Below are 72,089 nucleotides of genomic sequence, written 5' to 3'. Positions count from 1 at the left end.
AAAGCCCATAGGCCTCTTGTAAAAACTTTAAAATATTTTGAAATTGGGATTTGATTTAAGTAAATAATTTGAGAATGAATATTTATTAATCAGTTCTTAATTTGAATTTATTTGTTAGTTGTTACAGATTAGAGTAAAATGTTAAGAAACTGCATCAGTATAAATAATTTTATGATTTTGAATAGAATGTACATTTATTTCTTACAGATTACAGTAATTGAAATGATGGGAACCTACATCAGTAGTTTATGATTTTGAATAGAATGTTCATTTATTTGTTACAGATTGCCGTACAGTGAGGAGGACCTGCACACACACCTGTGTCGTTACCTGGACTCCGCCAGACTGTGTTGGTGTGGTGGCTTCTGTTTTGAGCGGTGTGTTCGGGCTACCGCCTCCTTCTCTCTTAAGACCCTGTCCCCCACCGTCTCAGCTGTAGATATGCGCGGGAGGACTGATGTACCAATTCTTTTGTTTTTGTGCTCCCCCCAATGTCAACGTAAATATAAAACAAATCCGTATGCTTACTGGCGGTAATAAATAGCACACTTGTGTTAATTTACTGGTAATATCCAAAACCATATACTTGTACTAGTATAAACTCTGGACAGAACAATTTTACATTGCATCAGTTAAGTACCACGGTACTACTTTCTGAAAAATAAAACATTGTGCACAGTTACAGTGTGTTTTATGTGTTAGAGAGAGAGAGAGAGTTGGAATATCATGACATGTAACCATAATTTGTATTAAATAAATATGACTGTATTTGCAGAAATGATTGAAAGCATCACATAACTTTATTTTGGTTTGCAAATGGTTAACATGTTATCTGTTCATCACTGCAGCAGCTCAATTTGAAGGTCGTAGTAGTATATACATGGACAATGTGTATTCAACATTTTGGAATGTCACAGATCTCAAACTCTTTGTATTTTTTAATGTAACACCAAGGAGCCGATTTCTCGGAAAACGGGTTTCTGCAGTAGTTTCCCTCGATGGCATAGCTCTGGTTGCCGGGGGTACGGTCCTTCCACCTCATGCACTGCCTGCCACTGATGGTCCAGTTAATGGTACCAAAGTAGTCCTCACCTCTCTCTGTTTCTTGGCACTCACGAGCTGGAGTTACTGTTTTGAAAGAAAAGAATAATCCCTACCACATGTGACTTTTGATTTTTACATTAGTCTTTTGAGAAGTGTCAGATTAGTTTTGTCAAAAAATATAATGGATGGCAACCAGAACAAAAGCATATGCAACGATTTTCTAAAAACACCTTACAAAAATCTTAGAACAGCTGTAGAAATTGGTGAGGTTTTTACGTGCCCATATTATTTGTATATTAAAAAGTAAAAAAAAAAAAAAGTTTTGTTATTCGCTTTTAATTTTTATATGGAAAAATTAACTGATACAGACCGCACATCGGGACAAAGCAGTAGTCCCACGCCTTATTTCCCGCCGTTGTGTAGCACCAAGGTTCTTTAACGTACGCCCTGGCGGGGTTCCGGCAGAAGTTTTGTTCCCCAGACAGGGACTGGTAGGTGTGAGTGCGTGGGTACTGCTGGTCCCAGCGCTGGCAGGGAATCCCCGAAACCGTCCTGTCACGTGGCCCTCGGTATTCCCAGCCCAATTCCGACCGTCTACAATCTGGAGTAATAGTATTGGTAGAAGTTTTAAAAAGATGTAGATTTATGAAGTTTTTATGTTCAGTTAGGGAGTTTAGATCATCACGTACTCTTACATTGTTTTTGTAATCAGTGACGATGGCGTCGGTAGAGGTATTAAATTGGTATTCTTATGGTTACAAAGTTTGCCTAAAAGCTTTACGTTATAAAGCGTTTACAATATATGCTTGTCGCAAAAATGAAAACAATTGCAGGTCATTTTCTTAAAGGCTTATTTCCTTAGAACTAGACTTTCCGCCAAACCCACTCTTCTCTTAAAATCTGAAAACTGACTAGATTTTGAAATGAATATTATTTTTATATAAAGTTTTGTTATAAATCCACGCTATGAATATGCAAAAAATGCAACCTCGTATATAACCAAAAATGTTAGTTTGGTATCATTATCTTTCGACCAAATTATAGAGATGTACAAATATATTTTTCAATTTTGTGTAGCAGACTTCCTAAATCTTGCTGTCAAAAATGTCCTTTAAATTACGTCGAGCTACAGACGTACATCTAAAGATATGTTTTTAAGTCAATTTCGAGATCCTCGTGACTGTTTTTTTTAACGTTTTTTACCTATGTTACATCTTTTATGGACATGTCTAGGTTGCCTCCTACTTATGAATTGAATGCAAGAAAGAGCCTCTATTTTATGTACAGTACGTACAGATAGAGGTTTAGTTTTAATATGGAGACATTTTGTGCATAAATGATAAGTAAAAGGGAGCTTAAAAGTATGGACCAGAAATAAGTTATTTTTTGTTGGAAAAAAACACTATTAAGACATTACAAGATGTTTCATTTGAAATCTTACCTTCAGAAACGTAATAAAGATAACCAGGAGAGTGAATCATTTTGTTCATATCAACCTCTTTAGCCAGTTTACAGACTTTCTTTTCTTTGTTGATGAAGAAGGAAGAACAGAGATGGTGATTGAAACATTTCAAACCACATCGCCTCGGAGAGATGTCGGTATATTCCGCCAGTGGTGGACTGCGCGGCAACTTGTCGTCTGCTTTGGACAGACGACGAAAAACGGATCCTTTGAAGAGAAATCCATGTGAAGTAAAGAAAAGACAAAAACTGATGTAGATGGAGAAATATGAAAATGCTGGTATCATTTTCGTTCACATTTGTACCACAGTTCGGATCCAAAAGAAATTTGAGTTCATCTTCAGTGGTGTATCTCAACTTTATTAACGTTATACTCATTTGCACAATAAACAAAGAGTGAATAAATATGTTTTCTCATGAGACAGAAGAGTTGACATTTTTGAGTGGAAGTAAATATTTCTTTAAGTGGCTTGATTTAATCACAATGATCATGATGTCTTTGGAATCTCCAGAGATTTTTTTTATCTGCCATTAGTTCATTTGGAAATTTATAAAGGTGCATGGATGGAAATGAAGAGCGAGTGTCAAGAGAAAGTATTTGCAAATGAGGATTTGGGCAAGACTGTGTACTCTGTTCCCAAATTAATTGAATTCATTATATATATGGTTATAATCAATCACTAACATAATGTATCTACATTTTTCGAGAAAAAAAAATCCTGAATGAAATTTACAAGCTTTTCTCATATTAATTTTGTAATCTCTGTTGTTTTTTTTTGCTTGCGGTTGACAAGACACCGTTTATCGGCGATTTTCCTCTTTATAATCGAAAGCAGCTGTTTACATGTAGTAACACTTTACAAAGACTGACTTCACACGGACTCTTTCGTTTGGCTTCACATGTGGTTCATTGTATAAGGGCACTCGACAATCATTTGTATTTGACGGAAAACAACTTTGTTCAGTCTGTTTGTTTATTAGATAGATTATGAGGATCGATGTACTTTTTGTATATAAAAAATAAGTACAATTTGCATTTCTCTTCAGAATTCATTAGATGTTATTAGATTAGAATTTATATGTTAGTAAGAGCTGCGATTCTATACCCTATCAACATCTGTAAATTTCTGCAGTTCATACACTTGTTGTCCCTAGGTTAATATTGTCATGTTCTTTTAAAAAATAGTTTAAAAAGAATGGCAGTGTCCTTAAAGTAGTCATGTTGTATATTTTATTTGATAAAATGAAATATATCGGAAAGGACAGTAGTATGCAAATGCATTTATGACATGTCAAACGTTGCAATATTGCGTCAATCTTTTCCATTTGCATTGTATAATTTGCTATTTGTATTGTAAAATTCTACAAATTTCATTTGAATTCTCCAATTTTCCATTTGCATTGTATATAATTTTCATTTATTTTGTATAATTTTTCATTTGCAATGTAAAGACTATAGTCTAAATATTTCAGCATTCCAAATTACATTTATAGTTCGAAGAATGAAAGAGAACAATAGACAACAAAGTTTATATATTTCCATCCACTAATATGACCCCCTCTTTTTCTTTCGGAAATTGATTGTAATTCACAGCTCTATAGAAACTGCTACACAATCCAGTTCTAACCAGTTAGTCGATTTGTTAAAACCTTCACAACTTAAGAAATATTACGGACTGCACGAAAAAAAGACGATGATGTCAGACTCAAATTCTCACATTAGACGAGTTGGCTATTTCTTTTATTCAACACACTGATGTACACTTACAATAATTTACTACTTTTTACGTTCAATTCATTAATCTGTTTAAAAAAATTGATTCATGGGTGTTATAAACGCAGCGATCACTGCAGATTTTTTTTTTTACATAATCCGTTAACGCAGTTATTGTATTTTTTCTGCAATGTCGCTAACTTCATATCACACAAGAATATCGCATAAGAAAGCATCTTATTGTTAAAAAAAAATACACAGAAAAATTGATGGCATCAAATTATTAATTGGTATATACAGTGAAAAATGCCTACAAGAAAACTTAATGTTGCAGAAACTCGACGATCATCTTATAAAAACTGATGACAACTTCCTCTCTGTCAGTCTGATTGATTTAGATTGTTTTGTTTCATATTTTCTTATTGTGGTTACCTTTATGACTGAAGTTAGTAAGCTGTATTTACATACTAATGATTTCTAAAATGTATACATGAATACATATGATATTATATGATATATATATATATATATATATATATATATATATATATATATATATATATATATATATATATATATATATATATATATATATATATATATTCATCATCATCATCATCATCATCATCATCAAAAGTTAACTCTACAATTAACGGTGGGGCTCAAGATAAAACATTGTTTTTCCAGGCCCGTTCAATCACGTCTAAGATTACTTTGCGTTTAACGTTTTCCTCAAATATAAAAGTCACATGTCAAAGTCTATTACGATAGTTTATTTCGGCGATGCTTTTAATTTTTGTTGAAAACTTAAAATGTATAAATTGTAACTGGTTTTGCGGTGAAACCTTAGTTTTTGGTTTAAAATTTTATTTTATGGTAAAATAATGAATTATCAACAATTGTGTATCACTAGACGCTGTTGGAGGCGACAAAATATGTCATATTCAAGGGCGGTTGAAAGGCTGAATTTTATGTATCGAAGATCAATGCCCAACATTGACGAAGGGAGAGTGCCCGTGGACAAAAATATACATGTATTACCAAGCACACTTTTTGGACCATATACAGTGAGAGTAGTTTAAGACATATCCGTGTGTCATGTACAATTGCTGAAAATTATATAAATATAAGTATAATGTTGATTATATTCTAGGAATAAAAATTCATAGGTTAAGTTAATTTCAAATTGACATAACCAACATGTATATATTTTTATACATGTTTATTTTGGTTATATACTTATAAGGAATCATTATTTGAGTATTATGGGGTGATCAAATATATACTGTTGGAGCGTGATGAAATCAAATTAAGCCCGAAGGGATTTATTGATTATAGATTTGATCACCTTCGACCGTATTTAATCACATCACAATATTCAAAGAATGATTCCTTATAACTTATATCTATGTATTTTTCACCAATACTGTGCAAATAAATCTTTTACATTTTTAAGTTATTTTCATTCGTATAATTACTAGTATGCAAACCCCATTACAATTATGCCTGCGCCCCAACAGTATTTCATTTGCCACAGCGTCATTGATGAAAAAGTTGAACTAAACGTTACATTTGATTGGTAGTGTTATCACAGTCAAATATACTGGAAAATGTAAATGATACCTATACTGAAAAATTATTAAAAAAAATGCACGTGAGAGAATAACTTCAATGAAGTCTGTTACTTTTAACTTCTTTTGCTGACCAGTTTCAAGCAACTTTCAAGATTATCGTTGAAATATGTTCGTCGATAATATTTATTAGCCTTGCAGAAAAATATAAACTGTTTAGCTCTTTTTTATATGGATTTTGGTTTGAATTTTAGTTAGAATGCTGTTTCTTTCTTATAGATTTTGAAACAATCTATTTGTATTCTTGCATATCCATTCTATGACAATAAAGATGCAGACAAAAAAATTAGTTATGAAAACGACCAACATTTTTATTACTTATTTTTCTATTCCTTAACAGTAAATCAAATGTAGCTGACAACACTTTAAATACTTGTCTTTATTTTTCTTTATTAGTTTCAATCACGAAAAAATAAACAATGATTTATACACCAAATTTATTTTTACCGAGTTGTTGTTTAATTGGTTTGCTTGGGTCGTATCATCATTTTTGCCGACTTAAGCGGCACCATCTCTCCCCATCTTTGCCAGTGTCTTTACGAGAGGTTTTTTTGTACACACCATTCAAATTAGTATGAAAGCACCTATTCATCCACCCCGGTGATGTGTATGTTTGTACACAATGTGTATCACCTACGTTGTCATTATCTCTATCCTTTGTACTGAAGTACATGTTGTTGGAGGTGCTTAAACTATCTCCTGAAGTTAGAATAAAATAAATATCACAGACCATATATAATTACATGTATAATCAATATTTTATATATAAACAAATGATATATTATATTTTATACAACCCTCTTCTTTTTCTAAAATATCAGCATTATACATACATGTATACCATTTATGAACATCAGCAGGTCGAAAACGATTTCGATGGTTTATAAGAGACAACCATAAAATGTAAATGTACCCAATCCCTTGGTTCCGTTGAAACTTCCAAGCGTCAGTTTGTACTTGTTGGCTTCGTTATCCACAAAAAATGACGAATATATCGCATGACCTTTCTCTCTTGAAAATTTCATCATATCAATTCTAAGAATCTGATTTTTATCTTTTGTCAGGGCATTTATGGCGTCGTTTCCTGCAAATGAACAATTGCAAAATACATGTATTGGGAATTGTAAAAAACTGTTTTATCCTTGTGCATCATAATAAAATCTGCATCGACCTCCAACCAGTACTCATGGTCAGCGTGACCAAAGCCATTTTTGTAATCTTTCCAGTTTCTGTAGAAATCTGTTTCTCCATCCAATCGCCTTTGGATTACCTACTAGTTCACAAATATTAATGAATTACTCCAAACATTGAAAAAAAAAGAGATTTAGATTTGCTTGCATAGTGAAACATTTGGATATTTTTAAAAATTATCAATGTGTATGAAAAATTGTTGACGATAGGAATAGCTATATAATATCTAGTATTATTTTTTTTTATAATTACCGAAAAAAACCTATCGTAACAGTAAGAGCATCTTTGCTAGCCTAGCTAAGGGTTTACGATCCGCTCCCCTCATGTACAAGGTAGATCGTAAATTATTGGCTAACGAAGATGCAGAAAGAGGCATAACCTCAACGAATACCCTAGTAAAGCATTACAGATATAAAAAGTGTGCACATATTTTAAAATTCTTATATCATATAAATATTCCCCATTTATATTCATAAAAGTATATATATTGAACATTTTTACGACAAAATGCATTTTCCAAACAGAAATTCGATAGTGAACCGTTGAAAGCAGCTCACTATACAATCACGAAAAATACAATACAAAGATGAATGTACAAACCATGTAAATAACTAAATACATTGTATTAGTAATACTTTACTGCAGTTTTGTTAAACATTGTAAACTCTTAAATTTTGAAAATTTTCAAATCATTACCTCGTCTCTTTTAAAGTTGCTAAATTTTGCCCACAATTTCGACTACTCACCGTCCACCCCCCTCCATCAGTGGTCATGTCACAGAACACTGTCTTGTTTGTCCCCGGTGTTGGGTAAATTGTGTACACTCCATCTCTACTCAACGGTCTGTGTTTCTTTATATCAGCACAGTCCTTGTGTCTGCTATGGACCCCTTTAAAAACTGTTGAAAATTTTGAGAAAACTGGAGATCATCATTGTTATGCTATTTTAATTTCCATTGAGTTTGTTCTTACGAGATTTTAGAAACACTTGTCCCTTCTTCAGTTTAAAGCTTGACTGGACGTCCAGAGTCATTGGACCGTGAATTGACAGTGCTGTGTCCTGGTGGTCCCAGTTAGATTTTTCTAACATGGTCTTCATCTCATCTAGAACGGGATGTGAACAATGTGACACTCTACTATAGTACGCGCATTTTATTTCAGGTGGTATGGGACATCTATGAATTAAAGTACATTATAATTGAAATACTTGTACCTGTTTAGAATTTTATAATTTTACAATATTTTACCAAAAAATAAGCTTTTAAAATATTTGGAGAGGTAAAATTTATAAAAGCCCCAGCGGGATTCGAACACATGACTTACAGATTCTCAGTATACCCTCTTTTTTATCTTTTTAGTAAACCCTTTTTCCCACTCCGCTACAACGTTAGTTGACAATAGTGGGAACGAACTTCTCATCTTAGTTACATCTTATTTTATTGTTTATTTCGATAAACAATACGTCACAACATGGAAGTGTCCTATCCCACATTTTAAAAAAGGCTGAGTGGTCACCAAACTAGCCATCAGATCTACCCTCAACTCATTAAACTATAAACAAGATTTTTAGCAAAGAAAAATTCCAAAACATTATGCTTTAAAATTTGAACATTTTCCTATGATTAAATACAGAGGTCTTCTTCTTAATGAGACCAATGTCGTCTAAATATGGTCACCAAAGAACATCAAGTCTTATATGAAATAAATCTATGTACCTACCTGAGAGGTGAAGTTTGATTCCCTTGGCATCAACACCCAACATGACCATCGTGATAACAACCAGTGTCCACATTGTGAATTGTTGTCGACCTAGAACAGTCAACAGTCTGCTTTATATACTGTTGTACATTGATGGTCTGGTACTTACATGTAATTATAATGAAACAGAATCTGTTCTGGAATATGAAACCAAGGTATCGATCCCTTTGCATGTAGATCAAAATACAACATTTCTGAGAAGCTTTGATTTTTTAATATATGTTTCATGTTGGAATTATTCCAATGAAAGATAGATTTTTAGTTTATTTGTGTACTTCAAATTAAAGAATGTGTTAATTAGATTAAAGAGCATAGGAATTGATAATGAAGTAAAACTACGCAAAACTAAAAAAATCTGCTTCATTCTTTGAAATTCTTAAGGCCGATCTTCCATACACCTGGGAAAAGTTTTGCCTACAAGCCAATTCTTTTAAATTACTTAAAGATATGGATTATAAGCATGTGTCGACTTAAAAGTGACTCCAAAATTTTCACTTTTTGGGGGAAAAAATCAACTTTTAAATTAGACATCCTCTCTCTTTAACAGCAGGTCAAACAATGCGTCGAAGAATATACTGGCGGGAAAGAGAGAATATGCACGCAGTCACTTGACGAAATCTTTTTTTTTATTGGTCAAAATTAATATCACGCATCAGACACTCTTATTAAGACACTTACTATTGGTCAAGTTGAAAATCAGGCATCAAACACTTGTCACAAGACACTCACTGATGTTTTAATTGGCCCATGATACAAGAAAGTTATTGAATATTTATTATGGTGTATCCTGAATTATTTGGACGAAAGGCGGAGACTCGTGCTTCGCACTCGTCACCGCCCTTCGTCCAAATAATTCAGGATACACCATAATAAATATACAATAACTACTACTTAAATGATGTATCATTCACATACATGTATTCTCGAAAAGAGAATCCTGAACGAATAAAGATTTGCATTCTTTTTAAAATACTAGACTAAGTACAACAATAAGTTTTAGATGTTAGTAGTTAAAGAGTTGCGATTCTATACCCTATCTACAACTGTCGATATCTGCAGTTCATACGGTTATTACTATACAAATATTGACTGGGGTTGAGGGCAACATTGATTATATTAGCCCCCGAGGGACGAAATATTGCCCGACGCGAAGCGGAGGGCAATATTTTCGTCCCAAGGGGGCTAATATAATCAATGTTGCCCGAAAACACAGTCAACATTTGTTTTGTTATATGAAGAAACAAACCAAAATTTAAGAAATTAATTGAAAACAGATCGCCGTAATTTTCTCAGCTCAACAAAGAATTCACGAATTCAATTTTGTGCAAAGTTCATTTCCAAAATATCCTCAGCATCAAACGGTCACTTGTGATATTCCGCCGACCGTAAGAATTATCAGACAGGTGTTCTACCTGATTTTACTTCACAGTAATTCGCAAATCCTTATATCCGTTATGATAGCAAACCGTTGCATTGCGCGTTCGTTGTTTACTTGCCTTGACTGACTGTCTATTATGACGTCACCTTGTTTTGGAGTCGCGAAGAATTATTTACGTCACCGTTTACGAATCAACAAATCAGAGGCGATTATTTGAAATAGAGGGAATGTTCTCTAGATATTATTCCTAGCCGGTCAATATCTAAAAAATATTGACCGGTCAATATTTTTCGGACGAGCTGATATTACAATTATTGACTATTCGTCTATATAGAGTTATATAGTGAGAATATACTACTGAATATAACAATCCTTGTTGTCTCATGGTAAATATTGCCATGTTCTTTAAAGGTGGTTGACTCACCAATTTTTTTATGGTTCGATTTATAATTATTTTTGAGAAATGATTATACAAAATGAACACCGATATCGGCTTCCAATTATTTTTTATATTTTTTTTTTTGGTATTTTTTTTATAGAAACCGGAAACATGGTTTAAGCTGTAAACAGGATATCTTAGAGCTAAAAATCTTATATAAATTAATGCACAATACAAAAATCTCTAAATACATTTCAAAGAAAGCCATATAAACTCTATAATATTTTTGTAAAAAAATATATTTATGAAAATGAAAAGCAAGAATTTTTCGAGAATTTCGCATTTTCGTTTCAATTTCTTTCTAAAATATCTTTGTTTAGTAAGTACTTTATGTGACTATATGTTATTATTTAGATTTTATCCATAGATAAAAAAATATAAAGGAATAACAATTTTGACTTTCAGATATATTTTTTTTAATTAAAAAATAAATAGTTGACAAAACAACCTTTGGCAAGTATTTATTTATGATTATATTAGACATTAATTAACACCAACTTTGAAACTCTCAAATACCCTGTTTATCTTCAAAACAGTTTTCCAATTTTAATGAAAAAATTTCATGTCAAATAAAGTGCTGACTGTCGATATCGATCTCTGATTTATGGAATCATACTTCAAAAAAGATTCTCTTTCGACTCATCAAATAAAATTTTGGTGTGTCGAGGGACGTTCATCTTCGCTAGCCAAGGGTTTTCGGTCCACTTTGCTCCCCATAAACCCTTGGCGGATTTCATTACGAAAACTCGGTGATGTGGTGGCGCTATCTAGCGAGCAACTTGAGTTGCGCCCCTTGCATATTTACATTTTAATCGAATTGAGCAACGGGATATATACACACTACGGCATTAATACAACTTGAAAACATGTTGACTACCGAATATCGGAACAATACTAATGATGCTATTAAATACGAATTAAGTTATAACCTAGGGAAAGCACGGAATGTTTTATTCATAGTGTTTTAAATTGTAAGGACCTGTACCGGGAGCGAAAAAGTCGCCGATTTATATGAAAACTTTCATGACAAAAACCAGGTATCGTTGTTGTGAATATTGCGAACCAAAGAAATTAAATAAAACAGAGCTCATTTAACCTTTAAAAGCAATAACCATAAGCAGGAACGTATATACTAACGGGATAGGCAACTTCTACATTCGCCCTGTTTACTTCCCATGCTATCACGCGAGCCTTGACAAGTTTGTAGTACTTTGTGTAATCCCAGTAAAATATATTGTTTTTTAAAGCAACCTGGTTAGACTATCGTTGGGGAGGCACTGTATTCGAGAACTTGAGCCTCAACATGTTAAAAGCACCGAATGTTTCACCAAAGATCACACATGTGTTTATATTTACACGCACTTGGATCAGCTACTCGCAGCTGCAGCCAATCATAAAACGTAGCTTGTCGCCGAGTTTTCGTAAGGTTTATGGGGAGCAAAGAGGACCGAAAACCCTTGGCTAGCGAAGATGAGGGACGTTAAAAATAGTTTTTAAGAAATGTTATGCAAATGCATTAGACGTGTGTGTGTGTGTGTGTGTGTGTGTAGCATTTTGAATTAAATTTGTATATCCTTCGAAGAAAGAGAACAATACACTATGAGACATGTAAGTTAATACATTTACATCCACTAAGAATAAATCTTATTATTTTTTACGGAAATTGATTGTTAATTAACAACTCTATAGAAACTTGCTACGCAATCCAATTCTAACCAATTAGAACCATTTTAACAAGACCTTGGACTTTCGGTATTGTGTAACTATCTATTTCTTGTGTAAAATCAAGTGCAAAATGACTCAGGTTTGAAGTGAAATATACAGCGATCGCGTAGTCTTAGCTCAAAAGCCAGACAAATCTAGTTGATTTCAATGAGCTAAGGCCAAGTGGCCAGCAATGATATAGACAGGTCTACGTCACATTGCTGTTTGACATATACCCAAAGTCCAAGCTCTTGTTAAAATGGTTCTAATATATTGATCAGTCGAAACCTAATTCACAACCCAAGAAATATCACGGACTGCATGAAATAATTTCGATGATAACAGACTCAAATTCCAATAGATGACTGTCTGTTGTTTCGTTTTGGGGAGTTGATTTTAATCAACTCTCCTATGCAGTTACTCTGGCAAACCGAAAGTGAAACAGTGTCTGGACCTAAGCACAAATCATCACCGCTGACAAGACATAGTTCTTGAAAATAACAGATAAATTCGGTGTACTGTATGCTAAACCATTATTTACAAGGAAACGCATTTAGTAATACCTTGAAAATAGTCAGATTTTAAATAGTACGAACAATTTTGATATTTTTTGTAGTCGTATGTGTTCCTACGCCAGAGTTCAATTTAGTCTCGTTCATCCAGACGCTCGGCTGTCTCCGTAAATCTCCGACAAACAGAGAGTCTCTCTTGGTAGTCGGAGATTAACAGTGACAGCCGAGCGTCTGGTTAAATGAGACTGGAGTTCAATATTGCTTGGATCCAGACATGTGTACAATTTTTACAAATATTTCGATTACTGGGCCCGGTTTTTCGAAAGGTGGTTAAATTTAACACTGTGTTAAGGATAACGACATGTTAAATCCTAATCAAGTGATTAGCTAACACAGTGGTTAAATTCTGTTGATCAAAAGTAATTTAACGCATTGGTTAGCTAACACTGTGTTAACCAAGTTAACCACTTGGTAATCACTTGGTTACCCATAATTCATTTCTACTTCCTATATATGAAGAAAAAAGAAGATTTTGCTTTGGGATTTCAATAAGTTTGAATTTAGTGAAATATTATTGATATAATTATATGTTGAACATCTATATCATTTCCAGGGTTCCATTCTATATAGTATGCAATTTTCCAAATTATTTCTTTCTTTTCTTGTTGTCTATATAACACCATTAAAGTACAATGTAATAGCTTCAAAATACCATTATAAATTCCTTTCAATGTGTAAATTAATTACTAGGTACATGTATCATAAAATACAGGTCAAAGGCTCAACAAATTTTCTAATTAATTTATAGGGTTTAACTTACACTAATATTCTATGAAAAGACAATTTGTCTTGGAATAAGAAAGCTTATGCAATTTTGAGAAAAAGTATACCGCATATTGCCAATTTCATTGAGGTCTGAGAAATATATGGTCATTTAAGTGAACCCACCATTTCCACTTTACTCTATTTAACATAGACTCATATATGGTTCTTCTTCAGCAAAACATCTTTACTTAATCTCTAAGAGGTCATTTGTTGTTCAACCTCTTTTAATAGGAAACCTTATTCAATACTGCATACTATCTACATGATATTATCATTCTAAAAGCACCACATCACTTAGAAATACCCTTGCATGCATAACCTCCTCCTATGTATTGATTTTGATAAAAAGAAGTGGTTTGAAATCTTTCACCTAATATTATGAAACTTGTGGCAATTCCTAGTGTCAATTCTCACACATATTTGAAAACATATATCACCGACACTAAAAATTGACCTATTTTGAAAATTGGATGAATTGTAGCATTTTAGAGACAAATTACATACATGCCGTCCTGCATGTGATTACTTGTTTAAATTTCTTAAAAAGCAAGCTTAACAATCATATCTAATAAAAATCTTATTTATTCTGGTTTCTAATTCTACTCCCTTTCCAACCTTGATAAAATAAATAAGACCTGCTAGTGTGATGCCTGCCTTTTATTAAAATAAAATTCAAACACACCCTGGTAGCTGGAGACGGATAAGAAATCCAAGAAAAATGTTCAAATTTTACATGTTTTCCTATTAAATGCATAAATTTAATACAAAGATAAAAATATGGTTGCTTCTTGTTCATTTCAAAAGTAGTTATTATAGCAGATGTTATTTTAATTTATGTAAAATGTACATTTTCATATCCTACATGTAATTTAAATTGAGACAATTGGAAGGAATGGGTGATTTTTCAACTATATGTAAATATATGTGTAAAATTTCACCTTTGGACAGGTAGGAGCTAAAAACTTGGATTTTTTTTTTTTTTTACATTTTGTATTCAATGATAACTGCATTTGTCTTCATGTAAACTTAATTTGAAAGAAAAATATGCCTTAAATAAAAGGGTAAGAGGCTTACTAGTATTAAATGCATATTTTTATACAAGGACAATATAGACAAAAACATACAAAATAAATGTATTAAATATTTAATCTATCATGGGTAATTAAAAACATTCTAACTGCTACAATTTGTCATAAAAAACACAACAATATAACATTTACACCTAAAAGCTAAAGTATTTCATATTTGGATGAAAATCTCTATTATATTATAAAAAAACAAATATAAAGAAATCAACATACTCTTTTACATGAGAGAGAGAGAGAGAGAGAGAGAGAGAGAGAGAGAGAGAGAGAGAGAGAGAGAGAGAATGCAAAGGTTTACATTGGCATTGTTTTACATACTTTAATAATTATAATTTCCAGTTTATGGTACATGTACTTTAAACAATATCATAATAAAAACATGTTAGACATGTTAATAGAGAGGGAGAGAGAGAGAGAGAGATTCAATTTTTTTTGGCTATTGTGTATTATAATTATAAATTAGGATGTAGACATTAGATTAAATGTCACAATAATTGTTCTCCTTCTCTTGGTGCATGGTGTTTAAGGCTTAGAGGTTGGTTGTTGTCAAATACTCATCTTTCTCAGTCTCTCCAAGTCCTCTTCAAATAAACAATGCAGGCAGTTAATTCCTGTATCATGCAAATCTGTGAATTAAAAAGGATAAAATGTAAACAAAAAGACAACAATTGTGAAATAAAGACAAATATAGTCATAGTTTGGGACTAAACTTCATATTCACCTTAAATTTTTAACAGTTCTGATTACAAAATTTGTTTAAAATGGACACTACAGAAAACATGTACTGATTTATGTATACATGTATGTACCCTGTTGTATGCATATGAGTCTGATATGAGTTACATGCATATACATGTAAAGATGATGATTCTGGTTTAGCAAAGCAGTTCACATCCAGGTGACATTAAACTCTTAATAATTCAGTAATTAAGTCTTATCAGGTTTGTTGATTGAGAGTACAGTAAATGTAACTAATACTTCCCTAATTGAAATTTTCAGTTAAATGTTAAAATATTTAGTCTTATTTAAAGCATATAAATGCTCTGTTATAAATTGTTTGTGAAATACCATGATAATTGAAAAATTGTCACTTCAACTGAAAATACCCAACCTTCAGTGAAAAAAAAAGAAATAGAATCACACCTTATGCAAACAAAAGAACCTCTCAATTTCACTTCTGATCTTGGTATGCATGTTTGAATAAATTTCTCCTTGGCTGCAGTTTGTGAGCCTCATGAAGTATGGCTTGAGGAGAATTAGGTATCAAGCACAGCAAGTGTCACCAAGCAGAGCATTCCATGTTCTCCTTCTTCCAAATCTTTAAATAATTAATTTTTATAATGTATTGAAAATACAAAACAACATATTTTTTTTAAATCATAAAGATATGTACTTAAAACATGTCAGAAATGCATTTATTAATAATGTAAAATACATTTGAAATAGATACACTTCAAAAAATGTGTGCATCATGATTGGGATCTGCCCAGTGAAAACAAATAAATAAGGTCAATGCTTCAAAAATTTAAAATGCAGTTATTCTTTAAAAAAGTGATTTAAAAAAGGAAGATATAATATAAAATACATGTACATAAAAATCATACCAATATTGCTCCAATCAGATATAATTTTAGTATCTTTACATTGCTTGACTATGCATAACATTTATTTAGACTATAGACATTTTAGAAATAATTTTGATCCACCACTTGCATTTTGTCAAAAGGGAGATAAATCTTAATATGCAGTAACAACATTGAAAAAAATTATGCTAACATGTTCACTCAATATTTATTTATCAAGAAGCTGATAAATCCTTTCTCATTAATGTTTTAAAAATTCAAGGAACAAATTGTACAATGTTTTTGTACTTATAGTACCCATTTCACTAATCATTTTGGAAATTTTTGTTAAATGTCTTATGTGACAACAACAATATAATCAATGTGAAGGTCAAATAAAGAAAAAAGTACCTTTTACTGATGTCAACAATGCAGCCTCCTCCAATGAAGGGATCCTTCAACATAGGGGGTATGAACCATGTGTAAAATCCTTCTTCCATAATTATATCACACAGATACTGCAACTGTTCATGTCAAGCCAGTTGCTTTTCCGTATCTTAATCATATGTAAGATTTTTTAAACTTTAAAATTTCTGAAAAATGCTTCTTATACCAATTTTTTGAGTTGAAGTGGCAAAATAATTACACTGGCGGCCATATTTAATCACTGTGTTAAATCTTAACCAAGGTACTGGGGGTGGATTAAAGTTAACACAGAGTTAACACATGGTTAAACCCTAACACACTTTCGAAAAACACTTAACCATTTCGTTAACTTTAACACCGAGTTTAACACAGAGTTAACACGGTGTTAGAGTTAACTACCTTTCGAAAAACCGGGCCCTGATACATAGTTTGATGGAACTAATTCTATCTTTAAATATTACACAACATGATTCATATGGGGTTTTCTCGAAATTCTTGTCGGAAAAGTTCTGGAGAATTCATATTATAAAAATGTGCGTAATTCAAATACAGATTAGAAACTACTTGTCATGCAAAATAACATATCGTTTATTTTGAAATTAATAATAATCGATAAAATTAACTCCCGTCAGTACTTCAGTACTTTGATTTCTAATGAACTGATGAACATGATTCATGTTGGTTGTGAAGATAAACCAGGTTTTTTTGCAGAAAAAAAATCTATTACCCGCTACATTTTTCCGCAATGAATTATATCAAACCACTATAAAACCGCATGTTTTCTTTACATAGATGCCGCCGTTAATGCTAGACGTACAGAATTCATTCATATTAAAAACCAGTATCAAATAATCGGCAGTTTTAAAGCTTCGTTTCAAGTAAAAGACTTTTTATAAACAAGTGGGTTGGAGACTCCCTGCTACGTGTAAACAACTGAATGAAGAACTTTTAATGCATGTAAAACCAGCATGGCGCAGGTGAAAGATCAACACAATTTGAATATTTTACGTAAAATTGGTAGAGAATATAAGTACCAATGTGAATCATGCTTGGGAAACCTACGGATTTACCCCAATTTTTTGTAAATCGCTTTTGATTAGTAAAAATGTGCATTATTTTTTATGGTTTTATGGAATGTTTCAACAATATCTTCCATAAACGAAATATCTATTTCTTTCCCAAGCAAAAACTTCAAAGCACATGATTTTACAAAGGATTTTTTCTTAAAAATATGTATGATTTAATGTCATTAATCACCTGCGCCGATGCGATTTAAATAGATCATTTGCAATATTAGGATTCGCCCGTCACATGATTACAAAGAACATATGACGTCACAAAAATGCATCAAATATAATGTTTAACACGGTGTCAATAAATGTAACATAGATTTTAAGAAATACTCTCAGTCAAAGTATTTTTGCGATGATTCAAATAATATCGTTTTCCAGCCGTATTTTAGCATCGGGACGCCTTTAATTAACATTGCTGCGTATTTGATCTATGTATGTGCTGCTAAAATGTCACGAGATACTCCATAACTGCTCCTTTCATCCTTCGTTGTTTTATTTCATTGTTTATTATAATTTATATGATTTGGAAATGTAAACTATCGTCAGTTGGAATAGGACCTTCGGTGCTGCTGCATACCAAACTCATGCACGTAATAATTTATTCCATACAAATTCTAGATAAAAGTCTGATAACTTAATCGCGTGTTGGTTTGTGGAGGCTTAATGAGGCTGGGTTCAACAAGAGAATAACCTCAGTGTTGAAACAATATTAGTCCTGTATCGATGAGAGAGTGTCCCGTTATACATGTATATTTAGTAGGGATGCCAATCGGTTACAAAATTGCTATTTAAGGAATGAATTCAATATTTATTAGTTTTATACGATATAAAATGGTTTGGGGCAGTTTACGCTTTATAAACCGCGAAGCGGTTTATAAAAAAACGTAAACTGTTCCAAACCAATTTATATCGTATAAAACTAATAAATATTGAATTCATTCCCAATAATTTAATTTTTTTTCTATCATTTGTTGATAAAAACAGTCATTTGATCTATAAAATGACATCAAATTGTACAAAATTCAAACGTAATGTAAGGCGGATTGATACGTTTTTGACGTTAGTCTTACTATGACGTAGGCAACATTATTTATACGATATAAAATAAATTTTTCAACCAATCAGAAAGCGTGTTACAACCAGAATTAAATTATTTACATTTCAACTGTTAGTCTCGTTCAACCAGACGCTCGGCTGTCTCCGTAAATCTCCGACGAGCAGAGAGTCTGGTAAAGCGTCACGTTGATAACCGCTACCGATAGGGGGCGCTGATTTAGTTTCATTTTGAATCGTTATCAATGTGTGCCGGTTAAAGATTTGTGTGATATACAGTACTTTATTTTCTTGCCGTGAAAATTATGGAACTTACGTCAATTTAGTCTTATACTATAGTCTCGCTTTCCATAGACTCATTAAACATGGCTGAACTTAAGTTCGACGAAGCGGTGAATGTTTGTTTACAACCTTGACAGCTATAAAATAGATTAATTAATGGTTTTATCCTATCCCGTAAGGTAACACTGCAAATAAATCCTTTCCATTTATAACCGTTTTTAAACTTTCCAGTCTTAGATCTTTCAGTTTAAACGGCAAAATCGTTTGCTTCTGTCATTGTTTACATGTTATAGGAGGTGTGTTTCTTTCAACCAATCAAATTCAATACCAGGATTTTGGTAAGCCTCGTTTTGACGTTACAAACATTAACGTGACGCTTTACCAGACTCTCTGCTCGTCGGAGATTTACGGAGACAGCCGAGCGTCTGGTTGAACGAGACTATTCAACTGTTTGTCTGTGATAACATTACGAATCAATTTTGAAGCCTTTAACCCACTAATTTCATAAAAGACGAGCGACACAAAATGGGCGTGTCTTATAGCATAATCGAAAACGATATTGGCTGTGCCGAGTAGTAATACTATATAACATGTGCTACATGAAAAAAATAATGGTTTTAAAATGTTGTTTTAAAGTGTAGAAATTGGAAATAATATAAATATAAGTAATAAGGAATCATTATTTGAATATTATGAGGTGATAATTTCGGTCGGAGCGTGGTCAAATCTATCATAAAGCTCTTCGGGTTTTATTGGATTTGACCACGCCCCGACCAAAATTATCGCCTCATAATACTCGAAGAATGATTCCTTATTTCCTAAATGAATCGACCGACATTTTTAAAGTACATTTTTTGTGCATTAACAGTAAATAAAATGCATCTGACAACACTTTGAAAGCATGTCTTTGTGTTTCTTTATTAGTTTCAATCACGAAAAATAAACAATGGTTACATCAATTTTATTTTTCATCGGTTTATTTGGGCTTTTATGCTTATTCAGTTTGCTTGGGTCGAATCATCATTTTTGCTGACTTAAGCGGCACAATTTTCCCCCAGTTTTGCCAATGTAGTTCCGTGTAATCTTTAAAAGATGCTTTGTACACACCATTCAAATTGGCTTGAAAACAGTTATACATCCACCCCGGTGATTTGTATTTTTGTACACAATGGCTACCTGAGTTGTCATTATCCCTATCCGCTGTACTGAAGTATGAGTTGTTTGAATGTTTCAAACTATCTCCTGAATTTAGAATAAATAATTATCATACACAATTTATAAATATATTCAATATCTTATATATGATAATATACATGTACTGTATTATCTTTTGAAAAACATCTTTATCTATTTCAGTAATATCAGCAGTACATATACCATTGATGTACAAGCATGTAAGCAGGCCTTATTTAAGGTGGCATGGGACCAAATTTTTTTTTTGAAATAATGGAAAGATAAATTTTATAAAAATACGCAGTCCGATTTAAACTCGTGACCTATAAATTCGTAGGTAACTCTCTGACGATGAGTATCATTATGTTTTAATTGGAATGCAGTGCTTTACTATCAATGAGAAAAACTAATATCTTAGAAACCCCAGTACATTAAAATTTAGAATCCCTAATTTATCATTAAATATGTGTGTGTGAATATATATATATATATATATATATATATATATATATATATATATATATATATATATATATATATATATATATAGTAAAACTCGGCTATAGCGAAGTCCTAGGGATCAATGGCTTTACTTAGTTATATCCGTAATTTGTTATATCCGTATAACGAATTCGTTATGATAACTATAGCAAATTCACAATATACATGTTTTCTTTCACTAGACTATAATTTTTGCTAATTGAGGCTTAAAATTGTGAATTGTAAAAATATTTTAAAAATAAATTAATTCAAACTATTATGTTAGATGGTAGTGCAAACCTTTTTAACTGTAAAGAAATTCGTTATAAAGGTGTTAAATTTCGTTATTATTCACCTCTAAGGGATTCAAAATGAGTTCGCTATATCCGTAAATTCGTTATATCTGAATTCGTTGTATCCGTAAAATTTTGCTAAGATTTGTTTAGAATTTTATACAAGAATTCGCTATATCTGTGTTCGTACTAAACGAGTTTTACTGTATTATATTTCCAACTGTCTTTGTCTGTGATAACATTAAAAATCAATTTTGAAACCCAAAACCTAATAACTTCATAAAACATAAGTGACACAAAATGGGCATGTCTTATAGCAATGTCTTATAGCAAAACTGAAAAACGGTATTGATTGCGCCGCGTAGTAATACATAGCATGTGCTACATTAAAAAATAGTTGTTTTAAAATAATGTTGTTTTAAAGTGTACAAATTGGAAATTATATAAATATAAGTAATAAGAAATCATTATTGGATTATACCACGCCCCGACCGAAATTGTCACCTCATAATACTCAAAGAATGATTCTTTATTCATTAAATATAACTCATAAAATTATTATTTATTTCGATAGGGAGTACGTTAAAATATCGAGGTGCCCCATACCATGTGTACCTTATACATTTTCGATGGTTTATAAGAGGCTACCATAAAATGTAAACGTACCTAAACCCTTGGTTCCGTTGAAACTCCCGAGCGTCATCTTGTACTTGTTGGCCTCGTTATCAACAAAAAATGATGAATATATCGCATGACCTTTCCCCCTCGAAAATTTCATCATATCAATTCTAAGAATCTGGTTTTTATCCTTTGTCAGTGCGTGTATGGCGTCGTTTCCTGCAAATGAACCAAAAATTGAGAATTTGTAAAAACTTTTTTTTATCTTTGTGCATAATAATAAAATTTACATCGACCTACCCAACCAGTATTCATGATCAGCAAGACCAAACCCATTTTTGTAATCTGTCCAGTTTCTGTAGAAGTCTGTTTCTCCGTCTATTCGCCTTTGAATTACCTACCAGTACACATATATTTATTTAATAAAATATTTCAAACATTGAAAAAAAAATTGGTTTCGATTTGATTGCATAGTGAAACATTAAGCAACATAAATGGAGAGAACTAATATAGGCTATTTTTGCCTACTGTTTGATCCATATTCATTGATATACTTCTGTGTATATTTCTGAATAAAATATTTTTGGATATTTAAAAAAAGATATATCTCAACACGTATGAAGAATTGTTAATGACAAGAACACCTTTAACTAAAAAAATCCTATTTAAACAGTAAGAGCATCTTTGCTAGCCAAGGGTTTCCGATCCGCTCCTTTCATCTACCTTTTGATGACCCACTCCTCTCCTGTTCATGGTAGATGAGAGAAGTGGACCGTAAACCCTTGGCTAGCGAAGATGCATTAAGAGAAGCGTATCAAAAATATGCAAATATTTTAAAATTCTCATATTTATGAAATCCGGATAAGCTCATGTAGCTTACATATCTTATAAATATTTCCCATTCATAAAATTATATTAAACATATTTACAACATAATGCATTTTTCAAATAAATATTTGATAGTGAAGCGTTTCAAGCAGGTCACTTATAATACAACCACGAAAAGTGCAAACCATGTAAATACATTAGATATTAGAAATACCTTACTGCAGCTTTGTTAAGCATTGTAAACTTAAAAAAAGGGAAAATAACCATTATATTAATCATTACCAAGTCCCTTTTAAGTTGCTAATTTTGTCCCAAGTGTAACTGACTACTCACCGTCCACCCCCCTCCATCAGTGGTCATGTCACAGAACACTGTCTTGTTTGTTCCTGGGGTTGGGTAAATTGTGTACACTCCATCTCTACTCAAAGGTCTGTGTTTCTTTATATGTGCACAGTCCTTGTGTCTGCTTACCCCTTAAACGTTTCAACGAAATGAAAATCTAAGAAAGCTGGATATTATCATAGTTATGCTATTTTTATTTTCATTGAGTATATTCTTACGAGATTTTAGAAACACTTGTCCCTTCTTTAGTTTAAAGCTTGACTGGACGTCCAGTGTCATTGGACCGTGAATGGACAGAGCTGTGTCCTGGTGGTCCCAGTTAGATTTCTCTAACATGGACTTAATCTCATCTGGAACGAGATGTGAAAATCGTGATACTCGACTAGTGCGCGCCGTTTTTTTTAAAGACGGCTGAGTGGTCAACAAATTACCCATCATATCTACCTTATATTCATTAAACTATAATCACGTTTTTAAGCGAAGAAAAATTCCTAAATTTGAGCTTTAAAATTTGAACATTTTGCTATAATTGAATACAGGAGTCTTTTTCTTAATAAGACAGATCAATGAAGTTAAATATGGTCACCCACGACCATCAAGTCTTAAATGAAATAAATCTTTGTATCTACCTGAGAGGTGAAGTTTGATTCCCTTGGTATCAACACCCCACAAGGCCATCGTGATAACAACCAGTGTCCACATTGTGAATTGTTGTCGACCAAGAACAGTCAACAGTCTGCTTTATATACCGTTGTACATTGATGGCCTGGTACTTACATGTAATTATAATGAAACAGAATATGTTCTGCAATGTGAAACCCAGGTATCGATCCTTTTGCATGTAGATTAAAATACAACATTTCTGAGAAGCTTTGATTTTTTAATATATATATTTGATATATTTGTGTGTTGGAAATTAAAAAGTGTAAATTAGATTAAAGAAGCGGATGAATTGATCAATTTCAATGAAATAAAACACGCAAAACAACCCGGACCATCAGAAGTTTTTATACACTGAAATCTTCTTCAATCTTTAAAATTTGTAAGGAAGTCAATTGTTATAAAAACTCAAATGAACCCCTTACCCTCACCAACCCCTCAAATCATGAAATAGGTTTACATGTTTTTATTGTTGCTTTTTTATTTTATGGAAAAAGGAATTAACGTTTTTGGATTTGAAAAAAAACCCCAATATTGGAATATCACCTGAGATATAATGCAGTATTGGTAACATTTAAAAGTTCTAATTCCTTTTTTTACTACATGTAACGGAGATCAATTACAACAACACGACTTATTACCAACTGTAAATACAGAGACCTTGAGTTCTATTTATCTGATTTAATACATTTACGCTTTTTATAAAATGTCTTAGAAGTCAAATTTTATGGTGTACTGGGAAACTGAACATTATCCTCTTTATGTGTGTGTATATACAAGAATCATACCAATGGGGGGGGGGGGGGAGGTGATACTTACGGAAATTATAACAAGTTATGAGGAATCATTTACATGCATCTGTATAATAGCTATACCAAAAACGAGACCACGAATCCATGGATATCACATTTACACAACATTTTTAACACACGAAGAATGAAAACATTTTATTATTATTAATTGGAATATGCAGGGAAAAATGCCTACAAGAAAATTTAATGTTGCAGAAACTCGACGATCATCTTATAAAAACTGATATAAAAACTTTCTCTCTGTCAGTCTGATGGATTTAGATTGTTTTGTTTCATATTTTCTTATTGTGGTTACCATTATGACTGAATCGGAGTTATAAGGTTGTATTTACATACTTTTGATTTGTAAACTGTATACATGAATACATGTGATGTATATATATATATATATGTATGTATCACATGTATTCATATATATATATCATCATCATCATCATCAAAAGTAAACTCTACAATTAAACTCAGTGGGGTTTAAGACAAAGCATAGTTTTTCCAGGCCCGTTCAATCACGTCTAAGATTACTTTGCGTTTAACGTTTTCCTCAAATATAAAAGTCACATGTCAAAGTCTATTAGCAGTCTGATTAGGAGAGCTTATTTCGGCGATGCTTTTAATTTTTGTTAAAAACTTAAAATGTATAAATTGTAACTGGTTTTGCGGTGAAACTGTAGTTTTTGGTTTAAAATTATATTTTATGGTAAAATAATGATATATCAACAATTGTGTATCACTAGACGCTGCTGGAGGCGACAAAATATGTCATATGCAAGGGCGGTGAAAAGACTGAATTTTATGTATCGAAGATCAATCCCCAACATTGACGAATGAAGAGTGCCCGTGGACAAAAACATACATGTATTACTAAGCACACTTTTTTGCACCATTTATTATCCGTGTGTCATGTACAATTGCTGAAAATTATATAAATATAAGTATAATGTTGATTATATTCTAGGAATAAAAAATCATCTGAAGTCAATCTCAAATTGACATAACCAACGTGTTTATATTTTTTATACATGTTTATTTTGGTTATATACTTATTAGGAATCATTCTTTGAGTATTATGGGGTGATCAAATATATACTGTTGGAGCGTGATGAAATCAAATTAAGCCCGAAGGGATTTATTGATTATAGATTTGATCACATTCGACCGTATTTGATCACATCATAATATTCAAAGAATGATTCCTTATAACTTATATCTATGTATTTTTCACAAATATTGTGCAATTAAATCTTTGTCATTTCAAGTTATTTTCATTCGTATAATTACTATACTACATGTATGTCCCGAGTTTTTGCTTCCACCACTTTTGCTTGATATTTCAATAATCATAAATACCTTTGTGCTCAAACTACGTTCATCCACTAATATGAAAAAATGTCCAGATTATCTATTTTGAAACGCACCCTCTACCGCTTCATGCTTCAATACACATCCAAAAATAAAAAGTCTACGGGGATTTTGCATTGCATCAGCCATTAGTAAGATAACGTTGAAAAATTGCGCGAGGTATCCCGAGTACTTCCGAATGGAAAAAAGATGTAAACATTTCCCATTATAAATCTCCGTAAGAAATTTGTTTTTGTTCCTGTGAATTTTTTGAGTGAGAAATCATAATTGTTCAATGAAGATATCTTGGATATATTCCCTTTTCATCGATTTCAACTGTATTTCCTTCACAGGTATGTATATTTTTATTAAGAATCACCAAAAAGTGACGGGAACAATTATAACTTGGGACAGACTATAGTATGCAAACCCCATTATAATCATGTTTGTGCCCCAATAGTATTCCATTTGCCACAGCGTCATTGATAACTTTACTTCTTTTGCTGACCAGTTTCAAGCAAATTTCAAGATTATAGTTGAAAAATGTTCGTCGATAATATTTGATTAGCCTTGAAGAAAGATATAAACTGTTAAGCTCTTTTTTATATGAATTTTCCAGTAAAACCGGAAGAAGAATGATGTTTCTTTATTGTAGAATTTCATACAATCTATTTGTATTCTTGCATATCCATTCTATGACAATAAAGATGCAGAGAAAAATAAGTTATGAAAACGACCAATATTTTTATTTCTTATTTTTCTAACAGTAAATCAAATGTAGCTGACAACACTTAATACTTGCCTTTATTTTTCTTTATTAGTTTCAATCACGAAAAAATAAACAATGATTACATCAATTTTTATTTTTCATCGATTTGTTGTTTAATTGGTTTGCTTGGGTCGTATCATCATTTTTGCTGACTTTAGCGGCACCACCTTTCCCCAATTTTGCCAGTGTAATTCCGAGTAATCTTTAAAAGAGGTTTTGTACACACCATTTAAATTGGCATTTAAGCAGCCATTCATCCACCCCAGTGATTTGTATTTTTGTACACAATGTGTACCACCTGTGTTGTCATTATCCCTATCCTTTGTACTGAAGAACATGTTGTTGGAATAGCTAAAACTATCTCCTGAAGTTAGAATAAAAGATTATCACAGACCATATATAATTATAATCAATATATTATAAATAAACAAATGATATATTATATTTTGAAAAAACCCATTTCTTTTTCTAAAATATCAGCATTATACATACATGTATACCGTTTATGAACATCAGCCGGTCGAAAACGATTTCGATGGTTTATAAGGGAAACCATAAAATGTAAACGTACCCAATCCCTTGGTTCCGTTGAAACTTCCAAGCGTCAGTTTGTACTGGTTGGCTTCGTTATCCACAAAAAATGACGAATATGTCGCATGACCTTTCTCTCTTGAAAATTTCACCATATCAATTCTAAGAATCTGATTTTTATCTTTTGTCAGGGCATTTATGGCGTCGTTTCCTGCAAATGAACAATTGCAAAATACATGTATTGGGAATTGAAAAAGTTTTTTTTATCTTTGTGCATCATAATAAAATCTGCATCGACCTACCGAACCAGTACTCATTGTCAGCGTGACCAAACCCATTTTTGTAATCTTTCCAGTTTCTGTAGAAGTCTGTTTCTCCATCTATTCGCCTTTGGATTACCTACCAGTTCACAAATATTAATGAATTACTACAAACATTGAAAAAAAGATTAAGATTTGCTTGCATAGTGAAACATTTGGATATTTTCAAAAATTATCAACACGTATGAAAAATTGTTTACGATAGGAACATCTATATATAATAACTAGTTTTTTTTTTATATAATAACCGAAAAAAATCCTATCGTAACAGTAAGAAATCTTTGCTAGCCTAGCCAAAGGTTTACGATCCGCTCCTCTCATCTACCTTTTTACGAACCGCTCCTCTCATGTACAAGGTATATGAGAGAAGTGGATCGTAAACTCTTGGCTAACGAAGATGCAGAAAGAGGCATAACCTCAACGAACACCCTAGTAAAGCATTACAGATATAAAAAATGTGCACATATATCATATAAATATTCCCTATTTATATATTCATAAAAGTATATTGGACATATTTACGACAAAATGCATTTTTCAAATAGATATTCGATAGTGAACCGTTGGAAGCAGCTCACTAATACAATCACGAAAAATACAATACAAAGATGAATGTAAAAACTATGTAAATAACTAAATACATTGTATTAGAAATAATTTACTGCAGTTTAAACATTGTAAACTCTAAAATATTAGAAACAATATTTAAGGGTGTTATTTACTCAGGGTTTGATATCTCAAATTCCGATTGTTAAAAAGTTCAATGTAATGAGTAAAATTTGTTCTAAACACAAAAAGTATTTATGAAATGAATTATTATTGACAAAACATTCAATAGTTTTACTTTATTATGGAATTATGCTCAAACAAAAATTGACTTTTAGCCAAACAGAGGAAATTCGGACTAAATTTTGCAGATTTTGTTTTCTGCTAAAAGTTTTTTGGCAGTAGTCTAATATTAAAAGTTAGGATTTTATATTTAAGTGTACGTAATTTTGCATATTTTCCGTTGGTTTTACCTCACTTATTCATTAAAATAATCTTAGGGCACGAATAATAATAATATTGAAAAATGCTTAAAAACGATAAAGACATCATATCTCAAAATTTTGATCATTGACCTCATATAAATTTTCTGCCAACAGAATAAGGTCAATATAAGTAGTTCAACGCGGCAATGTTAAGGCTGTCCGAAGCTAAATATATATCGAAAAATAATACTATTTTCATTATCGAAAAATACTTTAACCGAGCGAGTTTCTTTAAACTTTTATTACATAAAGTAACAATGACATCCAGCACTATATTTGATTTATTTTTGTGACGTCATATATTTTTCTTGAGCACGTGACGCGTGTATTCTAACACGGTAAATAATCTATAAAAATCGCATCGGCGCAAGTGAATAATGACATTAAATCAAAAATATTTTTGTGAAAAATCCTTCGTTAAGTAATATACTTTGCAGTTCTTGCTGGGGGTTCATATAAATAGTTCGTTTCTTTGAAATATTGTCAGAACATTTCGCAGCGCCATAGAAATTAGGCATATTTTTACCGTTTAGGCTCGATTTATACAAAATCGGGTCAATCGGTAGGTTTCCCCCAGCAAGATTCACATTGGTACTTATTTTCTCTCCCGATTTCACGTAAAATATACCAAGATTGTTTTTATCTTTCACTTGCGCCAAGCCGTTTTTTATTTGCATATCCATATCACCATTCGTATGGAAGGGAATTACCGCCAAAATTCTATGTATCTTGCTTTTATTCTTATTATGCTTACTTCTTTATTCTTCTTTACATTTACACTTGCATGTCACTTTATTGTTTTCATATTCATGCTTATCTAATTTCACTTTGATTCTCTTTAATTCGTTATTGCTTGCTTATTTCTATGTTGCAATATTCTCTTCTTATTCGTGTAAATTCTTTCTTCTATCTTTGTTACAAACGTGAATTCAAACACGCAAACCATAAGGCACTTTCAATTAAGACGAATACAAGTTGTATGAATTGAATGCTGCATTATGACGCCAGGCGGCAGTGTGTGCGCTACAATTGCTGCTCCCGAAGATTTATTAAAACGAAACTAACAAATTAATGGCATAAATTTAATAAATTCGTGAAAACATCTCAAATTAAGGTCTTAGTATAGGAATATGAAAATATAGTCAACTTTTAACAAGCCACGATATACGCAGACTCAAAAAGATACGTTTATTTTTGTATACATGTAAAATGTCTCCGCGCGGTTCTAAAAAAATTATAGGGGGGGGGGGGGGGTTCTGAGAGATAATTTTGTATTAATTATTTTATTGGTTATTTAAATAAGTGTGAATTTTCCATTGGGGGTGGATCTGAAAAACAATAAAAGGACTGGGGTACGAAATGCTTAGAAGTAGCTTTTCCTGTCCTCTAGTATGTGTGAAAATTATCACTTGCATGAATCACTATGTACCTCTCGTTAGGCTACAGTAACATTACTGTGTATCCCTGATTAAATGCGATGAATTAATATCCGCATGAAATATCGGGTTAAAAAACTTAAAACTGCAGGTTTAAAATCATGGCCCACTTATTTTTCTAAAAGTTTTGAACTTGTGATATGAAAACAAAGTCTGGTGCACGCGATTTTATATTCTTGCGATTCGGCACAGAACGGTGGAATCGCAGAAGTAAATATACGTATACGCGGTAAAATTAACGAATCTAAATTATCAGTGACTTAATTACACAATAAGTAAACGAAAACAAACCAGGCAAAGAGATTAAAATGCGGTATGTGATATAACTGTTTATACGTTTTGGTTTAAAATCTAAATCAAATCTTAATAAAAATTCTTAATTAAAGTTCTAAATGAAATATTTTTTTTTCCAAAATACAAAACATATATAATGTATGCTTCTTATTTACACAAATTTTTGAAGTTATAAAAATGTGTATGTACATGTATCATTCACAGCCATGCTTATTGTAGGTTAACTTTGTTTATTTTAATATAAATCATGTCCATGTAACTGAATGTCCATGTTTAGATTTGAAGGTGTTTATATAAGCTATGATACATGTAAATTAGAGACATAAACCTCATACATGTCTACCTGTCAACTGGTCTTGATTAAATGAAGAGTTGAATTGACCGACTTCCATATCAAGCTTGCGGTGATGATAAATATGATACGGGTGCTAATTATGAGAACTGTAAGATTATATCGTCTCATGTAAATAACTGATGCACAGACTAGAATTTTATTTTATCTTAGGAGGGTTGTCCAGTCACCCCACCACCCTTGAAAATTCAAACTTTTTTAAATTCACATTGTAAACCTACTGAAAATAGAACTCGACCTAACCCCTCCCACGCCCTCCCCGGCAAACAAAATTATAAATTATCCCTTAGTACACAAACCTCCCCTCCATTTCTTGATCTGAACATATAAACAATGGAGCGAAATGCCATGGTGCGAAACATCCCACATTTAGCAAGCTACGTTGGGTTTTTTTTTCAGGGAGCAGCAATTGTAGCGCGCATACTGCCGCCTGGCGTCATAATGCAGCATTCAATTTATGCAACATGTTTTCGTCTTTATTGAAAGTGCTTTGTGGTTTGCGTGTTTGAATTCACGTTTGTAACAAAGATAGAAGAAAGAATTTACACGAATAAGAAGAGAAAGTTGCAACATAGAATTAAGCAAACAATGATGGATCAAAGAGAATCAAAGTGAAATTAGATAAGCATGAATATGAAAACAATGAAGTGACATGCAAGTGTAAATGTAAAGAAGAATAAAGAAGTAAGCATAATAAGAATAAAAGCAAGATACATAGAATTTTGGCGGTAATTCCCTTTCATATACACGTAGCAAAGGGAGTCTCAAAACCATTAGTTTATGAATAGTTATTTACCTATTACGAAGCTTTTAAACTGTTGATTTTTTTATACTCCATATCGGTGATATTGAATTTAGTATCACTAGTATTTACAACAGTGTCTATGTAAAGGAATAAAGCGGTTTTATTATGAACAATGAATATCACTTATTACATTACGATACATTACCTAAGAACAATCGAAAGGAATGCAGATCGTGACGTCAAAGTTAACTATGACGTCATATCAAATGAAGTACAATCGAAAGGAATGCAGATCGTGACGTCAAAGTTAACTATGACGTCATATCAAATGAAGTACAGACAAGTGACTTTGTTTTGCCTCGACTAGAATGTCGCGACGTCATTGGATGAAACGCGTCACGTGGCTGCCTTACAAATTTCTTTAAAAGGCAAGCGTCAAAATGTATAGCGCAACATGGCGGACGTAACGTTATTTGAACTGATTTTCTACACAAACGTTTGTTTACTTATCAAACTTTAGGTCCTCGACAAAACAAAACACTTATTAGGTTTGTTACTGACTGTTTAAAGAAATTTGTGGGGTCGGTAAAGTCAATAGAAGGCTCGGCTCCGCCTCGCCTTCTATGGACTTTACCGACCCCACAAATTTCTTTAAACAGTCAGTAACAAACCTAATAAGTAATATTCTACATATCTCTGTAAAATTAATCAAGCAGCCTTAACATAGCCGCGAATATCATAAATATTTTTTTATTATCATCATTCAAGTATTTGTAAAATTGAATCAAAAATGGGTAGGGATTTAAAAGCTGATAGAGGAAATTCGGATTGAATTATTTTTAAAAATTAATTCTGAAATCTTAATGTTGTGTACTTATTTAGTGCCACTACCATTCGTAAACTGTATCTTATTTTTTAAAGTGTTTAATTATTTGTAATATTTTTATAATTAAGAAAATCTCAATCGTAGTGTAAAATTCTATGGGATTTTTCTTGAATTTTCAATAAATAGTCAATGGCCATTAACTCAAAAAATAGGTCATTGACCTACTTTTCTGAAAGTGAAAAATAACAATACAAGCAATGGTCTATAACACACAATACATGGTTTTTCATCATCATCACTTTAATATTAAAAAATTTGAAATTTTCAAATCATTACCTCGTCCCTTTTAAAGTTGCAAAATTTTGCCCACAATTTCTACAACTCACCGTCTACCCCCCTCCATCAGTGGTCATGTCACAGAACACAGTCTTGTTTGTTCCTGGGGTTGGGTAAATTGTGTACACTCCGTCTCTACTCAACGGTCGGTGTTTCTTAATCTGTGCACAGTCCTTGTGTTGGCTGACCCCTTAAACGGTTTCAACGAAATGAAAATCTAAGAAAGCGAGATATTATCATAGTTATGCTATTTTTATTTTCATTGAGTGTATTCTTACGAGATTTTAGAAACACTTGTCCCTTCTTTAGTTTAAAGCTTGACTGGACGTCCAGTGTCATTGGACCGTGAATGGACAGAGCTGTGTCCTGGTGGTCCCAGTTAGATTTCTCTAACATGGACTTAATCTCATCTGGAACGAGATGTGAAAATCGTGATACTCGACTAGTGCGCGCCGTTTTTTTTTAAAGACGGCTGAGTGGTCAACAAATTACCCATCATATCTACCTTATATTTATTACACTGTAAACACGTTTTTTATCGAAAAAAAATTCCTAAATTTGAGCTTTAAAATTTGAACATTTTGCTATAATTAAATGCAGCAGTCTTTTTCTTAATACAGATCAATGAAGTTAAATATGGTCACCCACGACCATCAAGTCTTAAATGAAATAAATCTTTGTATCTACCTGAGAGGTGAAATTTGATTCCCTTGGCATGAACACCCCACATGACCATCGTGATAACAACCAGCGTCCACATTGTGAATTGTTGTCCGTCAAGAACAGTCAACAGTCTGCTTTATATACGGTTGTACATTGATGGCCTGGTACTTACATGTAATTATAATGAAACAGAATCTGTTCTGCAATATGAAACCAAGGTATCGATCCTTTTGCATGTAGATTAAAATACAACATTTCTGAGACGCTTTGATTTTTAAATATATATATTAAATATATCAATTGTAATTTAAAAATGTAAATTAGATTAAAGATGCTTATGAATTAATTAATTTCAAGGAAATAAAACACGCAAAACAACCCGGGACTATCAGAAGTTTTCATACACCGAAATCGTTTTCAATCTTTAAAATTTGAAAGGAAGTCAATTGTTATAAAAACTCAAATGAACCCCTTACCCTCACCAACCCCCCAAATCATGAAATAGGTTTACATGTTTTTATTGTTGCTTTTTTATTTTATGGAAAAAGGAATTAACGTTTTTGGATTAAAAAACCCCCACAATATTACAATATCACCTGAGATATAATGCAGTATTGGTAACATTTAAAGGTTATTACTCCTTTCTTACTACAAGTAACGGAGATCAATTACAACAACACGACTTATTACCAACTGTAAATACAGAAACCTTGAGTTCTATTTTACTGATTTGATACAATTACGCTTTTTATAAAATGTCTCAGAAGTCAAACTGTATGGTGTACTGGGAAACTGAACATTATCCTCTTTATGTGTGTGTATACAAGAAACATACCATTGGGGGTGGGGGGGGGGGGATGATACTTACGAAAATTATAACAAGTTATGTGGAATCATTTACATGAATCTGTATAATAGCTATACCAAAAACGAGACCACGAATCCATGGATATCACCTATACACAACATTTTTAACACAAGAAGAATGAACACATTTTATTATTATTAATTGGAATATGCGGGGAAAAAAATGCCTCCAAGAAAACTTAATGTTGCAGAAACTCGACGATCATCTTATAAAAACTGATGACAACTTTCTCTCTGTCAGTCTGATTGATTTGGATTGTATTGTTTCATATTTTCTTATTGTGGTTATCATTATGACCGAATCGAAGTTAGTAAGCTGTATTTACATACTAGTGATTTGTAAAATGTATACATGAATACATGTGATATTATAGATAGATAGATAGATAGATAGATAGATAGATAGATAGATAGATAGATAGATAGATAGATAGATAGATAGATAGATAGATAGATAGATAGATAGATATAGATATAAGTTAACTCTGCAATTAAACTCAGTGAGGTTTAAGACAAAGCATAATTTTTTTCAGGCCCGTTCAATCACGGCTAAGATTACTTTGCGTTTAACGTTTTCCTCAAATATAAAAGTCATATGTCAAAGTCTATTAGGAGAGGTTATTTCGGCGATGCTTTTAATTTTAATTTTAATGCTGGGGACGACAAAATATGTCATATGCAAGGGCGGTGAAAAGACTGAATTTTATGTATCGAAGATCAATCCCCATCATTGACGAAGGAAGAGTGCCCGTGGACAAAAATATACATGTATTACCAAGCACTCTTTTTGCACCATATACATTGAGAATCGTTTTAAAATACATGTATATCCGTGTGTCATGTACAATTGCTGAAAATTGTATAAATATCAGTATAATGTTGATTATATTCTAGGAATAAAAAATCATCTGAAGTAAATCTCAAATTGACATAACCAACGTGTTTATATTTTTTATACATGTTTATAATGTTTATTATGATGAAATCAAATTAAGCCCGAAGGGATTTATTGATTATAGATTTGATCACATTCGACCGTATTTGATCAAATCACAATATTCAAAGAATGATTCCTTATAACTTATATCTATGTATTTTTCACCAATACTGTGCAATTAAATCTTTTACATTTCAAGTCATTTTCATTCGTATAATTACTATACTATGTCCCGAGTTTTTGCTTCCACCACTTTTTGCTTGATATTTCAATAATCATAAATACCTTTGTGCTCAAACTACATTCATCCACTAATATAAAAAATGTCCAGATTATCTGTTTTGAAAGGCACCCTCTACCGCTTCATGCTTTAATACACATCCAAAAATAGAAAGTCTACGGGGATTTTGCATTGCATCAGCCATGAATAAGCCCAGGTGATAACGTTGAAAAATTGCGCGAGGTATCCCGAGTACTTCCGAGTGGAAAAAAAATGTAAATATTTCCCATTATAAATCTCCGTAGGAAATTTGTTTTCGTTCCTGTGAATTTTTTGAGTGAGAAATCATAATTGTTCAATGAAGATAACTTGGATATATTCCCTTTTCATCGATTTCAACTGTATTTCTTTCACAGGTATGTGTATTTTTATTAAGAATCACCAAAAAGTGACGGGAACAATTATAACTTGGGACAGACTATAGTATGCAAACCCCATTATAATCATGTTTGCGCCCCAATAGTATTTTATTTGCCACAGCGTCATTGATAAAAGAGTTGAACTAAACGTTACATTTGATTGGTAGTGTTATCACAGTCAAATATACTGGAAAATGTAAATGTTTTAAGATACCTATACTTAAAAATTATAATAAAATGCACGTGACAGAATAACTTCAATGAAGTCTGTTACTTTTTACTTCTTTTGCTAACCAGTTTCAAGCAACTTTCAAGATTATAGTTGAAAAATGTTCGTCCATAATATTTGATTAGCCTTGCAGAAAGATATAAACTGTTAAGCTCTTTTTTAGATGAATTTTCCAGTAAAACCGGAAGAAGAATGCTGTTTCTTACTTGTAGATTTTGATACAATCTATTTGTATTCTTGCATATCCATTCTATGACAATAATTTAATTCTGATTGTAACGCGCTTTCTGATTGGCTAAAAAAATTATTTTATATCGTATAAAGAATGTTGCCTACGTCATAGTAAGACTAACGTCATGAACGTATCAATACGCCTGACGTTACGTTTGAATTTTGTACAATTTTACGTCATTTTAAAGGTCAAATGACCGTTTTTATCTACAATGAAGAGTAAAAAAATTAAATTATAAGCAATGAATTCAATATTTATTAATTTTATACGATATAAAATGGTTTGAAACAGTTTACGCTTTTTTATAAACCGCTTCGCGGTTTATAAAGCGTAAACTGCCCCAAACCATTTTATATCGTATAAAACAAATAATTATTGAATTCATTCCTTAAATAAAGATGTAGAGAAAAATTAGTAATGAAAACGACCAACATTTGTATTACTTATTTTTCTATACCTTAACAGTAAATTAAATGTAGCTGACAACACTTTAATTACTTGTCTTTATTATTCTTTATTAGTTTCAATCACGAAAAAATAAACAATGATTACATCAATTTTATTTTTCATCGATTTGTTGTTTAATTGGTTTGCTTGGGTCGTATCATCATTTTTGCTGACTTTAGCGGCACAATCTTTCCCCATCTTTGCCAGTGTAATTCCGTGTAATCTTTAAAAGAGGTTTTGTACACACCATTCAAATTGGCATAAAAGCAGCTATTCATCCACCCCGGTGATTTGAATTTTTGTACACAATGTGTACCACGTGTGTTGTCATTATCCCTATCCTTTGTACTGAAGTACGTGTTGTTGGAATAGCTAAAACTATCTCCTGAAGTTAGAATAAAAAGTTATCATAGACCATATATAATCATAATCAATATTTTATATATATAAAAAATGATATATTATATTTTGAAACAACTCTTTTCTTTTTCTAAAATATCAGCATTATACATACATGTATACCATTTATGTACATCAGCAGGTCGAAAACGATTTCGATGGTTTATAAAAGACAACCATAAATTGTAAACGTACGTACCCAATCCCTTGGTTCCGTTGAAACTTCCAAGCGTCAGTTTGTACTTGTTGGCTTCGTTATCCACAAAAAAAGACGAATATGTCGCATGACCTTTCTCTCTTGAAAATTTCATCATATCAATTCTAAGAATCTGATTTTTATCTTTTGTAAGAGCATGTATGGCGTCGTTTCCTGCAAACGAAGAAAAATATTGGAGAGTAAAAACTTTTATATCTTTGTGCTATATAAAAAAATTTGCATTGACTTACCCAACCAGTACTCATGATCAGCATGTCCAAACCCGTTTTTGTAATCTTTCCAGTTTCTGTAGAAGTCTGTTTTCCCGTCTATTCTTCTTTGTATTACCTACCAGTACACACATATTTATGAAATGCTCTTAATATATTGGGAATCGCATTGGAATAATTTTTGTTTTCGAATTCCTCGCTAAAAACCCTTAAACGTTTAATAATCCTCCTAGACATGTTCAAAAATTTTCAACACATATGAAATGTTGTTAAGTATAAGAACAACTTAAACTATTTTTATTATGACCGAAAAAAATTGTATCGTTACAGTCATTTGTATATTCTAAACAAATAATAGGTAATCATTAATTGCAGATGAATGTATTAAATATGGAAAAGTACATTGTATAAGATGCCCATTTATATAATTATTTTTCTCTATTTATATTTTCCAAAATAGAAACTTGAACATACTTACAATAATATTTGATAGTATAACTTTTCAAACAGGTATATAGTCACGAAAAATAAAATACAAAGCTGAATGTACTTACTATGTAAATAATCAAAATACCCTACTGCAGTTTTGACAAACATTGTTAACTTAAAACAAAATATTGAATTTGAAAAGAATTTCAAATCATTACCAACACTTTTTAAACTTGCTATTTTATGTCCACCGTTTTACTACTCACCGTCCACCCCCCTCCATCAGTGGTCATGTCACAGAACACAGTCTCGTTTGTCCCCGGGGTTGGGTAAATTGTGTACACTCCATCTCCACTCGTCGGCCTGTGTTTCTTAATGTGCGCACAGTCCTTGTGTTGGCTGTTGAATTCTGAACGTTTCAACAAAATAATAATTAAAGAAAAAAAAAGGATACTGTCGTGGTTTTGTTTTAAAAATATCATTTTTCACCTTAGTTCTTACTTACTTGACTTTAGAAACAATCGTCCCTCCTTCAGTTTAAAGCTGGAATGAATATCTAGAGTAACCGGTCCATGAATGGACAGAGCTGTGTCCTGGTGGTCCCAGTCGGATTTCCCCAACATGGACTTCATCTCATCTATATTTAATAAGTGTTTAATAAAGCCAATGCAAAGGCAATTGTCATTAGCATTAAAATCAAATTAGATGATGGAAAAAAATATTATCTTAAAAATACATACATCAGCTTTTCATTAAATAAACAAGAATAAGGAACATTTTGCTTATATATGTACCTGTATGCAAGTATTGGAAAAATGTTAGAAATCGGTTTTAATTTCTTTTCCGAAAAAAAATTTCAGGCCACTTTATCGAAAAAGTTCCTTCTTCATAAACCTTTTAACAATAAATGTCAACTGATGTACGATTTTAATAACTGCTTTATACGCTGAAAAAATCTTGAAAATTCTCTAACTATATATATATTTCATTTCACTTGTTCTTTGGTTAAGCACAGTATAAAAATATGTCTTATATCATAAGTATCAATAATATACGTTTTTATGAATAACAATTTCAGTCTTTCGTATTTCAACTAGTGACATGATAAACAGGTAATCCAAGATATTTTATAACTATTTTGTGCCTTTATTAAATGGAATATGTAATGAAGCTGCATGAAGAACATTAAATCAATCATGTTACGAAACAGTATTCCTGTAAACAAAGATTGAAATTATGATGCTTTACTCGAACCCGCAGTGGGTCCTTTTTTTAAGAGGAAAGTTGAGTGGTCAACAAATTACCCATCATGTCTACCTTATGTTTATTACACTGTAAACACGTGTTTTAGCGAAGAAAAATTCCATAATTTGAGCTTTAAAATTTGAACATTTTGCTATAATTAAATGCAGCAGTCTTTTTCTTAATAAGACAGATCAATGAAGTTTAAATGTGGTCACCCACGACCACCAAGTCTTAAATGAAATAAATCTATGTATCTACCTGAGAGGTGAAGTTTGATTCCCTTGGCATCAACACCCAACATGAGCATCGTGATAACTACCAGTGTCCACATTGTGAATTGTTGTCGACCAAAAACAGTCTACAGTCTGCTTTATATACCGTTGTACATTGATGGCCTGGTACTTACATGTAATTATAATGAAACAGAATCTGATCTGGAATATGAAACCCAGATATCGATCCTTTTGCATGTAGATTAACATACAACATTTCTGAGAAGCTGATTTTTTAATATATATATTTAATATATCTGTGTGTTTGAAATTAAAATGTGTAAATTAGATGAAAGAAGCTTATGAATTGATCAATGTCAATGAAATAAAACACGCAAAACAACTCGGGACTATCAGAAGTTTTCATACACTGAAATCTTCTTCAATCTTTAAAATTTGTAAGGAAGTCAATTGTTATTAAAACTCAAATGAACCCCTTACCCTCACCGACCCCTCAAATCATGAAATAGGTTTACATGTTTTTATTGTTGCTTTTTTATTTTATGGAAAAAGGAATTAACGTTTTATTAAAAAAAAACCAAAATTACAATATCACCTGAGATATAATGCAGTATTGGTAACATTTAAAAGTTCTTACTCCTTTCTTACTGCATGTAACGGAGATCAATTACAACAACACGACTTATTACCAACTGTAAATACAGAAACCTTGAGTTCTATTTTACTGATTTAATACAATTACGCTTTTTAAAAAATGTCTTAGAAGTCAAATGTTTTGTTGTACTGGGAAACTGAACATTATCCTCTTTATATGTGTATATACAAGAATCATACCAATGGGGCGGGGGGGGGGGTGATACTTACGGAAATTATAACAAGTTATGAGGAATCATTTACATGCATCTGTATAATAGCTATACCAAAAACGAGACCACGAATCCATGGATATCACATTTACACAACATTTTTAAGACACGAAAAATGAAAACATTTTATCATTATTAATTGGAATATGCAGGGAAAAATGCCTACAACAAAATATAATGTTGCAGAAACTCGACGATCATCTTGTAAAAACTGATGACAACTTTCTCTCGGTCAGTCTGATGGATTTAGATTGTTTTGTTTCATTATTACTTATTAGGTTTGTTACTGACTGTTTAAAGAAATTTGTGGGGTCGGTAAAGTCCATAGAAGGCGAGGCGGAGCCGAGCCTTCTATGGACTTTACCGACCCCACAAATTTCTTTAAACAGTCAGTAACAAACCTAATAAGTGTTTTGTTTTGTCGAGGACCTAAAGTTTGATAAGTAAACAAATGTTTGTGTAGAAAATCAGTTCAAATAACGTTACGTCCGCCATGTTGCGCTATAAATTTTGACGCTTGCCTTTTAAAGAAATTTGTAAGGCAGCCATGTGACGCGTTTCATCCAATGACGTCGCGACATTCTAGTCCGAGGCAAAACAAATTTTCGTATTGTGGTTACCATTATGACTGAATCGGAGTTATAAGGTTGTATTTACATACTTTTGATTTGTAAACTGTATACATGAATACATGTGATATATATATGTATGTATCACATGTATCACATGTATTCATATATATATATCATCATCATCATCATCAAAAGTAAACTCTACAATTAAACTCAGTGGGGTTTAAGACAAAGCATAGTTTTTCCAGGCCCGTTCAATCACGTCTAAGATTACTTTGCGTTTAACGTTTTCCTCAAATATAAAAGTCACATGTCAAAGTCTATTAGCAGTCTGATTAGGAGAGCTTATTTCGGCGATGCTTTTAATTTTTGTTAAAAACTTAAAATGTATAAATTGTAACTGGTTTTGCGGTGAAACTGTAGTTTTTGGTTTAAAATTATATCTTATGGTAAAATAATGAATTATCAACAATTGTGTATCACTAGACGCTGCTGGAGGCGACAAAATATGTCATGTGCAAGGGCGGTGAAAAGACTGAATTTTATGTATCGAAGATCAATCCCCAACATTGACGAATGAAGAGTGCCCGTGAACAAAAATATACATGTATTACTAAGCACACTTTTTTGCACCATTTATTATCCGTGTGTCATGTACAATTGCTGAAAATCATATAAATATAAGTATAATGTTGATTATATTCTAGGAATAAAAAATCATCTGAAGTCAATTTCAAATTGACATAACCAACGTGTTTATATTTTTTATACATGTTTATTTTGGTTATATACTTATTAGGAATCATTCTTTGAGTATTATGGGGTGATCAAATATATACTGTTGGAGCGTGATGAAATCAAATTAAGCCCGAAGGGATTTATTGATTATAGATTTGATCACATTCGACCGTATTTGATCACATCATAATATTCAAAGAATGATTCCTTATAACTTATATCTATGTATTTTTCACAAATATTGTGCAATTAAATCTTTGTCATTTCAAGTTATTTTCATTCGTATAATTACTATACTACATGTATGTCCCGAGTTTTTGCTTCCACCACTTTTGCTTGATATTTCAATAATCATAAATACCTTTGTGCTCAAACTACGTTCATCCACTAATATGAAAAAATGTCCAGATTATCTATTTTGAAACGCACCCTCTACCGCTTCATGCTTCAATACACATCCAAAAATAAAAAGTCTACGGGGATGTTGCATTGCATCAGCCATTAATAAGATAACGTTGAAAAATTGCGTGAGGTATCCCGAGTACTTCCGAATGGAAAACAGATGTAAACATTTCCCATTATAAATCTCCGTAAGAAATTTGTTTTTGTTCCTGTGAATTTTTTGAGTGAGAAATCATAATTGTTCAATGAAGATATCTTGGATATATTCCCTTTTCATCGATTTCAACTGTATTTCTTTCACAGGTATGTATATTTTTATTAAGAATCACCAAAAAAAGACGGGAACAATTATAACTTGGGACAGACTATAGTATGCAAACCCCATTATAATCATGTTTGCGCCCCAATAGTATTCCATTTGCCACAGCGTCATTGATGACTTTACTTCTTTTGCTGACCAGTTTCAAGCAAATTTCAAGATTATAGTTGAAAAATGTTCGTCGATAATATTTGATTAGCCTTGAAGAAAGATATAAACTGTTAAGCTCTTTTTTATATGAATTTTCCAGTAAAACCGGAAGAAGAATGCTGTTTCTTTATTGTAGAATTTAATACAATCTATTTGTATTCTTGCATATCCATTCTATGACAATAAAGATGCAGAGAAAAATAAGTTATGAAAACGACCAATATTTTTATTTCCTATTTTTCTAATAGTAAATCAAATGTAGCTGACAACACTTAATACTTGCCTTTATTTTTCTTTATTAGTTTCAATCACGAAAAAATAAACAATGATTACATCAATTTTTATTTTTCATCGATTTGTTGTTTAATTGGTTTGCTTGGGTCGTATCATCATTTTTGCTGACTTTAGCGGCACCACCTTTCCCCAATTTTGCCAGTGTAATTCCGAGTAATCTTTAAAAGAGGTTTTGTACACACCATTTAAATTGGCATTTAAGCAGCCATTCATCCACCCCGGTGATTTGTATTTTTGTACACAATGTGTACCACCTGTGTTGTCATTATCCCTATCCTTTGTACTGAAGTACATGTTGTTGGAATAGCTAAAACTATCTCCTGAAGTTAGAATAAAAGATTATCACAGACCATATATAATTATAATCAATATATTATAAATAAACAAATGATATATTATATTTTGAAAAAACCCATTTCTTTTTCTAAAATATCAGCATTATACATACATGTATACCATTTATGAACATCAGCCGGTCGAAAACGATTTCGATGGTTTATAAGAGACAACCATAAAATGTAAATGTACCCAATCCCTTGGTTCCGTTGAAACTTCCAAGCTTCAGTTTGTACTTGTTGGCTTCGTTATCCACAAAAAATGACAAATATGTCGCATGACCTTTCTCTCTTGAAAATTTCACCATATCAATTCTAAGAATCTGATTTTTATCTTTTGTCAGGGCATTTATGGCGTCGTTTCCTGCAAATGAACAATTGCAAAATACATGTATTGGGAATTGAAAAAGTTTTTTTTATCTTTGTGCATCATAATAAAATCTGCATCGACCTACCGAACCAGTACTCATTGTCAGCGTGACCAAACCCATTTTTGTAATCTTTCCAGTTTCTGTAGAAGTCTGTTTCTCCATCTATTCGCCTTTGGATTACCTACCAGTTCACAAATATTAATGAATTACTCCAAACATTGAAAAAAAGATTAAGATTTGCTTGCATAGTGAAACATTTGGATATTTTCAAAAATTATCAACACGTATGAAAAATTGTTTACGATAGGAACATCTATATATAATAACTAGTTGTTTTTTTTTATAATAACCGAAAAAAAATCCTATCGTAACAGTAAGAAATCTTTGCTATTCTAGCCAAAGGTTTACGATCCGCTCCTCTCATCTACCTTTTTACGAACCGCTCCTCTCATGTACAAGGTATATGAGAGAAGTGGATCGTAAACTCTTGGCTAACGAAGATGCAGAAAGAGGCATAACCTCAACGAACACCCTAGTAAAGCATTACAGATATAAAAAATGTGCACATATATCATATAAATATTCCCCATTTATATATTCATAAAAGTATATTGGACATATTTACGACAAAATGCATTTTTCAAATAGATATTCGATAGTGAACCGTTGGAAGCAGCTCACTAATACAATCACGAAAAATACAATACAAAGATGAATGTAAAAACTATGTAAATAACTAAATACATTGTATTAGAAATAATTTACTGCAGTTTAAACATTGTAAACTCTAAAATATTAGAAACAATATTTAAGGGTGTTATTTACTCAGGGTTTGATATCTCAAATTCCGATTGTTAAAATAAAGTTCAATGTAATGAGTAAAATTTGTTCTAAACACAAAAAGTATTTATGAAATGAATTATTATTGACAAAACATTCAATAGTTTTACTTTATTATGGAATTATGCTCAAACAAAAATTGACTTTTAGCCAAACAGAGGAAATTCGGACTAAATTTTGCAGATTTTGTTTTCTGCTAAAAGTTTTTTGGCAGTAGTCTAATATTAAAAGTTAGGATTTTATATTTAAGTGTACGTAATTTTGCATATTTTCCGTTGGTTTTACCTCACTTATTCATTAAAATAATCTTAGGGCACGAATAATAATAATATTGAAAAATGCTTAAAAACGATAAAGACATCATATCTCAAAATTTTGATCATTGACCTCATATAAATTTTCTGCCAACAGAATAAGGTCAATATAAGTAGTTCAACGCGGCAATGTTAAGGCTGTCCGAAGCTAAATATATATCGAAAAATGATACTATTTTCATTATCGAAAAATACTTTAACCGAGCGAGTTTCTTTAAACTTTTATTACATAAAGTAACAATGACATCCAGCACTATATTTGATTTATTTTTGTGACGTCATATATTTTTCTTGAGCACGTGACGCGTGTATTCTAACACGGTAAATAATCTATAAAAATCGCATCGGCGCAAGTGAATAATGACATTAAATCAAAAATATTTTTGTGAAAAATCCTTCGTTAAGTAAGATACTTTGCAGTTCTTGCTGGGGGTTCATATAAATAGTTCGTTTCTTTGAAATATTGTCAGAACATTTCGCAGCGCCATAGAAATTAGGCATATTTTTACCGTTTAGGCTCGATTTATACAAAATCGGGTCAATCGGTAGGTTTCCCCCAGCAAGATTCACATTGGTACTTATTTTCTCTCCCGATTTCACGTAAAATATACCAAGATTGTTTTTATCTTTCACTTGCGCCAAGCCGTTTTTTATTTGCATATACATATCACCATTCGTATGGAAGGGAATTACCGCCAAAATTCTATGTATCTTGCTTTTATTCTTATTATGCTTACTTCTTTATTCTTCTTTACATTTACACTTGCATGTCACTTTATTGTTTTCATATTCATGCTTATCTAATTTCACTTTGATTCTCTTTAATTCGTTATTGCTTGCTTATTTCTATGTTGCAATATTCTCTTCTTATTCGTGTAAATTCTTTCTTCTATCTTTGTTACAAACGTGAATTCAAACACGCAAACCATAAGGCACTTTCAATTAAGACGAATACAAGTTGTATGAATTGAATGCTGCATTATGACGCCAGGCGGCAGTGTGTGCGCTACAATTGCTGCTCCCGAAGATTTATTAAAACGAAACTAACAAATTAATGGCATAAATTTAATAAATTCGTGAAAACATCTCAAATTAAGGTCTTAGTATAGGAATATGAAATACACATGTTAATATAGTCAACTTTTAACAAGCCACGATATACGCAGACTCAAAAAGATACGTTTATTTTTGTATACATGTAAAATGTCTCCGCGCGGTTCTAAAAAAATTATAGGGGGGGGGGGGGTTCTGAGAGATAATTTTGTATTAATTATTTTATTGGTTATTTAAATAAGTGTGAATTTTCCATTGGGGGTGGATCTGATCTCATTCTAGATCCGCAATGCAATGTATTGTATATATATGCAGTATATAACACATTTTTTGCAAATTATTTGCAGGAACGGTTAATTTTTAGAAGAGGAACATGGCATTTGTACTTGTCCACAGGACTTTAATTTCATTTGAGGTAAAAAGAGGTGGGGTGATGCACGGTTCTGTCCAGAGGTACCCGTGGAACATGTAGATGAAAAAGAAATAAATTTAAAGATGTTTTTGAAAAACAATAAAAGGACTGGGGTACGAAATGCTTAGAAGTAGCTTTTCCTGTCCTCTAGTATGTGTGAAAATTATCACTTGCATGAATCACTATGTACCTCTCGTTAGGCTACAGTAACATTACTGTGTATCCCTGATTAAATGCGATGAATTAATATCCGCATGAAATATCGGGTTAAAAAACTTAAAACTGCAGGTTTAAAATCATGGCCCACTTATTTTTCTAAAAGTTTTGAACTTGTGATATGAAAACAAAGTCTGGTGCACGCGATTTTATATTCTTGCGATTCGGCACAGAACGGTGGAATCGCAGAAGTAAATATACGTATACGCGGTAAAATTAACGAATCTAAATCATCAGTGACTTAATTACACAATAAGTAAACGAAAACAAACCAGGCAAAGAGATTAAAATGCGGTATGTGATATAACTGTTTATACGTTTTGGTTTAAAATCTAAATCAAATCTTAATAAAAATTCTTAATTAAAGTTCTAAATGAAATATTTTTTTTTCCAAAATACAAAACATATATAATGTATGCTTCTTATTTACACAAATTTTTGAAGTTATAAAAATGTGTATGTACATGTATCATTCACAGCCATGCTTATTGTAGGTTAACTTTGTTTATTTTAATATAAATCATGTCCATGTAACTGAATGTCCATGTTTAGATTTGAAGGTGTTTATATAAGCTATGATACATGTAAATTAGAGACATAAACCTCATACATGTCTACCTGTCAACTGGTCTTGATTAAATGAAGAGTTGAATTGACCGACTTCCATATCAAGCTTGCGGTGATGATAAATATGATACGGGTGCTAATTATGAGAACTGTAAGATTATATCGTCTCATGTAAATAACTGATGCACAGACTAGAATTTTATTTTATCTTAGGAGGGTTGTCCAGTCACCCCACCACCCTTGAAAATTCAAACTTTTTTAAATTCACATTGTAAACCTACTGAAAATAGAACTCGACCTAACCCCTCCCACGCCCTCCCCGGCAAACAAAATTATAAATTATCCCTTAGTACACAAACCTCCCCTCCATTTCTTGATCTGAACATATAAACAATGGAGCGAAATGCCATGGTGCGAAACATCCCACATTTAGCAAGCTACGTTGGGTTTTTTTTTCCAGGGAGCAGCAATTGTAGCGCGCATACTGCCGCCTGGCGTCATAATGCAGCATTCAATTTATGCAACATGTTTTCGTCTTTATTGAAAGTGCTTTGTGGTTTGCGTGTTTGAATTCACGTTTGTAACAAAGATAGAAGAAAGAATTTACACGAATAAGAAGAGAAAGTTGCAACATAGAATTAAGCAAACAATGATGGATCAAAGAGAATCAAAGTGAAATTAGATAAGCATGAATATGAAAACAATGAAGTGACATGCAAGTGTAAATGTAAAGAAGAATAAAGAAGTAAGCATAATAAGAATAAAAGCAAGATACATAGAATTTTGGCGGTAATTCCCTTTCATATACACGTAGCAAAGGGAGTCTCAAAACCATTAGTTTATGAATAGTTATTTACCTATTACGAAGCTTTTAAACTGTTGATTTTTTTATACTCCATATCGGTGATATTGAATTTAGTATCACTAGTATTTACAACAGTGTCTATGTAAAGGAATAAAGCGGTTTTATTATGAACAATGAATATCACTTATTACATTACGATACATTACCTAAGAACAATCGAAAGGAATGCAGATCGTGACGTCAAAGTTAACTATGACGTCATATCAAATGAAGTACAATCGAAAGGAATGCAGATCGTGACGTCAAAGTTAACTATGACGTCATATCAAATGAAGTACAGACAAGTGACTTTGTTTTGCCTCGACTAGAATGTCGCGACGTCATTGGATGAAACGCGTCACGTGGCTGCCTTACAAATTTCTTTAAAAGGCAAGCGTCAAAATGTATAGCGCAACATGGCGGACGTAACGTTATTTGAACTGATTTTCTACACAAACGTTTGTTTACTTATCAAACTTTAGGTCCTCGACAAAACAAAACACTTATTAGGTTTGTAACTGACTGTTTAAAGAAATTTGTGGGGTCGGTAAAGTCAATAGAAGGCTCGGCTCCGCCTCGCCTTCTATGGACTTTACCGACCCCACAAATTTCTTTAAACAGTCAGTAACAAACCTAATAAGTAATATTCTACATATCTCTGTAAAATTAATCAAGCAGCCTTAACATAGCCGCGAATATCATAAATATTTTTTTATTATCATCATTCAAGTATTTGTAAAATTGAATCAAAAATGGGTAGGGATTTAAAAGCTGATAGAGGAAATTCGGATTGAATTATTTTTGAAAATTAATTCTGAAATCTTAATGTTGTGTACTTATTTAGTGCCACTACCATTCGTAAACTGTATCTTATTTTTTAAAGTGTTTAATTATTTGTAATATTTTTATAATTAAGAAAATCTCAATCGTAGTGTAAAATTCTATGGGATTTTTCTTGAATTTTCAATAAATAGTCAATGGCCATTAACTCAAAAAATAGGTCATTGACCTACTTTCTGAAAGTGAAAAATAACAATACAAGCAATGGTCTATAACACACAATACATGGTTTTTCATCATCATCACTTTAATATTAAAAAATTTGAAATTTTCAAATCATTACCTCGTCCCTTTTAAAGTTGCAAAATTTTGCCCACAATTTCTACAACTCACCGTCTACCCCCCTCCATCAGTGGTCATGTCACAGAACACAGTCTTGTTTGTTCCTGGGGTTGGGTAAATTGTGTACACTCCGTCTCTACTCAACGGTCGGTGTTTCTTAATCTGTGCACAGTCCTTGTGTTGGCTGACCCCTTAAACGGTTTCAACGAAATGAAAATCTAAGAAAGCGAGATATTATCATAGTTATGCTATTTTTATTTTCATTGAGTGTATTCTTACGAGATTTTAGAAACACTTGTCCCTTCTTTAGTTTAAAGCTTGACTGGACGTCCAGTGTCATTGGACCGTGAATGGACAGAGCTGTGTCCTGGTGGTCCCAGTTAGATTTCTCTAACATGGACTTAATCTCATCTGGAACGAGATGTGAAAATCGTGATACTCGACTAGTGCGCGCCGTTTTTTTTAAAGACGGCTGAGTGGTCAACAAATTACCCATCATATCTACCTTATATTTATTACACTGTAAACACGTTTTTTATCGAAATGAAAAATTCCTAAATTTGAGCTTTAAAATTTGAACATTTTGCTATAATTAAATGCAGCAGTCTTTTTCTTAATACAGATCAATGAAGTTAAATATGGTCACCCACGACCATCAAGTCTTAAATGAAATAAATCTATGTATCTACCTGAGAGGTGAAATTTGATTCCCTTGGCATGAACACCCCACATGACCATCGTGATAACAACCAGCGTCCACATTGTGAATTGTTGTCCGTCAAGAACAGTCAACAGTCTGCTTTATATACGGTTGTACATTGATGGCCTGGTACTTACATGTAATTATAATGAAACAGAATCTGTTCTGCAATATGAAACCAAGGTATCGATCCTTTTGCATGTAGATTAAAATACAACATTTCTGAGACGCTTTGATTTTTAAATATATATATTAAATATATCAATTGTAATTTAAAAATGTAAATTAGATTAAAGATGCTTATGAATTAATTAATTTCAAGGAAATAAAACACGCAAAACAACCCGGGACTATCAGAAGTTTTCATACACCGAAATCGTTTTCAATCTTTAAAATTTGAAAGGAAGTCAATTGTTATAAAAACTCAAATGAACCCCTTACCCTCACCAACCCCCCAAATCATGAAATAGGTTTACATGTTTTTATTGTTGCTTTTTTATTTTATGGAAAAAGGAATTAACGTTTTTGGATTAAAAAACCCCCACAATATTACAATATCACCTGAGATATAATGCAGTATTGGTAACATTTAAAGGTTATTACTCCTTTCTTACTACAAGTAACGGAGATCAATTACAACAACACGACTTATTACCAACTGTAAATACAGAAACCTTGAGTTCTATTTTACTGATTTGATACAATTACGCTTTTTATAAAATGTCTCAGAAGTCAAACTGTATGGTGTACTGGGAAACTGAACATTATCCTCTTTATGTGTGTGTATACAAGAAACATACCATTGGGGGTGGGGGGGGATGATACTTACGAAAATTATAACAAGTTATGTGGAATCATTTACATGAATCTGTATAATAGCTATACCAAAAACGAGACCACGAATCCATGGATATCACCTATACACAACATTTTTAACACAAGAAGAATGAACACATTTTATTATTATTAATTGGAATATGCGGGGAAAAAAATGCCTCCAAGAAAACTTAATGTTGCAGAAACTCGACGATCATCTTATAAAAACTGATGACAACTTTCTCTCTGTCAGTCTGATTGATTTGGATTGTATTGTTTCATATTTTCTTATTGTGGTTATCATTATGACCGAATCGAAGTTAGTAAGCTGTATTTACATACTAGTGATTTGTAAAATGTATACATGAATACATGTGATATTATAGATAGATAGATAGATAGATAGATAGATAGATAGATAGATAGATAGATAGATAGATAGATAGATAGATAGATAGATAGATAGATAGATAGATAGATAGATATAGATATAAGTTAACTCTGCAATTAAACTCAGTGAGGTTTAAGACAAAGCATAATTTTTTTCAGGCCCGTTCAATCACGGCTAAGATTACTTTGCGTTTAACGTTTTCCTCAAATATAAAAGTCATATGTCAAAGTCTATTAGGAGAGGTTATTTCGGCGATGCTTTTAATTTTAATTTTAATGCTGGGGACGACAAAATATGTCATATGCAAGGGCGGTGAAAAGACTGAATTTTATGTATCGAAGATCAATCCCCATCATTGACGAAGGAAGAGTGCCCGTGGACAAAAATATACATGTATTACCAAGCACTCTTTTTGCACCATATACATTGAGAATCGTTTTAAAATACATGTATATCCGTGTGTCATGTACAATTGCTGAAAATTGTATAAATATCAGTATAATGTTGATTATATTCTAGGAATAAAAAATCATCTGAAGTAAATCTCAAATTGACATAACCAACGTGTTTATATTTTTTATACATGTTTATAATGTTTATTATGATGAAATCAAATTAAGCCCGAAGGGATTTATTGATTATAGATTTGATCACATTCGACCGTATTTGATCAAATCACAATATTCAAAGAATGATTCCTTATAACTTATATCTATGTATTTTTCACCAATACTGTGCAATTAAATCTTTTACATTTCAAGTCATTTTCATTCGTATAATTACTATACTATGTCCCGAGTTTTTGCTTCCACCACTTTTTGCTTGATATTTCAATAATCATAAATACCTTTGTGCTCAAACTACATTCATCCACTAATATAAAAAATGTCCAGATTATCTGTTTTGAAAGGCACCCTCTACCGCTTCATGCTTTAATACACATCCAAAAATAGAAAGTCTACGGGGATTTTGCATTGCATCAGCCATGAATAAGCCCAGGTGATAACGTTGAAAAATTGCGCGAGGTATCCCGAGTACTTCCGAGTGGAAAAAAAATGTAAATATTTCCCATTATAAATCTCCGTAGGAAATTTGTTTTCGTTCCTGTGAATTTTTTGAGTGAGAAATCATAATTGTTCAATGAAGATAACTTGGATATATTCCCTTTTCATCGATTTCAACTGTATTTCTTTCACAGGTATGTGTATTTTTATTAAGAATCACCAAAAAGTGACGGGAACAATTATAACTTGGGACAGACTATAGTATGCAAACCCCATTATAATCATGTTTGCGCCCCAATAGTATTTTATTTGCCACAGCGTCATTGATAAAAGAGTTGAACTAAACGTTACATTTGATTGGTAGTGTTATCACAGTCAAATATACTGGAAAATGTAAATGTTTTAAGATACCTATACTTAAAAATTATAATAAAATGCACGTGACAGAATAACTTCAATGAAGTCTGTTACTTTTTACTTCTTTTGCTAACCAGTTTCAAGCAACTTTCAAGATTATAGTTGAAAAATGTTCGTCCATAATATTTGATTAGCCTTGCAGAAAGATATAAACTGTTAAGCTCTTTTTTAGATGAATTTTCCAGTAAAACCGGAAGAAGAATGCTGTTTCTTACTTGTAGATTTTGATACAATCTATTTGTATTCTTGCATATCCATTCTATGACAATAATTTAATTCTGATTGTAACGCGCTTTCTGATTGGCTAAAAAAATTATTTTATATCGTATAAAGAATGTTGCCTACGTCATAGTAAGACTAACGTCATGAACGTATCAATACGCCTGACGTTACGTTTGAATTTTGTACAATTTTACGTCATTTTAAAGGTCAAATGACCGTTTTTATCTACAATGAAGAGTAAAAAAATTAAATTATAAGCAATGAATTCAATATTTATTAATTTTATACGATATAAAATGGTTTGAAACAGTTTACGCTTTTTTATAAACCGCTTCGCGGTTTATAAAGCGTAAACTGCCCCAAACCATTTTATATCGTATAAAACAAATAATTATTGAATTCATTCCTTAAATAAAGATGTAGAGAAAAATTAGTAATGAAAACGACCAACATTTGTATTACTTATTTTTCTATACCTTAACAGTAAATTAAATGTAGCTGACAACACTTTAATTACTTGTCTTTATTATTCTTTATTAGTTTCAATCACGAAAAAATAAACAATGATTACATCAATTTTATTTTTCATCGATTTGTTGTTTAATTGGTTTGCTTGGGTCGTATCATCATTTTTGCTGACTTTAGCGGCACAATCTTTCCCCATCTTTGCCAGTGTAATTCCGTGTAATCTTTAAAAGAGGTTTTGTACACACCATTCAAATTGGCATAAAAGCAGCTATTCATCCACCCCGGTGATTTGAATTTTTGTACACAATGTGTACCACGTGTGTTGTCATTATCCCTATCCTTTGTACTGAAGTACGTGTTGTTGGAATAGCTAAAACTATCTCCTGAAGTTAGAATAAAAAGTTATCATAGACCATATATAATCATAATCAATATTTTATATATATAAAAAATGATATATTATATTTTGAAACAACTCTTTTCTTTTTCTAAAATATCAGCATTATACATACATGTATACCATTTATGTACATCAGCAGGTCGAAAACGATTTCGATGGTTTATAAAAGACAACCATAAATTGTAAACGTACGTACCCAATCCCTTGGTTCCGTTGAAACTTCCAAGCGTCAGTTTGTACTTGTTGGCTTCGTTATCCACAAAAAAAGACGAATATGTCGCATGACCTTTCTCTCTTGAAAATTTCATCATATCAATTCTAAGAATCTGATTTTTATCTTTTGTAAGAGCATGTATGGCGTCGTTTCCTGCAAACGAAGAAAAATATTGGAGAGTAAAAACTTTTATATCTTTGTGCTATATAAAAAAATTTGCATTGACTTACCCAACCAGTACTCATGATCAGCATGTCCAAACCCGTTTTTGTAATCTTTCCAGTTTCTGTAGAAGTCTGTTTTCCCGTCTATTCTTCTTTGTATTACCTACCAGTACACACATATTTATGAAATGCTCTTAATATATTGGGAATCGCATTGGAATAATTTTTGTTTTCGAATTCCTCGCTAAAAACCCTTAAACGTTTAATAATCCTCCTAGACATGTTCAAAAATTTTCAACACATATGAAATGTTGTTAAGTATAAGAACAACTTAAACTATTTTTATTATGACCGAAAAAAATTGTATCGTTACAGTCATTTGTATATTCTAAACAAATAATAGGTAATCATTAATTGCAGATGAATGTATTAAATATGGAAAAGTACATTGTATAAGATGCCCATTTATATAATTATTTTTCTCTATTTATATTTTCCAAAATAGAAACTTGAACATACTTACAATAATATTTGATAGTATAACTTTTCAAACAGGTATATAGTCACGAAAAATAAAATACAAAGCTGAATGTACTTACTATGTAAATAATCAAAATACCCTACTGCAGTTTTGACAAACATTGTTAACTTAAAACAAAATATTGAATTTGAAAAGAATTTCAAATCATTACCAACACTTTTTAAACTTGCTATTTTATGTCCACCGTTTTACTACTCACCGTCCACCCCCCTCCATCAGTGGTCATGTCACAGAACACAGTCTCGTTTGTCCCCGGGGTTGGGTAAATTGTGTACACTCCATCTCCACTCGTCGGCCTGTGTTTCTTAATGTGCGCACAGTCCTTGTGTTGGCTGTTGAATTCTGAACGTTTCAACAAAATAATAATTAAAGAAAAAAAAAGGATACTGTCGTGGTTTTGTTTTAAAAATATCATTTTTCACCTTAGTTCTTACTTACTTGACTTTAGAAACAATCGTCCCTCCTTCAGTTTAAAGCTGGAATGAATATCTAGAGTAACCGGTCCATGAATGGACAGAGCTGTGTCCTGGTGGTCCCAGTCGGATTTCCCCAACATGGACTTCATCTCATCTATATTTAATAAGTGTTTAATAAAGCCAATGCAAAGGCAATTGTCATTAGCATTAAAATCAAATTAGATGATGGAAAAAAATATTATCTTAAAAATACATACATCAGCTTTTCATTAAATAAACAAGAATAAGGAACATTTTGCTTATATATGTACCTGTATGCAAGTATTGGAAAAATGTTAGAAATCGGTTTTAATTTCTTTTCCGAAAAAAAATTTCAGGCCACTTTATCGAAAAAGTTCCTTCTTCATAAACCTTTTAACAATAAATGTCAACTGATGTACGATTTTAATAACTGCTTTATACGCTGAAAAAATCTTGAAAATTCTCTAACTATATATATATTTCATTTCACTTGTTCTTTGGTTAAGCACAGTATAAAAATATGTCTTATATCATAAGTATCAATAATATACGTTTTTATGAATAACAATTTCAGTCTTTCGTATTTCAACTAGTGACATGATAAACAGGTAATCCAAGATATTTTATAACTATTTTGTGCCTTTATTAAATGGAATATGTAATGAAGCTGCATGAAGAACATTAAATCAATCATGTTACGAAACAGTATTCCTGTAAACAAAGATTGAAATTATGATGCTTTACTCGAACCTGCAGTGGGTCCTTTTTTTAAGAGGAAAGTTGAGTGGTCAACAAATTACCCATCATGTCTACCTTATGTTTATTACACTGTAAACACGTGTTTTAGCGAAGAAAAATTCCATAATTTGAGCTTTAAAATTTGAACATTTTGCTATAATTAAATGCAGCAGTCTTTTTCTTAATAAGACAGATCAATGAAGTTTAAATGTGGTCACCCACGACCACCAAGTCTTAAATGAAATAAATCTATGTATCTACCTGAGAGGTGAAGTTTGATTCCCTTGGCATCAACACCCAACATGAGCATCGTGATAACTACCAGTGTCCACATTGTGAATTGTTGTCGACCAAAAACAGTCTACAGTCTGCTTTATATACCGTTGTACATTGATGGCCTGGTACTTACATGTAATTATAATGAAACAGAATCTGATCTGGAATATGAAACCCAGATATCGATCCTTTTGCATGTAGATTAACATACAACATTTCTGAGAAGCTGATTTTTTAATATATATATTTAATATATCTGTGTGTTTGAAATTAAAATGTGTAAATTAGATGAAAGAAGCTTATGAATTGATCAATGTCAATGAAATAAAACACGCAAAACAACTCGGGACTATCAGAAGTTTTCATACACTGAAATCTTCTTCAATCTTTAAAATTTGTAAGGAAGTCAATTGTTATTAAAACTCAAATGAACCCCTTACCCTCACCGACCCCTCAAATCATGAAATAGGTTTACATGTTTTTATTGTTGCTTTTTTATTTTATGGAAAAAGGAATTAACGTTTTATTAAAAAAAAACCAAAATTACAATATCACCTGAGATATAATGCAGTATTGGTAACATTTAAAAGTTCTTACTCCTTTCTTACTGCATGTAACGGAGATCAATTACAACAACACGACTTATTACCAACTGTAAATACAGAAACCTTGAGTTCTATTTTACTGATTTAATACAATTACGCTTTTTAAAAAATGTCTTAGAAGTCAAATGTTTTGTTGTACTGGGAAACTGAACATTATCCTCTTTATATGTGTATATACAAGAATCATACCAATGGGGCGGGGGGGGGGTGATACTTACGGAAATTATAACAAGTTATGAGGAATCATTTACATGCATCTGTATAATAGCTATACCAAAAACGAGACCACGAATCCATGGATATCACATTTACACAACATTTTTAAGACACGAAAAATGAAAACATTTTATCATTATTAATTGGAATATGCAGGGAAAAATGCCTACAACAAAATATAATGTTGCAGAAACTCGACGATCATCTTGTAAAAACTGATGACAACTTTCTCTCGGTCAGTCTGATGGATTTAGATTGTTTTGTTTCATTATTACTTATTAGGTTTGTTACTGACTGTTTAAAGAAATTTGTGGGGTCGGTAAAGTCCATAGAAGGCGAGGCGGAGCCGAGCCTTCTATGGACTTTACCGACCTCACAAATTTCTTTAAACAGTCAGTAACAAACCTAATAAGTGTTTTGTTTTGTCGAGGACCTAAAGTTTGATAAGTAAACAAATGTTTGTGTAGAAAATCAGTTCAAATAACGTTACGTCCGCCATGTTGCGCTATAAATTTTGACGCTTGCCTTTTAAAGAAATTTGTAAGGCAGCCATGTGACGCGTTTCATCCAATGACGTCGCGACATTCTAGTCCGAGGCAAAACAAATTTTCGTATTGTGGTTACCATTATGACTGAATCGGAGTTATAAGGTTGTATTTACATACTTTTGATTTGTAAACTGTATACATGAATACATGTGATATATATATGTATGTATCACATGTATCACATGTATTCATATATATATATCATCATCATCATCATCAAAAGTAAACTCTACAATTAAACTCAGTGGGGTTTAAGACAAAGCATAGTTTTTCCAGGCCCGTTCAATCACGTCTAAGATTACTTTGCGTTTAACGTTTTCCTCAAATATAAAAGTCACATGTCAAAGTCTATTAGCAGTCTGATTAGGAGAGCTTATTTCGGCGATGCTTTTAATTTTTGTTAAAAACTTAAAATGTATAAATTGTAACTGGTTTTGCGGTGAAACTGTAGTTTTTGGTTTAAAATTATATCTTATGGTAAAATAATGAATTATCAACAATTGTGTATCACTAGACGCTGCTGGAGGCGACAAAATATGTCATGTGCAAGGGCGGTGAAAAGACTGAATTTTATGTATCGAAGATCAATCCCCAACATTGACGAATGAAGAGTGCCCGTGAACAAAAATATACATGTATTACTAAGCACACTTTTTTGCACCATTTATTATCCGTGTGTCATGTACAATTGCTGAAAATCATATAAATATAAGTATAATGTTGATTATATTCTAGGAATAAAAAATCATCTGAAGTCAATTTCAAATTGACATAACCAACGTGTTTATATTTTTTATACATGTTTATTTTGGTTATATACTTATTAGGAATCATTCTTTGAGTATTATGGGGTGATCAAATATATACTGTTGGAGCGTGATGAAATCAAATTAAGCCCGAAGGGATTTATTGATTATAGATTTGATCACATTCGACCGTATTTGATCACATCATAATATTCAAAGAATGATTCCTTATAACTTATATCTATGTATTTTTCACAAATATTGTGCAATTAAATCTTTGTCATTTCAAGTTATTTTCATTCGTATAATTACTATACTACATGTATGTCCCGAGTTTTTGCTTCCACCACTTTTGCTTGATATTTCAATAATCATAAATACCTTTGTGCTCAAACTACGTTCATCCACTAATATGAAAAAATGTCCAGATTATCTATTTTGAAACGCACCCTCTACCGCTTCATGCTTCAATACACATCCAAAAATAAAAAGTCTACGGGGATGTTGCATTGCATCAGCCATTAATAAGATAACGTTGAAAAATTGCGTGAGGTATCCCGAGTACTTCCGAATGGAAAACAGATGTAAACATTTCCCATTATAAATCTCCGTAAGAAATTTGTTTTTGTTCCTGTGAATTTTTTGAGTGAGAAATCATAATTGTTCAATGAAGATATCTTGGATATATTCCCTTTTCATCGATTTCAACTGTATTTCTTTCACAGGTATGTATATTTTTATTAAGAATCACCAAAAAAAGACGGGAACAATTATAACTTGGGACAGACTATAGTATGCAAACCCCATTATAATCATGTTTGCGCCCCAATAGTATTCCATTTGCCACAGCGTCATTGATGACTTTACTTCTTTTGCTGACCAGTTTCAAGCAAATTTCAAGATTATAGTTGAAAAATGTTCGTCGATAATATTTGATTAGCCTTGAAGAAAGATATAAACTGTTAAGCTCTTTTTTATATGAATTTTCCAGTAAAACCGGAAGAAGAATGCTGTTTCTTTATTGTAGAATTTAATACAATCTATTTGTATTCTTGCATATCCATTCTATGACAATAAAGATGCAGAGAAAAATAAGTTATGAAAACGACCAATATTTTTATTTCCTATTTTTCTAATAGTAAATCAAATGTAGCTGACAACACTTAATACTTGCCTTTATTTTTCTTTATTAGTTTCAATCACGAAAAAATAAACAATGATTACATCAATTTTTATTTTTCATCGATTTGTTGTTTAATTGGTTTGCTTGGGTCGTATCATCATTTTTGCTGACTTTAGCGGCACCACCTTTCCCCAATTTTGCCAGTGTAATTCCGAGTAATCTTTAAAAGAGGTTTTGTACACACCATTTAAATTGGCATTTAAGCAGCCATTCATCCACCCCGGTGATTTGTATTTTTGTACACAATGTGTACCACCTGTGTTGTCATTATCCCTATCCTTTGTACTGAAGTACATGTTGTTGGAATAGCTAAAACTATCTCCTGAAGTTAGAATAAAAGATTATCACAGACCATATATAATTATAATCAATATATTATAAATAAACAAATGATATATTATATTTTGAAAAAACCCATTTCTTTTTCTAAAATATCAGCATTATACATACATGTATACCATTTATGAACATCAGCCGGTCGAAAACGATTTCGATGGTTTATAAGAGACAACCATAAAATGTAAATGTACCCAATCCCTTGGTTCCGTTGAAACTTCCAAGCTTCAGTTTGTACTTGTTGGCTTCGTTATCCACAAAAAATGACAAATATGTCGCATGACCTTTCTCTCTTGAAAATTTCACCATATCAATTCTAAGAATCTGATTTTTATCTTTTGTCAGGGCATTTATGGCGTCGTTTCCTGCAAATGAACAATTGCAAAATACATGTATTGGGAATTGAAAAAGTTTTTTTTATCTTTGTGCATCATAATAAAATCTGCATCGACCTACCGAACCAGTACTCATTGTCAGCGTGACCAAACCCATTTTTGTAATCTTTCCAGTTTCTGTAGAAGTCTGTTTCTCCATCTATTCGCCTTTGGATTACCTACCAGTTCACAAATATTAATGAATTACTCCAAACATTGAAAAAAAGATTAAGATTTGCTTGCATAGTGAAACATTTGGATATTTTCAAAAATTATCAACACGTATGAAAAATTGTTTACGATAGGAACATCTATATATAATAACTAGTTGTTTTTTTTTATAATAACCGAAAAAAAATCCTATCGTAACAGTAAGAAATCTTTGCTATTCTAGCCAAAGGTTTACGATCCGCTCCTCTCATCTACCTTTTTACGAACCGCTCCTCTCATGTACAAGGTATATGAGAGAAGTGGATCGTAAACTCTTGGCTAACGAAGATGCAGAAAGAGGCATAACCTCAACGAACACCCTAGTAAAGCATTACAGATATAAAAAATGTGCACATATATCATATAAATATTCCCCATTTATATATTCATAAAAGTATATTGGACATATTTACGACAAAATGCATTTTTCAAATAGATATTCGATAGTGAACCGTTGGAAGCAGCTCACTAATACAATCACGAAAAATACAATACAAAGATGAATGTAAAAACTATGTAAATAACTAAATACATTGTATTAGAAATAATTTACTGCAGTTTAAACATTGTAAACTCTAAAATATTAGAAACAATATTTAAGGGTGTTATTTACTCAGGGTTTGATATCTCAAATTCCGATTGTTAAAATAAAGTTCAATGTAATGAGTAAAATTTGTTCTAAACACAAAAAGTATTTATGAAATGAATTATTATTGACAAAACATTCAATAGTTTTACTTTATTATGGAATTATGCTCAAACAAAAATTGACTTTTAGCCAAACAGAGGAAATTCGGACTAAATTTTGCAGATTTTGTTTTCTGCTAAAAGTTTTTTGGCAGTAGTCTAATATTAAAAGTTAGGATTTTATATTTAAGTGTACGTAATTTTGCATATTTTCCGTTGGTTTTACCTCACTTATTCATTAAAATAATCTTAGGGCACGAATAATAATAATATTGAAAAATGCTTAAAAACGATAAAGACATCATATCTCAAAATTTTGATCATTGACCTCATATAAATTTTCTGCCAACAGAATAAGGTCAATATAAGTAGTTCAACGCGGCAATGTTAAGGCTGTCCGAAGCTAAATATATATCGAAAAATGATACTATTTTCATTATCGAAAAATACTTTAACCGAGCGAGTTTCTTTAAACTTTTATTACATAAAGTAACAATGACATCCAGCACTATATTTGATTTATTTTTGTGACGTCATATATTTTTCTTGAGCACGTGACGCGTGTATTCTAACACGGTAAATAATCTATAAAAATCGCATCGGCGCAAGTGAATAATGACATTAAATCAAAAATATTTTTGTGAAAAATCCTTCGTTAAGTAAGATACTTTGCAGTTCTTGCTGGGGGTTCATATAAATAGTTCGTTTCTTTGAAATATTGTCAGAACATTTCGCAGCGCCATAGAAATTAGGCATATTTTTACCGTTTAGGCTCGATTTATACAAAATCGGGTCAATCGGTAGGTTTCCCCCAGCAAGATTCACATTGGTACTTATTTTCTCTCCCGATTTCACGTAAAATATACCAAGATTGTTTTTATCTTTCACTTGCGCCAAGCCGTTTTTTATTTGCATATACATATCACCATTCGTATGGAAGGGAATTACCGCCAAAATTCTATGTATCTTGCTTTTATTCTTATTATGCTTACTTCTTTATTCTTCTTTACATTTACACTTGCATGTCACTTTATTGTTTTCATATTCATGCTTATCTAATTTCACTTTGATTCTCTTTAATTCGTTATTGCTTGCTTATTTCTATGTTGCAATATTCTCTTCTTATTCGTGTAAATTCTTTCTTCTATCTTTGTTACAAACGTGAATTCAAACACGCAAACCATAAGGCACTTTCAATTAAGACGAATACAAGTTGTATGAATTGAATGCTGCATTATGACGCCAGGCGGCAGTGTGTGCGCTACAATTGCTGCTCCCGAAGATTTATTAAAACGAAACTAACAAATTAATGGCATAAATTTAATAAATTCGTGAAAACATCTCAAATTAAGGTCTTAGTATAGGAATATGAAATACACATGTTAATATAGTCAACTTTTAACAAGCCACGATATACGCAGACTCAAAAAGATACGTTTATTTTTGTATACATGTAAAATGTCTCCGCGCGGTTCTAAAAAAATTATAGGGGGGGGGGGGTTCTGAGAGATAATTTTGTATTAATTATTTTATTGGTTATTTAAATAAGTGTGAATTTTCCATTGGGGGTGGATCTGATCTCATTCTAGATCCGCAATGCAATGTATTGTATATATATGCAGTATATAACACATTTTTTGCAAATTATTTGCAGGAACGGTTAATTTTTAGAAGAGGAACATGGCATTTGTACTTGTCCACAGGACTTTAATTTCATTTGAGGTAAAAAGAGGTGGGGTGATGCACGGTTCTGTCCAGAGGTACCCGTGGAACATGTAGATGAAAAAGAAATAAATTTAAAGATGTTTTTGAAAAACAATAAAAGGACTGGGGTACGAAATGCTTAGAAGTAGCTTTTCCTGTCCTCTAGTATGTGTGAAAATTATCACTTGCATGAATCACTATGTACCTCTCGTTAGGCTACAGTAACATTACTGTGTATCCCTGATTAAATGCGATGAATTAATATCCGCATGAAATATCGGGTTAAAAAACTTAAAACTGCAGGTTTAAAATCATGGCCCACTTATTTTTCTAAAAGTTTTGAACTTGTGATATGAAAACAAAGTCTGGTGCACGCGATTTTATATTCTTGCGATTCGGCACAGAACGGTGGAATCGCAGAAGTAAATATACGTATACGCGGTAAAATTAACGAATCTAAATCATCAGTGACTTAATTACACAATAAGTAAACGAAAACAAACCAGGCAAAGAGATTAAAATGCGGTATGTGATATAACTGTTTATACGTTTTGGTTTAAAATCTAAATCAAATCTTAATAAAAATTCTTAATTAAAGTTCTAAATGAAATATTTTTTTTTCCAAAATACAAAACATATATAATGTATGCTTCTTATTTACACAAATTTTTGAAGTTATAAAAATGTGTATGTACATGTATCATTCACAGCCATGCTTATTGTAGGTTAACTTTGTTTATTTTAATATAAATCATGTCCATGTAACTGAATGTCCATGTTTAGATTTGAAGGTGTTTATATAAGCTATGATACATGTAAATTAGAGACATAAACCTCATACATGTCTACCTGTCAACTGGTCTTGATTAAATGAAGAGTTGAATTGACCGACTTCCATATCAAGCTTGCGGTGATGATAAATATGATACGGGTGCTAATTATGAGAACTGTAAGATTATATCGTCTCATGTAAATAACTGATGCACAGACTAGAATTTTATTTTATCTTAGGAGGGTTGTCCAGTCACCCCACCACCCTTGAAAATTCAAACTTTTTTAAATTCACATTGTAAACCTACTGAAAATAGAACTCGACCTAACCCCTCCCACGCCCTCCCCGGCAAACAAAATTATAAATTATCCCTTAGTACACAAACCTCCCCTCCATTTCTTGATCTGAACATATAAACAATGGAGCGAAATGCCATGGTGCGAAACATCCCACATTTAGCAAGCTACGTTGGGTTTTTTTTTCCAGGGAGCAGCAATTGTAGCGCGCATACTGCCGCCTGGCGTCATAATGCAGCATTCAATTTATGCAACATGTTTTCGTCTTTATTGAAAGTGCTTTGTGGTTTGCGTGTTTGAATTCACGTTTGTAACAAAGATAGAAGAAAGAATTTACACGAATAAGAAGAGAAAGTTGCAACATAGAATTAAGCAAACAATGATGGATCAAAGAGAATCAAAGTGAAATTAGATAAGCATGAATATGAAAACAATGAAGTGACATGCAAGTGTAAATGTAAAGAAGAATAAAGAAGTAAGCATAATAAGAATAAAAGCAAGATACATAGAATTTTGGCGGTAATTCCCTTTCATATACACGTAGCAAAGGGAGTCTCAAAACCATTAGTTTATGAATAGTTATTTACCTATTACGAAGCTTTTAAACTGTTGATTTTTTTATACTCCATATCGGTGATATTGAATTTAGTATCACTAGTATTTACAACAGTGTCTATGTAAAGGAATAAAGCGGTTTTATTATGAACAATGAATATCACTTATTACATTACGATACATTACCTAAGAACAATCGAAAGGAATGCAGATCGTGACGTCAAAGTTAACTATGACGTCATATCAAATGAAGTACAATCGAAAGGAATGCAGATCGTGACGTCAAAGTTAACTATGACGTCATATCAAATGAAGTACAGACAAGTGACTTTGTTTTGCCTCGACTAGAATGTCGCGACGTCATTGGATGAAACGCGTCACGTGGCTGCCTTACAAATTTCTTTAAAAGGCAAGCGTCAAAATGTATAGCGCAACATGGCGGACGTAACGTTATTTGAACTGATTTTCTACACAAACGTTTGTTTACTTATCAAACTTTAGGTCCTCGACAAAACAAAACACTTATTAGGTTTGTAACTGACTGTTTAAAGAAATTTGTGGGGTCGGTAAAGTCAATAGAAGGCTCGGCTCCGCCTCGCCTTCTATGGACTTTACCGACCCCACAAATTTCTTTAAACAGTCAGTAACAAACCTAATAAGTAATATTCTACATATCTCTGTAAAATTAATCAAGCAGCCTTAACATAGCCGCGAATATCATAAATATTTTTTTATTATCATCATTCAAGTATTTGTAAAATTGAATCAAAAATGGGTAGGGATTTAAAAGCTGATAGAGGAAATTCGGATTGAATTATTTTTGAAAATTAATTCTGAAATCTTAATGTTGTGTACTTATTTAGTGCCACTACCATTCGTAAACTGTATCTTATTTTTTAAAGTGTTTAATTATTTGTAATATTTTTATAATTAAGAAAATCTCAATCGTAGTGTAAAATTCTATGGGATTTTTCTTGAATTTTCAATAAATAGTCAATGGCCATTAACTCAAAAAATAGGTCATTGACCTACTTTCTGAAAGTGAAAAATAACAATACAAGCAATGGTCTATAACACACAATACATGGTTTTTCATCATCATCACTTTAATATTAAAAAATTTGAAATTTTCAAATCATTACCTCGTCCCTTTTAAAGTTGCAAAATTTTGCCCACAATTTCTACAACTCACCGTCTACCCCCCTCCATCAGTGGTCATGTCACAGAACACAGTCTTGTTTGTTCCTGGGGTTGGGTAAATTGTGTACACTCCGTCTCTACTCAACGGTCGGTGTTTCTTAATCTGTGCACAGTCCTTGTGTTGGCTGACCCCTTAAACGGTTTCAACGAAATGAAAATCTAAGAAAGCGAGATATTATCATAGTTATGCTATTTTTATTTTCATTGAGTGTATTCTTACGAGATTTTAGAAACACTTGTCCCTTCTTTAGTTTAAAGCTTGACTGGACGTCCAGTGTCATTGGACCGTGAATGGACAGAGCTGTGTCCTGGTGGTCCCAGTTAGATTTCTCTAACATGGACTTAATCTCATCTGGAACGAGATGTGAAAATCGTGATACTCGACTAGTGCGCGCCGTTTTTTTTAAAGACGGCTGAGTGGTCAACAAATTACCCATCATATCTACCTTATATTTATTACACTGTAAACACGTTTTTTATCGAAATGAAAAATTCCTAAATTTGAGCTTTAAAATTTGAACATTTTGCTATAATTAAATGCAGCAGTCTTTTTCTTAATACAGATCAATGAAGTTAAATATGGTCACCCACGACCATCAAGTCTTAAATGAAATAAATCTATGTATCTACCTGAGAGGTGAAATTTGATTCCCTTGGCATGAACACCCCACATGACCATCGTGATAACAACCAGCGTCCACATTGTGAATTGTTGTCCGTCAAGAACAGTCAACAGTCTGCTTTATATACGGTTGTACATTGATGGCCTGGTACTTACATGTAATTATAATGAAACAGAATCTGTTCTGCAATATGAAACCAAGGTATCGATCCTTTTGCATGTAGATTAAAATACAACATTTCTGAGACGCTTTGATTTTTAAATATATATATTAAATATATCAATTGTAATTTAAAAATGTAAATTAGATTAAAGATGCTTATGAATTAATTAATTTCAAGGAAATAAAACACGCAAAACAACCCGGGACTATCAGAAGTTTTCATACACCGAAATCGTTTTCAATCTTTAAAATTTGAAAGGAAGTCAATTGTTATAAAAACTCAAATGAACCCCTTACCCTCACCAACCCCCCAAATCATGAAATAGGTTTACATGTTTTTATTGTTGCTTTTTTATTTTATGGAAAAAGGAATTAACGTTTTTGGATTAAAAAACCCCCACAATATTACAATATCACCTGAGATATAATGCAGTATTGGTAACATTTAAAGGTTATTACTCCTTTCTTACTACAAGTAACGGAGATCAATTACAACAACACGACTTATTACCAACTGTAAATACAGAAACCTTGAGTTCTATTTTACTGATTTGATACAATTACGCTTTTTATAAAATGTCTCAGAAGTCAAACTGTATGGTGTACTGGGAAACTGAACATTATCCTCTTTATGTGTGTGTATACAAGAAACATACCATTGGGGGTGGGGGGGGGATGATACTTACGAAAATTATAACAAGTTATGTGGAATCATTTACATGCATCTGTATAATAGCTATACCAAAAATGAGACCACGAATCCATGGATATCACCTATACACAACATTTTTAACACAAGAAGAATGAACACATTTTATTATTATTAATTGGAATTTGCAGGGAAAAAAATGCCTCCAAGAAAACTTAATGTTGCAGAAACTCGACGATCATCTTATAAAAACTGATGACAACTTTCTCTCTGTCAGTCTGATTGATTTGGATTGTATTGTTTCATATTTTCTTATTGTGGTTATCATTATGACCGAATCGAAGTTAGTAAGCTGTATTTACATACTAGTGATTTGTAAAATGTATACATGAATACATGTGATATTATAGATAGATAGATAGATAGATAGATAGATAGATAGATAGATAGATAGATAGATAGATAGATAGATAGATAGATAGATAGATAGATAGATAGATAGATAGATAGATAGATAGATAGATATAGATATAAGTTAACTCTGCAATTAAACTCAGTGAGGTTTAAGACAAAGCATAATTTTTTTCAGGCCCGTTCAATCACGGCTAAGATTACTTTGCGTTTAACGTTTTCCTCAAATATAAAAGTCATATGTCAAAGTCTATTAGGAGAGGTTATTTCGGCGATGCTTTTAATTTTAATTTTAATGCTGGAGACGACAAAATATGTCATATGCAAGGGCGGTGAAAAGACTGAATTTTATGTATCGAAGATCAATCCCCATCATTGACGAAGGAAGAGTGCCCGTGGACAAAAATATACATGTATTACCAGGCATTCAGAAGTTGGAGTTCTATTCGCTTTTCACTATTCACTATTCGAATAGCGAATAGAATTCTGTGGTCGGTTCGCTATTCAAATTACCGTAAACATGCTAATAAACGTAAATTCAAAATTTCAAATAAATTTCCCTTTTTAATTAAACAAACAGTTTTATAGTAAAAATTATTACTTGCTGACCTGACCTGAACATTGACATAATGAACACGGCCAGTAACAGGCTTAGCTAGCCTGGCGAAAATTGGAAATTTCGTATAATACAATTATAATGGGATATCTTTCGAGGGGCTGGCTAACACCCTGTATCCCATATTTGGGCCTTCATATTTAGTGGGGATGGGGTCCCGGGGAAGCCCAGTCGACCCTCAGAAGGAATTGGGTTTACACGGCCAGTAACAGGCTTAGCTAGCCTGGCGAAAATTGGAAATTTCGTATAATACAATTATAATGGGATATCTTTCGAGGGGCTGGCTAACACCCTGTATCCCATATTTGGGCCTTCATATTTGGTGGGGATGGGGTCCCGGGGAAGCCCAGTCGACCCTCAGAAGGAATTGGGTTTACACGGCCAGTAACAGGCTTAGGTAGCCTGGCGAAAATTGGAAATTTCGCATAATACAATTATAATGGGATATCTTTCGAGGGGCTGGCTAACACCCTGTATCCCATATTTGGGCCTTCATATTTGGTGGGGATGGGGTCCCGGGGAAGCCCTGTCTCTTTTTGTGATAGGGTTTAATAATAAATTCAAAATAAATTATATATATTTAATTTTGCTCGTCGCCCTGTAATTTGATATTCATTTGTTTCATGTATATGTCTGATTATTTCTTTTGTTTTTGCTAAATGTTCATTCATTTTAAACTGTAGGTTAAAAGGGGAATTTTTTTTAACTGTGGAGGAAATGTGAAGCAGATACTGGTCGTATTTCTGTTTTATTTTTGAGCGGATTTTTAAATAGGTTTAAACTGGTTTAAATGTAGGGGAGACATGTTTAGGACTCTTTCCAGACATTGCAGAATAAAAGATGTACAACTTACATAAAACATTTACTTAAACAGCCATGGTCGATCTCAAAAGTTTTTGAAGATGTGTCCCTTATTCGCTGTTTTTGAGATACGTAGGTCCCAATATACTCTCTAATCCCCGGCAATTCCCATACACTACGATAGGATTTGCAGCTATGTCCATGTAAATATTCAAGAGTTTATTTGATATCATACACTTTCCCTCTGAGTGAGATTTTCTGACACCCCCCCCCCCCCCCCACATTTCCATTATAAAATCGAAAGTGAAAATTTCACAAAAGTCACAGTTTCGCATCTAAAGTGTTGCATGTCAATTACATAGACATAAGGTCTTCTATCCACACAATGAATGAAATAGATATTCTAAAGTTTATACCCCTCAAATACCCAACCAAACCTCACATTTACCCTTCTTTCTAAAATTTGACCGGGTCTTTCCTGCGAAACTGTCCCACGCCACCTATCCTAATAAACAAAATATCCGTTTGTTGATATGACAGTCGAGCTCGCTTTCAATATTTAGAAGTAAAAAACGCGCAAGACACAAAATTGCCTATTATTTCCTAATCAACATTATGCATCGGATCCAAATAGTTTATAAATAAGCAGCAATGACCCCACCCCCACCCAACCCCAACACCTGAAATATGCCTTTCCTTCGACCAATTGCTCAATGTTTTACAACATTTTATATAAAGGAGGCGGTGTGTAAATGACATTAAGTAATTTTTTATAGATACCAGAGAAAAACCAACTGTACCTAGAGTGGACAACTATATGCGTATATCTAGAGTGAGGGGGTCGGACCCCCCCCCCCTCCCGGGGGAAAGAAAATAAAATTATTTTCCAGTCCCCTCCTTTTGGGTTGAATTTTCTTGATCTTGAAGGCATCCTCTCTCTCTCTCTCTCTCTCTCTCTCTCTCTCTCTCTCTCTCTCTCTCTCTCTCTCAATCCGCCCACTCTTTATCGACATGCAAAATGGTGATAGTTTTAGAGAACTGAACCTATGTTCCGGCAGCAAAATGTCAAATAATGTATCAATATCAATAACTAGTATTTGTATGCATTTATTTGTATATAAAAAAAATTGTTGTTAAAAGGGAAAAAAAAACAATCCAGGAAAGGTGTGGCTTGATTACAGCCCCCCCCCCCCCGAAATATACATCATTGGCAGATAAGATAGTCTAAATTACTCTAAATTACCCTTTAATTTTTTTATAAACAATTAATTTATTTGTTCGAACATATAGCAAATTCGTCAGAACTTAAATTATTTTTTTCTTTATTTGGTTCTAGGCTCTTTCACGCCGCAATACATACCAAACCATATTGTGTATTGATCATAAAGGGTTCCAAAAAGGTTAACAGCAAAATTGTAATAAACATTCATAATGTACAATCAACACATCCACAAGATGGAACAATTGTATGATTGAAAGGTTACGGATATAAACCACAGCATCCATGTACAGTAAAACACGGTTATGATTAACAAAGTGCCAGTGAGTGATTTTGCTTCGTTATAACCGAAAGTCGTTATAAAGTCATTACATGCATATCTTACAATTTTATGCTATGCTATGGTATGCAATTTTAATGATATGCTATGAGATTTGTATGCTATGCTATGAGAAATTGAAATGAAGGGCTTAATGATATGGTATGCTATGCTATGCTATTGTATGCTATGAGATTTGAACAAAAGCGCCTCCATACACAGAAGAGTTCCACACTTTTCAAAGTAAAATACTAAGAAGCCAAAGTTTACCACAAATCTATCATGTGAACATTTATTTTTTCAAATAAAAACATTTAAAACCGAGTTGAAATAATGTTGTATGCTATGCTATATGACAAATACGATTCTATGAGATTATATGCTATGGTATGAGATTCCAATGCTATGCTATAAAATTTCAATGCTATGCTATAAGATTTCAATGTTATGCTATGCTATGCTATGGTGTATGTTGTAAAAGATATGCTTGAATTTACAACGTGCTATTTAGTCACGGGGAATGAAAATCACTTTACTGTGAGCGTCAATTCATTATAAGTGTGTTCTCTATAACTGTGTTTACTGTAGATCTATATGCTTTATACATGTATGTATATCTACATATACATTTATTTCACGCCCATACATAGATATTTAAGAAATAAGGAATTTTAAGGTGATAATTTCAGTCGGAATGAAAATCACTTCGCTGTAAACGTTAATTCATTATATGCGTGTTCTCTATAACTGTGTGTTTATTGTATATCTATATGCTTATTACAAGTATGTATATTTATATATACATGTATTCAACGCCTATATATAGATATTTAAGGAATAAGGAATCATTCTTTGAGTATTATGAGGTGATAATTTCGGTCGGGGCGTGGTCAAATCAATAAATTTGACCACGCTCCGACCACAATTAACACCTCATAATATTCATAGAATGATTACTTATTACTTATATTTACATTATTTTAAATTTGTACACTTTAAAACAACATTATTTTAAAACCACTATTATTTATGTAGCACATTCTATAATATATATTACTACGCGGCGCAGCCAATACAGTTTTTCGGTTATGCTATAAGACACGCCCATTTTGTGTCACTCATGTTTTATGAAGTTATTGGGTTTTAGGGTTCAAAATTGATTCGTTATTGTATCACAGACAGTTGACAATGGAAATATGTCAAAATACATACAAAATTCAAATAATTCATCACGTGTTGAAAAATTTATCATTGTCTCCGAAATGCAAACTGATCATGGGGCAATGTCCATTAAATACATTCTATGTAAAGGGAAAGCTTTCGTCTCGGCAACTACCAGGTTTAATTTCACACTCGAACAAATTTCTTTTTTAAGCCTTACTTATTTGATTAGTAGATAGTAAGTTTCGACTTGGAAAGAATTATAGTAGTTACAGATTTGTGATATTTTAAACAAAAGAAAGTATCTCGCGGTTCATCGGTATTAGAGCCCAAAACAAAGCATTTAATGTTCTGTAAAGAGGGGAACATGCTTGTTGGAAGTATTTGCATTATTGCTAGCATTTCCATTCTTTCTCCGACAAATGAGAGTGACCGTCGTTATTTTAATCCTGGTTATCGGATGAAAATCATTGACTCCTTCTGGATGCGACACCAGTCCATCGTAGATTAACTTCCAGCCTGAACCTATCTTTGTGGACTAAGAAAAATGTAGATAAAGTGTCTTGTCCAAGGACACAACACACAGTAAATGGCCACATCGGGGCTTGAACAGTCGACCTTTTTATATTTTCATATAACACTCACATAATATATAATAAATCATATAGCATATAAATCGTTATGAAATGACACACCGTGTGAACTCCGGTATATGTATATTGAGAGATAACCCAAGTCGAACAAAGACCCATATTGATTTAAATATTCGTTGACCTTTGCTCACGGGATTAAAGAACATATCACATTATGTAAATAGTGCCTGTTTGAGGGGGTAACTGTAGAAATTGACACCCCGAGAAAACCCTTGTCAACCGACGAGAAGCGGAGGTTGACAATGGTTTTCGAGGGGTGTCAATTTCAACAGTTACCCTCCCAAACAGGCACTATTTATTTTATTATACTGAATGTCTTTATTTGAAAGAAAATTTTACTGCTTTAATATAGAAATGAAGTGAATTCTCTGGCGAACCGTACGCACATAATTTACGCGCATGTAACAATTCGTTGTGTTACCCGTTGCCAATTGTGTTGCTAATGCTGAGGGTAATAGAACGGATTACCAACTGCGTCTAAACCAATCAGATTTCAGTATTTAACATGAAAGTATAATAAAACATATTGTTTCGTTATCGATTTTATACACTATAAAAATCAAAAACGTGCTACATGCATGCAAATGTTATTACATGTAATACCAAAAATTATTAACCTCTGTTCACTTTCAGAGAGATGGCGCTGACTTTTAATATCTAATATAAACAAGTGTTAAGATGACTGTTGTGATAATTGTATGATGTGAATGTCCTTACACATGTATATATTCAGAGCAATAACTCCTTCTAAAATGTCCATTGATTTCACCAAG

At 32.2% G+C, this 72,089-nt stretch overlaps 7 protein-coding genes and 1 long non-coding RNA gene across 11 annotated transcripts in view; 1 reads left to right on the top strand and 7 right to left on the bottom strand.

The window, feature by feature from the left end:
• The window catches only part of LOC105330272 (leucine-rich repeat protein 1), a 5,956-nt gene extending 5,274 nt beyond the window's left edge, over positions 1-682 (top strand). The window contains exon 5 of the mRNA XM_034468554.2: positions 285-682. Coding sequence (XP_034324445.2) covers positions 285-537 — 253 coding nt within the window. The 3' untranslated portion in view covers positions 538-682. The remainder of the gene's footprint in view (positions 1-284) is intronic.
• Positions 683-798: 116 nt separating this feature from the next.
• LOC105330270 (plasminogen) lies at positions 799-2,860 on the bottom strand. Of its 2 annotated transcripts, none has more exons than XR_010714574.1 (3): positions 1,740-1,876; positions 1,415-1,645; positions 799-1,128 (listed from the first exon to the last, which is right to left on the bottom strand). XR_010714574.1 is itself a non-coding variant. In XM_011431881.4 (3 exons), the coding sequence occupies exons 1-3, from the start codon at positions 2,790-2,792 to the stop codon at positions 896-898; spliced, it is 771 nt and encodes a 256-aa protein (XP_011430183.3). In that variant the 5' UTR covers positions 2,793-2,860; the 3' UTR covers positions 799-895. The 2 variants fall into 2 exon arrangements, 1 of the variants encoding a protein (XP_011430183.3); XM_011431881.4 differs by lacking the exon at positions 1,740-1,876 and adding an exon at positions 2,486-2,860.
• Positions 2,861-6,389: 3,529 nt separating this feature from the next.
• Positions 6,390-8,925, bottom strand: LOC117689014 (angiopoietin-1-like). 2 transcript variants are annotated; one of them, XM_066088900.1, is made up of 5 exons: positions 8,760-8,925; positions 8,013-8,144; positions 7,788-7,939; positions 6,764-7,120; positions 6,390-6,549 (listed from the first exon to the last, which is right to left on the bottom strand). In XM_066088900.1, exons 1-4 carry the CDS (start codon positions 8,830-8,832, stop codon positions 6,920-6,922), a joined length of 558 nt encoding a protein of 185 aa, XP_065944972.1. In that variant the 5' UTR covers positions 8,833-8,925; the 3' UTR covers positions 6,390-6,549; positions 6,764-6,919. The 2 variants fall into 2 exon arrangements, with proteins under 2 accessions (XP_065944972.1, XP_065944973.1); XM_066088901.1 differs by having other exon boundaries at positions 7,788-7,930; positions 8,760-8,909.
• Positions 8,926-14,788: 5,863 nt separating this feature from the next.
• LOC105340216 (uncharacterized) lies at positions 14,789-17,156 on the bottom strand. Of its 2 annotated transcripts, XR_004600439.2 has the most exons (3): positions 16,715-17,156; positions 15,885-16,059; positions 14,789-15,367 (listed from the first exon to the last, which is right to left on the bottom strand). It is a non-coding gene; the product is annotated as an uncharacterized lncRNA (long non-coding RNA). The 2 variants fall into 2 exon arrangements; XR_010715223.1 differs by lacking the exon at positions 16,715-17,156 and having other exon boundaries at positions 15,885-16,666.
• Positions 17,157-20,043: 2,887 nt separating this feature from the next.
• On the bottom strand, positions 20,044-23,647 carry LOC117689012 (ryncolin-1-like). Its single transcript, XM_066088756.1, has 6 exons — positions 23,501-23,647; positions 23,090-23,221; positions 22,863-23,002; positions 22,002-22,098; positions 21,750-21,920; positions 20,044-20,379 (listed from the first exon to the last, which is right to left on the bottom strand). Exons 1-6 carry the CDS (start codon positions 23,571-23,573, stop codon positions 20,132-20,134), a joined length of 861 nt encoding a protein of 286 aa, XP_065944828.1. The 5' UTR covers positions 23,574-23,647; the 3' UTR covers positions 20,044-20,131.
• Positions 23,648-36,391: 12,744 nt separating this feature from the next.
• On the bottom strand, positions 36,392-39,183 carry LOC136276427 (ryncolin-4-like). The gene is made up of 6 exons (XM_066088345.1): positions 39,093-39,183; positions 38,095-38,226; positions 37,856-37,998; positions 37,182-37,278; positions 36,934-37,104; positions 36,392-36,720 (listed from the first exon to the last, which is right to left on the bottom strand). Exons 1-6 carry the CDS (start codon positions 39,163-39,165, stop codon positions 36,470-36,472), a joined length of 867 nt encoding a protein of 288 aa, XP_065944417.1. The 5' UTR covers positions 39,166-39,183; the 3' UTR covers positions 36,392-36,469.
• A 3,217-nt stretch (positions 39,184-42,400) lies between these two features.
• Positions 42,401-49,245, bottom strand: LOC136269760 (uncharacterized). Its single transcript, XM_066088177.1, has 6 exons — positions 49,172-49,245; positions 48,762-48,893; positions 48,534-48,673; positions 43,199-43,295; positions 42,937-43,107; positions 42,401-42,728 (listed from the first exon to the last, which is right to left on the bottom strand). The coding sequence occupies exons 1-3, from the start codon at positions 49,242-49,244 to the stop codon at positions 48,537-48,539; spliced, it is 342 nt and encodes a 113-aa protein (XP_065944249.1). The 5' UTR covers position 49,245; the 3' UTR covers positions 42,401-42,728; positions 42,937-43,107; positions 43,199-43,295; positions 48,534-48,536.
• Positions 49,246-52,554: 3,309 nt separating this feature from the next.
• Positions 52,555-55,346, bottom strand: LOC117687680 (ryncolin-4). Its single transcript, XM_066088176.1, has 6 exons — positions 55,256-55,346; positions 54,258-54,389; positions 54,019-54,161; positions 53,345-53,441; positions 53,097-53,267; positions 52,555-52,883 (listed from the first exon to the last, which is right to left on the bottom strand). The coding sequence occupies exons 1-6, from the start codon at positions 55,326-55,328 to the stop codon at positions 52,633-52,635; spliced, it is 867 nt and encodes a 288-aa protein (XP_065944248.1). The 5' UTR covers positions 55,329-55,346; the 3' UTR covers positions 52,555-52,632.
• Between the last annotated feature and the right edge of the window lie 16,743 nt (positions 55,347-72,089).

Source organism: Magallana gigas, chromosome 6 (genome assembly GCF_963853765.1).
Source record: "Magallana gigas chromosome 6, xbMagGiga1.1, whole genome shotgun sequence".
Classification (NCBI taxonomy): Eukaryota; Metazoa; Mollusca; class Bivalvia; order Ostreida; family Ostreidae; genus Magallana; species Magallana gigas.
Note: the sequence above shows the minus strand (reverse complement) of the source record. Positions and strands in the feature narration are given on the sequence as shown.

What these genes read in the sequence shown, in the direction of transcription:
- LOC105330270 (XM_011431881.4), bottom strand. Translation starts at nt 2,792, where the DNA reads ATGATACCAGCATTTTCATATTTCTCCATCTACATCAGTTTTTGTCTT. An exon ending in TCTTTATTACGTTTCTGAAG is followed by an intron (nt 1,646 to 2,485) that starts GTAAGATTTCAA and finishes CTATTACTCCAG; the next exon opens with ATTGTAGACGGTCGGAATTG. An exon ending in CTGCTTTGTCCCGATGTGCG is followed by an intron (nt 1,129 to 1,414) that starts GTCTGTATCAGT and finishes CTTTCAAAACAG; the next exon opens with TAACTCCAGCTCGTGAGTGC.
- LOC136276427 (XM_066088345.1), bottom strand. Translation starts at nt 39,165, where the DNA reads ATGTGGACACTGGTAGTTATCACGATGCTCATGTTGGGTGTTGATGCC. An exon ending in AATCAAACTTCACCTCTCAG is followed by an intron (nt 38,227 to 39,092) that starts GTAGATACATAG and finishes TATTAAATATAG; the next exon opens with ATGAGATGAAGTCCATGTTG. An exon ending in TGATCATGAGTACTGGTTGG is followed by an intron (nt 37,105 to 37,181) that starts GTAAGTCAATGC and finishes CTTCGTTTGCAG; the next exon opens with GAAACGACGCCATACATGCT.
- LOC136269760 (XM_066088177.1), bottom strand. Translation starts at nt 49,244, where the DNA reads ATGTGGACGCTGGTTGTTATCACGATGGTCATGTGGGGTGTTCATGCC. An exon ending in AATCAAATTTCACCTCTCAG is followed by an intron (nt 48,894 to 49,171) that starts GTAGATACATAG and finishes ATCTCGTTCCAG; the next exon opens with ATGAGATTAAGTCCATGTTA. An exon ending in ACAAGTGTTTCTAAAATCTC is followed by an intron (nt 48,674 to 48,761) that starts GTAAGAATACAC and finishes AAACCGTTTAAG; the next exon opens with GGGTCAGCCAACACAAGGAC.
- LOC117687680 (XM_066088176.1), bottom strand. Translation starts at nt 55,328, where the DNA reads ATGTGGACACTGGTAGTTATCACGATGCTCATGTTGGGTGTTGATGCC. An exon ending in ACGATTGTTTCTAAAGTCAA is followed by an intron (nt 54,162 to 54,257) that starts GTAAGTAAGAAC and finishes TGAAACGTTCAG; the next exon opens with AATTCAACAGCCAACACAAG. An exon ending in CTGATGGAGGGGGGTGGACG is followed by an intron (nt 53,442 to 54,018) that starts GTGAGTAGTAAA and finishes GTGTACTGGTAG; the next exon opens with GTAATACAAAGAAGAATAGA.
- LOC117689014 (XM_066088900.1), bottom strand. Translation starts at nt 8,832, where the DNA reads ATGTGGACACTGGTTGTTATCACGATGGTCATGTTGGGTGTTGATGCC. An exon ending in ACAAGTGTTTCTAAAATCTC is followed by an intron (nt 7,940 to 8,012) that starts GTAAGAACAAAC and finishes AATTTTCAACAG; the next exon opens with TTTTTAAAGGGGTCCATAGC. An exon ending in CTGATGGAGGGGGGTGGACG is followed by an intron (nt 7,121 to 7,787) that starts GTGAGTAGTCGA and finishes GTGAACTAGTAG; the next exon opens with GTAATCCAAAGGCGATTGGA.
- LOC117689012 (XM_066088756.1), bottom strand. Translation starts at nt 23,573, where the DNA reads ATGTGGACACTGGTTGTTATCACGATGGCCTTGTGGGGTGTTGATACC. An exon ending in ACAAGTGTTTCTAAAATCTC is followed by an intron (nt 23,003 to 23,089) that starts GTAAGAATATAC and finishes GAAACGTTTAAG; the next exon opens with GGGTAAGCAGACACAAGGAC. An exon ending in CTGATGGAGGGGGGTGGACG is followed by an intron (nt 22,099 to 22,862) that starts GTGAGTAGTCAG and finishes GTGTACTGGTAG; the next exon opens with GTAATTCAAAGGCGAATAGA.